This window comes from Pyxicephalus adspersus, chromosome 1 (assembly GCF_032062135.1).
Source record: "Pyxicephalus adspersus chromosome 1, UCB_Pads_2.0, whole genome shotgun sequence".
NCBI lineage: Eukaryota > Metazoa > Chordata > Amphibia > Anura > Pyxicephalidae > Pyxicephalus > Pyxicephalus adspersus.
In genome coordinates, this window is record NC_092858.1 from 104,029,301 (window position 1) to 104,101,389 (window position 72,089).

General features: G+C 38.3%; 2 protein-coding genes across 4 annotated transcripts in view; one reads left to right on the forward strand and one right to left on the reverse strand.

Annotated features, from left to right (window-relative positions):
• Positions 1–15,915: 15,915 nt before the first annotated feature.
• CYB5R1 (cytochrome b5 reductase 1) lies at positions 15,916–45,924 on the reverse strand. 2 transcript variants are annotated; one of them, XM_072422366.1, is made up of 9 exons: positions 45,704–45,924; positions 36,587–36,733; positions 35,836–35,908; positions 29,851–29,954; positions 28,891–29,020; positions 28,120–28,203; positions 23,211–23,296; positions 22,277–22,376; positions 15,916–16,047 (listed from the first exon to the last, which is right to left on the reverse strand). In XM_072422366.1, exons 1-9 carry the CDS (start codon positions 45,716–45,718, stop codon positions 16,040–16,042), a joined length of 747 nt encoding a protein of 248 aa, XP_072278467.1. In that variant the 5' UTR covers positions 45,719–45,924; the 3' UTR covers positions 15,916–16,039. The 2 variants fall into 2 exon arrangements, with proteins under 2 accessions (XP_072278467.1, XP_072278459.1); XM_072422358.1 differs by lacking the exon at positions 15,916–16,047 and adding an exon at positions 19,809–21,637.
• A 12,652-nt stretch (positions 45,925–58,576) lies between these two features.
• Positions 58,577–72,089, forward strand: part of LOC140322183 (tetraspanin-18-like) — a 43,926-nt gene continuing 30,413 nt past the window's right edge. Inside the window, exons 1-2 of one of the 2 annotated variants that reach the window (XM_072398790.1) lie at positions 58,577–58,639; positions 64,066–64,365. The gene's annotated coding sequence lies outside the window, so the exon portion shown is untranslated. The remainder of the gene's footprint in view (positions 58,640–64,065; positions 64,366–72,089) is intronic. The other variant, XM_072398798.1, reaches the window with a different exon arrangement.

Sequence of the window (72,089 nt, forward strand, 5' to 3'; positions counted from 1 at the left end):
ATAGGATGAGGAAATATTTGTGTAACCATAAAGAAAATAATATACACAAGGCCCTAGGCAGCTTTACACCCCAGCCTCCTTTAATACTTTTGCTGTTTGGGCAATGTATTCATTTCTAGCCTTCAAAGACAACTCCAGCCACCATTATAACTTTTTTAAAACAATTTTAAAGTTAAAAAAAAATGACCCTTTAACTTTACTGTTGCTGAGCATGTAATGAAAGAGCTCCATTGTAGTGCCATGACTGCGACAAAGCGGTGACTCACATTCCGCAGTCAGGCACCGTGTAACCTGCGAGTGTCAGAGGAGAGAAGGGGGGACAAATGTCAGGGCTGTTCTAGTGAGGATGAGACCCATACCAGAGTGTTAGCCTAGGTACACACGTGCAATAATTGTTGTTAGAGTACAAACGACTGACGAAAGGTTAATGATTATTCACTAATATTTTGAACAATCGTATAGTGCACAATTCTGTACATGCTGTAACGATATGATCAAATAAAATTTACCAATAGTGTACACACACTAGATACGATTGTTTGAATATTGCAGGAAGTGTACCGGAGAAAGTGTACCGCAGAACAATTCACAATCACTTAACAACTGTACACACAATAGATAGCGAACGATCGTCACTCAAACGGATACATCAGGATGGTCGTTCGTTTACAGCAACATTCTTTGTTCATCGGCTTTGTGCACTTTTTTTGTTAACAATTATCGAACGATCGGTCGTTAAACGTTCGTTTCCAATGACAATTATTGCACGTGTACACACATCAGATAATTGTCGCCCAAGATGAATGATAATATTTGTTTTGGGCAAAAATCTGACGTGTACAGCAGTGAATGACGTTCATCAGTCGACCACAATAGATTCATGGACAAGTGATTGGGAGTGACTACTATGTATTCAAATGTAGGAAAACACAGTCGGTGCCACTTGCTTGTCCCCCCCACCCCCCTCAATAGAACAGAATGGGCGCTGTGTGTACAGCACCCATTCATTCAACTGACATCATGTGACACTGGAAACAATCATGAAAAATCTTTTCCGTTGAAAAAACAAACAACTTTAGCCTCACTCCTCACCAGAGATGGTGGCTGGAGTTGTGTTTTTACTTATGTAAGGGGAGCATGGAAACTCCAGGGAAAAAATCTGGCTATGATTCAATCTTGGGAAACTAGTGCTGCAAAGCAAGAGTGCTAGTTACTGAGGAACCAGGTGCAGCATGGTCCTGCTAATGTGACGGGGTGAGTGCCACAAGTAATCTGATTACAGCCTAAGATCTGCACCAAAAAGAAATGGCACCTTGCACTGGGATATCACTAAGGCTGAGGGTAGGTGGTCATCTCCACTCAGAGTAGGTGGTCTCTGATGGAAGTACTGTGGCATTAGAAAAGCAGAACATTAATATAATATCTGATAGTGAAATAATTTGTTTAAAATCTTTTAAGCAGTTTTGTTAAATCTCTGTCAAAAAGTTGCTAGTGATTTCAGTCATACAGCTAGGAGTGATATGTCAGCTGCTCATTCATGTGTGGTCTCCTGATAGAGTGTCTTCTCTATACATACCCTGGTTGTAGCTACTATTGTTTGACCTACTACTTTTAGGAACAGCTCTATTGATCATAATTAACATTAAAGTAAAATGTTGTTTCTGTGTGCTAACAAAATATTACTGAATCTTGTTTATAAAAGGTTCATCTATGTTATCTCCTTTCTCCTCTGTGCTTTAAATTGTCTTTAAAATAGACACTTTGGAATGGAGAATTGAAAGATTTATTGTCCTCTTCATCAAAGGAATTAGTTATGAAAAATTAGTTTTAAGAATGAGAAGAAAAATAATAGTTATAAAAAATAGAATAAAAGTTAGGATGATAATCACATTCCGGGCACAAGAACCTTTACCATATGGCTTTAGGCTGTTTTAGTTAGTGTTAATTATTCTTTAGGCTTATATGAGTTTCAAGGGGTTGGACTGATTCCAGTATGATGGCTTTTTTAGACATAAACCTTAAGTGGGGTAATACAGATGCTGGTTCATGGCTAGCTTTAATTTTTACCTCAGAAATCAGCATCCTTTAGACATCCATTTATTGATCAAGCAGTTGCATCTCCTAGGAAAGGTGTTTGTTATGCTTTTAACTAGGACTAGTATGGATAGTTTGATAGATATAGGCTAAGTTCATGTAGGTATAAATACAAATGTTAGTTTTCAGTTCTGAGCAGAATAAGTAAATGATCCATTTTCCACTCATTCTTTCAGCCTTTTTTTATTTTCACCCCCACCAGTCCAAAATGCCAAGCAACAAATTTTGCAAGCCACTTTTTGCAAAAACCAACCTCTTCAGATGACATTGAGATAATCCTCACCATGTTTGAACAGATAGCGAGCAAGGGGGATGGCCTGGAGAGCAATGGACTGACATCATATAACCATTTTTTTTTTCAAATCAAAATTTTATTAAAGGTTTTTACTTTTTTAAACAGTACAATAACAGTAACAATAAAACAGTCCAATAAAATAAAATAATAAAACAGATAAAAAAGAAAACATGTTAAACAAAATGTAAGAAAGAAAAAAAAAAAAGGTAACAACAACCAAAAGAGGTTCACATTCGGAAACACTGTATATCAAATAATTACTTTGAGGTTCACATTAAAGTAAGAATATATATTTAAACAATATAGGGTGGGTTATAGGACTTCATCCAACCATATAAGGAATAGTAGACCATATGCGCCATTGATTATAAAACTTTTTAGAAGTTGAATTACTATATGCAAAGGCTTTTTCATGACAGTACTGTTGGTTGACTCTCTCTATCCCTTCTAAAACTGAAAGGGTAATGTTTTGGTTCTATTTCCTCACTATTGTTAGTCTCACAGCGATTAAAATATGAGAAATTACTACCCAGTGGGAGCGAGGGATATTATCTATTCCTATATTTAGTATTGTGAGTTCAGGGGAGATGTTGAAGCTGCTACCGATAATTTTCTGTAACAAATTGGAGATTTCAAACCAAAATGAGTGAATTTTGGTGCATTCCCAGAACATATGCATATATGTACCAATGTCCCCACACCCTCACCAACATAATGGAGAGTAGTTAGGGGTAAATTTTGACAATCTATAAGGGGTTCTGTACCATCTTAAAACCGTTTTTTGGTAACACTCCCAGTGGGATAAGCACTTAGTAAAGGAGATCATAGAAATAATGGCAGCTTTCCATTTAGGTAAAGTGATTGTACACTGCAGGTCTTTCTCCCATATAGAAAAAAATGGGAGTCTCTGCCATTTGCCTTTGGATTGTAAAAGGTTATAATAAATATTGATATCCCACTTATGGGATATAGTACCTTGACAACGATGCCAGAATTTGGATGGTACCTTAATGGTAGGGAACTAAGAGGATTTTAACAAATGTTGGATTTGCCATAATTTATATTTATCCGCTAAAGAAGAAAAGGTAGGGAGGGTATGCATATGATTTCATCCTTTATTCACCCATGATGATATATTCAAATTGGTAATTAGATATTCGTATGATCTAATAGGGGTTTGAAGAGGAAGTGAGTCCTCTAACATATAACCATTTTTAATGGGGGATCCACAAAAAGCCTATTTTGATTTCCCACCTTAGAGGGCTAAAGTGTATGAAATGTTGAAATCCTAGCCAGTTGTAGGTACTAACCAGATGTGCTACCCAGGTCCCAGATGCATGATTTAAGAGTTTAATGATTAGGTGGATATGAAGTGGTTATAGATCCTGAGGCGTGTCAGGTCACACTCTTATATCCACCCCAAAGCCCCAGGATGACATCTAAGTGTCCACATATCAACGCTCCAAAGAGAACATGTGTTGGGTGTGTTCTGATGTTGCATCCCCTGGTGAGAATATTACCGTTTTCAAGCATCAAGAGACAACGAAGCAAATAACCAGCAGGTGTTCTCTATACTCAAAGAAGTTGTTAAAGACTACATCAGAGATTTAGTGTAGCCCTCTACCTTTCCAGGATGCAAAAGGGTTCTGGAAAATTTGAAGAATTGGATAAAATTGGAGAGTTGTTGGGAGTTTTAATGTATCCTAGTACAACCCTTAAAACAGTAAAGAAAGGCTTGCAGGTTCAGGTTAAGTCCCTGGAAGTTGAGAGAAGATTTTTTTCCTTTTATGTAGGAAAATAAAAAGTTGATTTCCAATGAATGGTCATCCTTAGAGAGGGAGACTTCTTTTCCTTATGTTTATTAAACCGTATCCATTAGTCAAGGAAGTAGATGCCAGTGGTACACCTCACCAGGTACCTAACATTCCCTCTTGAAGATGTGGAGACCTTCAAAGACATGTTGGAGTGTAAAATTTATAAAAACCTTAAGAAAGTGTATTTATCTGATGGGCCTGAGTGTCACCTTGCTATGGTCCTCACATCAGTCTCTAAGGCAATAGAAGCCTGGACTGACAATGGGTAGTCACTAGTCTCAGAAGATGCACCTAAGAAAGAAATGATTGAGACACTCAGAGTGTTGAGAGTTTCCTCCCAGTTTGTGGCTGAAGCTGATATCATTTGCACCTTAGCCAGAACCATGTTTTGCTCAGTGACGACTAAAAGAGCACTATGGTTGAGGCCTTGGGCAGCGGACTGCTCTTTAAAGAAGGGTTGGTGTAAATTTTTTTTTTCAAGGCTAGTCTCTACAAGCTATTAGTAAGGTCACAGGGGAAGATCTACTGTGTGGCCACAAGATCATGATTAAGATCATTTTGCAAATCACTGAAAATGTCAGGCCAGGCACCCCCCTTCAGAAGCACTGAGGTTGGCAAGATCCTACAGGCTGGGGAGATCCTATTGATGCTTTTAGAAATCCACACAGCTACCCTTCAGAAATCAGCCAAGACATCAACTGGATCTGGCACCTCAAACTTTTTTTGATGGGATGCCCACTCAGACCTGCATGGTTAGGGCAAGGTTGGCACAGCTCTGGGCACAGCTCATTATAGAACTTTGGATTATCAACACAAATGAACAGGGGACTGGCGCCCTGTAATAGATTTGAAATGTGTTAACATGTACATGCACAAGGATCATTCCCAGATGGAGGAGTTACATAGGATAGCTCAGGCAGTTCTCAAAGGGGATTACCTACCTTACCTACATTTTCTAGGGGCACAGGTGTACCAGAAATAGCTATGTTTTGCAGTTCCAGGTCTTCATTTTCAATTTAATGCCCTGCCATACCTCTCTACCTTGCTGAGAACTTTCTCAAAAGTCCTACTCTTGGTGGTGGCTTTTCTTCACACCAGAGACTTTGGGGGGTTTATCTGGGGACAGTGTTCAACACCTTGGAGAACACAGTGTTTCTTCTGCGAGAGAAATTACCAGTGATCAAAAAAAGATTTTTAGTTCTTCTAATAATGGACAATGCCACAGCAGTTGCATGTGTAAACAAGAGGGAGATACAATGAGTATCTCTTCTTAAGGAGTAGTCTCATCTTCTAGATATTTTGGCAGTTTATCTGTTGGGATCTCTTAACATGCAGGCAGGTTTCTTCTTTTAGACAACAACAAGTAGTTCCTTTCCAAAAAGATGCTCTCCTTTATCTTACAGAGTCTAATTGCAGAGGTGGACCTGCCTTGGTACAGAACAGAAAATTGCCAGCATTCTACTCTCAGCTCCCCAGTCCCCACGTAACAATTTGCTCATCGTGGTTTCAGATCTACTTTTTTCCATATTGGGTTCAATGATGAGCAGATTTATTGCCCTGGCTTTAATTTTTGATACCATGAAAAATTGTTTTGGAAAATTATTCTTTTTAGGGTAGGGACTTTTCAACTTGTTTTATTGATAAGGCCAGTTCAGTTTTTGCTGCAGAGAAGTGTAAACACTGGTGTGGAGGTAGCTGCCCTAATTTTTAAATGATTAAAAATCTTTGAAAAATGCAATCCTTGTGGAATTATTTCCAGTGATGGTGGTGTTAATGGAGAGTTGGGATAGATTTTTCAGGAACAGAAGTCTCTGATAACAAGGGTGTTATCTTGCTATAAAATTATGTAATATATAATATATATGTATTATAATATAACATATATACAATATATATGTTATAGACTAGGCAGAGAAACAAAACTCTGAGACATTCAACACAGCACGTCAAAAATGGCCTGAACAAAATTATTGGCAACCTCAATTTAATACTTATTTAAACTGATGTTAATCACGTTCTGTAACATTCAATGAGACTTTTACATCTCTCTACTGGAAGTTTAAATGAACTCTACTTTTTTAAATAAAACAAAAACAAATAAAGTGCTGCAGTCATTTCTTTGCAAGTTTATAGTGTCTGTGTATTATATTTTTGTATATATAATATAGGCTTGGGGAGGTGAAGTGCACTCTGCAATCCCATAAATTTAGTTCAGTTAATCTTTCTTTATAACTGAGGTCCTCTGTGCCGCTTATTTTTTACATACCCTTTTATTTCTTCTCTCCAGTTCTGCAACATAAGTTTTGCACTTGGTGTTAGTGCAATTTGCATTTCAATAATGCCTATGAAATCTCTATTTTTAGTAAAAAAAAACACAACAGAGATTTCCTAAATGATAGCATGGAACCCTAATTAGGTACCACATCCCTTCCTAATATACACACAAAAAAATAAGGTTTTTTATATTCCAAAAACATTTGTATCCACCACGATGGCATCACTATTTAAGGTGATGATGAGATAGTACATGGTTCCGGGCAGGTTAACGCATTTCTCTCCACATCACTTGGGTCTTTGTTTTAGGGAGTGTAGAGAACTAGGTACTGAAGTACATGTATGGTAAACGTGTCCTTTTATAATTAGATTCTGGGTTAGAATTTTCAAATTGCTGAGCACAGTATTCCAGAAACCTATCACTAGAGATCCTTGGTTGGTTTCACTCCACTTCAAACCACAAACTCTAACAAATGTTCAGTTTAAATTATGCTCCTTCATTCTTATAGCGGCAAAACAAACAATAGCCAAACATTGGAAGATGCAATTAGTCCCATACCATTAGGCTACGTAGACACGTGCAATTGTTGATGATAATCTTACGTGTGTACAGTGCTCGTCGTCCATCGTCCGAACGACCATCCTGGCAGATCTACCGAACATGGACGATCCTAATGGAAGTAAAGGGGTGAGAGCACAGTGGGAAGCTGCTCTGTCATTCTCTCTCCTCCTGTCTCCATGGAGCAGAACGGTGCTGTATGTACAGCATTCGTTCATGCATCGTGCAGTTGTTAGTCATTGGAAAAGATTGTGAAAGATCCTTTCCAACGACAATAATTGCATGTGTGCACATACTCAAAGTGGATAATACATTTATTAATGAGAAATTGTCTAGTATGGTAAATAATTTCTATGACAAATTTGCTAAAATATGGGAACCCTGACTCCAGTTTTATCTAATGTGACAACATCTTTCCTGTCAAGCCTATGGTCAACAGGTATTTAGTCTATATAATTGTGGACATAATCCCTGGTATTTTATGTTCTAAAAGACCGGATATTTTCTTTCCAACCTTTCCCCCCTTTCCTTTTATAGTATGTTGATGATAATGATTGTCCTCTTTAAAGATTGAGCATCTCAGGAACGATTATCTTTATGTTCCATTTCTAAGTTTTAGAATGCTATTTTTATCTGACTCAGACTGAGAATCATTTGTAAATTACAATGTTTATTGGTATTTAATACAGTCAATAGTATTTCAATATACTGATTTTTATTTGCGATATACGGTAATATATAGGAAGGACATGTTTTTATTATTGTTGTTTATTCCCTTTTATGTTCATTAAAATTTTTATTAAAAAATCATTGAAACCAAAAACATTTGTATCATGTTACACAATTGCAAGTTAGTTAAAATCAGAAAACATACTCTGTTCACATATTTACTCAAGCACATACTCTACAGAAACACATTGTCTAGAGTTTTTTGAGTAGATATGCATGCAGAGTATGTTTTCTGATTTAAATTGACTAAGGCAATTATATCAGGGCTGTCATTTGTTGATTGTATTCAACATTGACACTTTATAGGATTATCATCTGTGGGTGATTCAACCATGGAGAGATATTGGAGGACTTTTAACACAACTGCAGAGATTGTATCTAATGTTTTAAAACAAGTAAGAAGTAAGCCATTATAGTGTGGTAAATAATAGGTATGTTTTATGATGTTTGGTGTATCAGCTACTAATTTATATGTATGCATTTGGTATTAGATCATATGCATTATTTATCTTACACTCCTGAAGAAGGCTGAATGAAACACAATGAGATGTGAGAAAATAAATTTTGAGCAGATTAAATCGCAATTGTGTAACATGATACAAATGTTTTTAATTGTTTTTGGAATAAAGAGCAGATAGGAATTTTATTGTTTGTGTACCTAAAATTCTCCTATTTGGTTTGTTAATTCAAACTTTATGTGTGTGTAAAAACACAACATATAATCCAAATATACCAAGTGTCAAAAATGATGTGTCAAAACTATGTTAAGGTTATATATTCAAAAGATTTGACCCAGGGTAACAGCATGTCTGTGAGTTACTCCAATGCCATCTATTAAAGCTGAATGGGTTTTCAATGCATCACAAATAACCTAACTATGCATCTGCTTTTGTTTAAAAATTCAGTTGGGATGCATTTTGGATGTGTGTCGGTGTGCGATTCAAGTCAGGATTCCATTTAGTTTGCTAAATAAAAGATCACATTTATTTTAGTATCCTTCTTTGGATGCCAAGGGAACTTTTTACTGCCACTGTAGCTGATCTTTGCTTTCCTTATGGTTGGAGAGGGGTTCAAATCAGTAATTGTTTATTTATATTTTTTCCATTGCTGATCCAAACTACCCCCAGCGCCGGACTGTGGAAATATCCTGGTGTACGCTATGGATTGAACACAGGCAGCATACATTAAGAAAAAACTTCAGTTCCCATTTAAGAGTAAATTTCTGGACAGATAAAAAACTTACATTGATTTTTTTTTACCTGTATATGACATGATATCATCTTCTTCTAGTCCATGTATACCTCACTGGACTAGAGGGAAAGCAACACAACAGTTGTGCTGTAGTGCCTATGTGCGTGCTTAACAAGCATGCTGATAGGAGAAGCTAGACAGGATTATGTGGCAAAACTGTAAATCTGGAAAACTGGATCTGGATGGAATTTATATTTATAGTATTTCATCTGTGAATATAGCTTTTTTTACACTTACAGTTACAGTCACACAAAGAAAACTTCTAGTGCTTTCTGATTGGCTGAGGAAAGCTTTCCTCAGCCAATCAGAGAGCACTAGAGGTTTTGAATAGGGAGACTTGTTACCATTTAACCTCTAGTGCCAGGGATTGCACACGGGATTCCTAGGGCTGCATGAATGAATGCAGCCCTGAGAATCCACTGCGATCCCGGGGCACTAGAGCGGGGATCGAAGTGGAACTGCAAATGAACTCTCAATGGAGTTTCTCCATTGAGAGTTCAACTGCAGTTCAGTTCCCACGATCACCGAGCTGATAAATACAGCCCGGTGACCGTTGGAACTTTTCTGTCACAGCTGATTGGAGGTACGCGAGTGCCTCCAATCAGCTGTGACTGCAGGTGAACTCTCAATGGAGTTTCTCTATTGAGAGTTCATCTGCAGTTCAGTTCCCACGGTCACCGGGCTGTACTTATTAAACAGGGGGATTCCCAGGGCTGCAAGAATGAATGCAGCCCTGAGAATCCTCCTGTAATGATTTTCTCGATCTTCCAATGGTTTCGCGAAATCGGTTCGCCGAATTGAATTAGAACAATGATGCCCTGGTGGCAGTTTTCTGGCAGGGGCTCTCAGGCCATATTTAAGATGAGCTTGCTGGTCGTGACCTTCCCCCTACTCTTAATGACCTGGTGTCTATCTGCATCCGGATTGATGTTTGCTTCCAGGAGCGGGCTCAGGAAACCTATAAAGTCCGGCGACCTATTAAACTGGCTCCCACTTTCCAAAGACCCCCTCTCCCAACAGTTGAGCCTATGCAGGTGGACTGTGCACGACCGCCGCAAGCACCAGGACCTCTGTTTACACTGTGCTGGGAAGGGCCACTACAAGTTTAAGTGCCCATTGAAGGCCCCAAATGCCAGTGCCTAGGGAAATGGGGAGAGGGCTCCCTAGGCAAACCTATTGACCTCTCCACCATCCAAAATAACGTTTCCTGTCTGAATCTCATCAGACAGACACCATTTCTAGACCCAAGTCCGTTTCGACTCCAGCGCTGCTGGAAACTTCATCACCCAGCAACTGGTCTCTGTTCAGCTTTTTCCTTTTTGTTGGTTCCCAAGATCATCCATACGTCCATCCGGAGACATACTTTCGTGGCACCTGCTTCCAGGAGTGTCTGCCCAGGCTACTTCCCATCCTGCAAATATTTTCTGCTGCTGCTTCACCACAGCCTAGTTTGTCAAGACCTTACTGGGGATTTGCTGACGTCTTTAGCAAAAAACAGTCAGAGACGCTACCAAAGCACCGTCCATATATCAGCACCATTGACTTAGTCCCTGGCTCTTCTCCTCGAGGTAGAGTGTACCCTCTTTCCATCCCTGAAACTAAGGCCATGTCTGATTATATTTAGGAGAATTTGGAGAGAGGCTTTATCTGCAAATCATTATCCGTGGGAGCTGGGTTCTTCGTTGTGCAAAAGAATTATGGTTCCCTGCGTCCTTGCATTGGTAATAGAGGTCTGAATAAAATCACAGTTAAGAACAAGTATGCGCTGCCTTTAATCTCTGAGCTGTTTGATCACCTTCAAGGGGCGTCTGTCTTTACCAAGTTGGACTTGCTTGGTGTCACAAACCCATGTCTAAATGAACCTTATTGCACATGCTCAGTGCGTATCCTTACTCTGTACATGACCAGTGCGAGCTCCAATCAGAGACTAGGGCGGCACTATATGAAGGCACCATGATTTCCTTCCAGTGCAGACTGAGCGTGACAACTTCCTGTTTCCTGTTCCCTGATTCCTGGTTCCTGCTCCTCACTACTCACACATCCCCTGCTCTTCATCTGATCATCCGTGTATGATCTCCAAGGTTTTACTACAAGCTATTATCACCACTGTTTATCTGCAAAGTCATTGGACACTTACCACCACTGTTTATCTGGAAAGTCATTGGACATTTACCAGCACTATTATCTGCAAAGTCATTGGACATTTTTCACTGTCTTTTCTGCAGATAAACTAAAAGGGACATTCACCCCTGTTAACCAATACATGGGTGTGTGATGTCCTGGTTAATCACCATCAAGATTTTTCTCAAACAGAGCTCTCCCTTCTGAAGGCTGACACACGGTGCCTACAACCTGATCTGCATTTTTGAAGGGGACGAATGGAAGACTGCCTTCAAAACCCGGGATGGCCATTATGAGTACTTGATAATGCCATTTGGGCTCTGTAATGCACCAGCAGTTTTCCAGAATTTTGTGAATGACATCTTCCGGGACCTCCTTTATGTCTGTGTGGTCGTCTACCTAGACGACATCCTGGTCGACTCAAGGGATCTACCTACCCACCGCAACCATGTCAAGTTGGTTCTGCAACGGCTTAGGGAGAACAGACTGTATGCCAAGCTGGAGAAATGCCAGTTTGAACTTTCTGAGGTTCCATTTTTGGGATACATTGTGTCAGGTTTTGCACATGGACCCCGACAAACTTTATTCTGTGTTGAACTGGCCACAACCACCTGGGCTAAAACCGGTCCAGAGGTTCCTGGGCTTTGCTAATTATTACCGGCAATTTATTAAATAATCTTCCACACTGATTGCCCCAATTACAGCTCCAGGCCTTTCACTTATTGAAGAAGGTCTTTTCATCAGCGCCTGCCCTGGTTCGCCCTAACACCTCTCAGCCCTTCTTTTTAGAGGTAGACGCTTCCTCTGTTGGAGTGGGCGCAGTTCTTTCCCAGAATGTGGCAGGTAAGCTGAGGTCCTGTGGTTTCTTCTCTAAGTTCTCTTCTGCTGGGAGGAACTACTCCATCGGCGACTGCAAGCTTCTTGCAGTCATACTCGCCTTGGAGAAATGGCGCCACTTACTAGAGGGAGCTTGACATCCTGTAACCATCTACACTGACCACAAGAACTTACAATATTTACAATCAGCACAACCCCTGAATCCTCGTCAAGCCCGTTGGGCAATCTTCTTTGCCCGGTTTGATTTTATACTCACGTATTGTCCAGGTTTCAAAAATATTAAAGCTGATGCTCTTTCTTGCTCTTTTAAAAGGAGGACTTAGAAACAAAACCCACCTTTGGTATTGACCCTGCTCGAATCATGCCCATGCTCCAGTCCGGCAGGACCAGATTTCCCCCGGGAAATCATTTGTTAAAAAGAGCAACCGCCCTGCGGTCCTTCAATGGGGGCATGCTTCCAAGGTTGCTGGTCATCATGGGCAACACCAAACTTTTTACATATTCAACTGTAAATATTGGCCAAATTTGAAGAAGGATGTCTGTGACTTTGTGGCTGCTTGCACTGAGTGTGCTCGGCACAAGGTGCCTTGCATATCCCCCTCCGGTCCTTTCTCAGGGGATTTTCTCATGTCTCAATGGATTTTTTAACTGATATCCCGTCCTCTAATAGGTTTACTACAATATGGGTTGTGGTAGATAGATTTTCTAAAATTGCCCATTTTATTCCCCTTCCTGGTCTTCCTACTGTTTCCACTTTGGCTAAAGTCTTCCTCAAGGAAGTCATCCGTCTGCATGGATTACCATTACACATAGTGTCGGACCGTGGAGTGCAGTTCACTTCTTGCTTCTGGCGAGCCCTTTGTCACCTGTTGGACATCAAGCTAGAATTCTCCTCTGCCTACTACTCCCTAACGGGCAAACTGAGAGGACAAACCAATCCCTGGAACAGTTTCTCTGCATGTACATCAACTCCCAGCAAAATTATTGGTCTGACCTATTGCCTAGATAGCTCACAACAATCGCTCTAATGAATCTACAGGTCACAGCCCTTTTTTCATTGTCTCTGGCCGCCACCCCAAGCTCCCAGCTCCAGTCCCTACACTGTCTAATGTTCCGGCTGCAGCTGCTACTGTTGAACACTTTCAGCAAGTTTGGAGAGAGGTTCAAAAGACTTTAAAGTGCTCCTCTCGAAGCTACAAGAAATGGTCTGACAAGAAAAGGTCCCCTGCACCTCAGTTTTCCCCTGGCGATAAGGTCTGACTTTCTACTAAAAATATTCGGTTACGGATGCCGTCTCCCAAGTTGGCTCCACGTTTCATTGGTCCTTTTCCCATCCTGTCTCAGATTAATCCCGTCACAAAGTTGAAACTACCTCCTTCTCTAAAAATCCATAATTCATTTCACGTTTTTCTCCTTAAACTGGTTATTCTCAATAGGTTCTCTAAGAAGATTATACCCCCTGGACCTGTCCCTGCTGCTTCAGAAGAAAAATATGAAGTAGAACAGATTTTGGACACTTCCGGGGATCATTGCAATATCTGGTGCATTGGAAAGGCTACGGCCCTGAAGAGCGTTCCTGGGTCCCTTGTAAGGATCTCCATGCTTCCCCGCCTATTCAGGGAATTCCACGCCAGGTTTCCCCACAAGCCTGGGGGGGGGGGGAAGGATGGCAGGGGCCCTAAGAGGAGGAATACTGTCACAGATCCCTGCAGGTCCAGGGGATCTGTGCCTCCATCAGTGCCACCCACCTTTCACTCCCCTGCTGCCAGCACCAGCTCTGCTAAGGCATCATCTCCTCGGCTCACTTTCTGGTCCAGGTCATGTGACTCCCAGGCAGCTGCTCCACTACCTCAGAGGACTAGAGTGTTTCGCAGAAGCACTCCCCCTGCTGGTGGAGATGTGAACACCAACAACCTCTAGTCTCTGGGACCCTCTCTGGTGGTAGGATAGGATGCAGCAGATCACATGGCTCCACTCATCACAGGCCCTGTCCTTAACAGGAAGTGAAGGGCAACAGGAAGTTGCCTGAACAAGGAGTTAATTTGGCTCTGCTTCCAGGTTCCTGTTTGTTTATTCTCTTGCTCCTGATTCTTTGTGTACCGACCTAGGCTTGACCCTGACTACTCCTGATCGCTGCCTGCCTTGACTACTGGGTTAACCTTGACTACTCCTGCCTGCCCTGACCTCTGGCTTGCCTGACTACTCTCTGCTCCTCGCTCTGGTACCACGTCCTGTTTCTGCCTGTCAACAGTCACCTGCCTCGGCATGCACAGGGGCCGCAACCTGGCAGTTGCCCGCAGAGCAACATCCTCACCTCTAGAGGCTCTGGTAAAAACCGGGCAGCTGCTTAGACACTGCGCCCTGCGCACGTCTCTACCAACTGAGCTGGTGACACAGAGGGTCCACCGTCCTGCCCTGCAGTACCATGACAGTAACTTTGAATATCCACTTGTGTCCAAGTAGGAAGATCACTGTTTTTTAATCAACACATATGGACCATTGGTGTTTATGATAGCAAAGCTTTTGTGAGACCATTTTGATATTTTCATATTCTTCTTTAAGTTTTGTTGAGTGGCCGATTGGAATTGATGCATAGCAGTTGTCATCATGCAGTAAAACAGATTTCAAACTTCGAGTGGAACTGTCTATGAAAACCTGCCAGTCTTCTGGTACTCCCATATGGGCTAGTAGTCCAGGGATGTTACAACAGTACACAAAGTCTCCATCTTCACTGAAATATGGTAGGAGTGTCACCTCTCTTGTCCTATAAACCGTTATTTTACCTTCCAGTCTCAGACAGTTCTTTTCTTTTAGCCTGGATGCTAAAAGTTCAGATGCTTGTTTTGACTGACTTAGATCACGTATTAAACCATTGAGCTCTTTTTCATGTTCACTTTCACTGCCAACTGCTGGATTACACTCGAAACTCTGTATATCCTCCGATGTCGGATACAGGAATATCAGGGAGTATACTGAACACTGGTATGAGCACTATGCGGCACAGGTCGTCTTGCTGATTCCCACTTTTACTCCCACTTGTTTTTCTTGTAATGATTGAAACCTTTTACATTCACAGCACAAAAATACCAATCATTATGATGATTTTTGGGCCTTCACCATACTAAAACTACACCTAATTTTAAACTTTTCAGTTTTCCACTGACGTAGACACTCTACACAAGTTTTGCATACCATATGTGGAGCCAAATACTTATTTTGGTCCCCCAGTTTAATACCAAAATATGCAAGATATGCTTGTTTCACAAATTCTGTAATGTTTCTTCTCTGTTTTTGCTGAGAATATTCACCACAAATGTAGCAAAATACATTAGGGTAATTTAAACATCTTCTATGGGCTAGTAGTCCAGGGATGTTACAACAGTACACAAAGTCTCCATCTTCACTGAAATATGGTAGGAGTGTCACCTCTCTTGTCCTATAAACCGGTATTTTAACTTCTGGTCTCAGACAGTTCTTTTCTTTTAGCTGTGATGCTAAAAGTTCAGATGCTTGTTTTGACAGACTTACCTCACTTATTAAATCATTGAGCTCTTCTTGGGAGAACTGCTGGTTTGATGAAACACTTCCTTCAATTTTACTTCCACTGCTAACTCCTGGATTAAACCCTGTATATCCTCCATGTCAGATACAGGAATATCAGGGAGTGTACTGAACACTGGTATGGGAACATCAGCACCATGTGACACAGGTTGTCCTGCTAATTCCAAATCAGGGCACTCCCACTTGTTTTTCTTATAACTATTGAAAGCTTTTCCATTCACAGCACAAAAATAACAATCATTATGATGATTTTTGGGCTCTCGCCATACCATTGGTACACCAAATTTTAAACTTTTCAGTTTTCTATTTTTATAGACGTAGACACTCTACACAAGTTTTGCATACCATATAAGGAGCCCAATACTAATCTTGGTCCCGCAGTTTAATACCAAAATATGCAAGATATGCTTGTTTCACGTCATGTTTCTCTGTTTTGCTGAGAATATTTACCACAAATGTAGCAAAATACATTAGGGTCATTTAACCAAATTCTTCTTGAAGAACTCACATTTCTGTAAAAAAAAAAGAAAATGTATGAATAAAAAGAAGGCAAATGGAAGTTTCATAAAAGTAATGCTACATTTATTATATAAATGCAAAACATCGGTGTAAATAAAATTGATAATAATATGCTGTGTTAACATTTGTTGTTGGTAAAACTGATTCATGTATCACAAGAACTAGAGCCAATTCATTGAAACTGATGTCATGCCTGGATTCAGCAGACCTAAAATACACTAAATATTTTGAAAATATTTTTTTTGTTGAACTGTGTAATCTTCCCTTCCTGGCTCAGCAGTGCAGTGTCCCAAATACTGATGCTCTTGTTCTGGCTGAGCGTTCCCATTGCGACTCCATATTATAAGCTCGACTGAGCTGCCAGTTCCTGCTGAAAAAAAGAGGCTACACTACAGGCCATATATGTATTAATAAAGAATTGTTTCAAATAGTTTTTTACTCAAAAGGGACCATTTGATACAAGGAAATGACGAAATGTATCATTCTCCCAGGATTGACAAAATCTGCACTTCTGATAATGATTGCCAGGTACCATGCACTTTTCTGCTTACTTGTACAATAATTTCTTTGCTTTTTCCCACGTAAACAATGCACCCTGCCATCCGCATATTAAAAGGAAATATAATTCATTAGACAAGGTCATATTTCTCCATTGTTTCATGGTCTAGTTCTGAGGTTCAAGTGCTCAGTGTAGGTGCATTTTGCAGTAGACAATAGTTAGCATGGTCACCCTGACTGGTCTGAGGCCGCGCAGCCGCATATACGCAGCAAACTATGATCTACTTTGGGTAATGATACCTTTTTCTTGACATTGTGAAGATGCCCAGGCCACAGTTGTATTGCCATCTATCATGTAGGTACAGTAATAATCAATAAGCAATCAATATTAAATATAATAATCAATATTTTGTAAATGTAATTGTGTATTTTTGTAAGTGTAATTTTGAATAGTTTAAAATCTTCAGCATTTATTAAAATAATGGTCTGGCCAAAGATGGCCTTGTGCATGAACTCCCTGCTTTAATGTGCCAATGCTCTTTCCCTAATTCCCAGTTTGTTTCCAAACAAAATGTCAATTTGGGTTCTACTTATAAAACTTTAGTCAATGGCATGGTACTGATGGACTGGCATAAGGCCAATGTGGTTTCTATCTTCAAAAAAGGAGCTCAAAGTCATTACCAGGTAACTACAGACTGGTTAGTTTAACATCCAAAGTTGGAAAGGTCATAGAGAGTTTGATAAAGAACCACTTATAAGTGATAGTCAGCATGGCTTCAAGAAAGACTGAAGTTGTCAAACAAATTTACTTTCTTTTTATGAGGAAGTAAACAGGTAGACAGTGGAATAGCAGTTGATATAGTGTACTTGGACTTTGCTAAAGCATTTGACACTGTACCCCGCAGACGGTTAATTTGCAAGTTAGGGTCAATAGGTATAGAAAAGTCAGTCTGTAAATAGATAGAGAACTGGCTTAAAGACCGCATCCTGAGAGTTGTAATTATTGATTCACACTCTGAATGGTCTAAGGTTATTAGTGGTGTATCCCAGGGTTCAGTGTGTAACGTTCATGTGTAAAGTTTTTTTCCCAGTTTGCAGTTACACAAGCATGAATCAAAACACACCAATCAATTGAAGAAATGAAATGTAATGAAAACAGTTGGCAAAAATAAACTACATAAAATCAATTTTTTTTAAAGTATTTTTATTTCATATCTAATTGTATAATGTTTTTTTTTTTAACTGAATTTTTATTGAACATTTTCACATACAAAGACAACCAGGCTTATACAGCAAAACATCTCGTAAACACAGCATACAGGGTGATAGGTACATCCGACAAGGGTACATAAAACTCTGGCGTAAGTAACAGTAAAAAACAGTGGCCGTACTGTACCGGCCTATCAAACCCCATAGACTATAAAAATACAGAAACAGCAGATAAACAACAGAAAACAAGAAATGAGTCAAAAAGAAAAAACAAAGCTAAGACGGGGAATAGGAGGGGGGGGGGGTACAAACAAAGATGGATAGGAAGCACAGTGGCGTCTGGAACCAGCGACATATTAAACCTGTAGACTGGTATAGTAGGCATCCCAAGGTTCCCATATCTGTTCAAATTTCGCAACCCTGTTTCGGAGGAGGGCAGTGAGGTACTCCATCAGGCGTATGTCTTGAATACGAGCATACAAATCCTCCATAGAGAGGGGCAGTCTGGGTTTCCATTTGATGGAGATTAGAATACGAGCAGCCACTAAAATATGTGTAATAAGCTGACGGGCGGACTTGGGGAGGTCCATAAGGGGCTATCCCAGCAAGTGGTGGAGCGGGGCAAGGGGAAATCGTTGTTGAGTCACGTCCCCAATTAGTGCATTGACTCTCCCCCAGTAGCCCTGAATAAGGGGACAGGACCAAAAAATATGTTCCAGAGTCCCAAAATGGGACCCGCAGCGCCAGCAAGCCGGATCTACTTCCAGGCGGAAACAGGCGGTGTAACACTGCCGGCGTATGATACCAGCAGAACAAAATCGTGTAAAGATTTTCTTTATAAAGCATACATATTGAGCTTTTATTTGCTGCTTCCCACAGTGTGGACCATGTATCCTGCTCCAGGGCACCGCCCAAAATACTCTCCCAGGTACTCATGTATACAAATTTACCATATACCTCTCTTGCTGATTCCTGCAGAAGGCCATAAATGGAGGAAATGAGGCCCTTAGAAAAAGGACCTCCAATGCAAATCCTCTCAAAAGGAGTTATTTCAGTGAATCTGGGCAGAGTGGAGTGATTGTATGTAATGTCTAATCTGTAGGAAAGCAAAAAAGGATGTTTGAGGGAGATCAAATTTTTCCTGCAACTCCGAAAAGGAAAGCAATCTTTTTTCCACTGGATGTAATATATTTCCGAGCTGAAAAAGCCCCCGGTCTTGCCATGGCTGCCATATATTTCTAGCTAAGCTGTCAGGTATCAGAGGGGTTTGTATGATAGATGTAAGCACAGAGCCGCAAGAGGAAAGATTGTACTTAGAATTATACATTCTCCAGATATTCCTCATAAAAACCATCAGGGACAGGAAATCCCTCTCAGGCTGTAACCAGGAGGAGCTCCAAAGCATCAAATTAGGATGAAGTGGGGAAATCCAAGCTTCCTCCAACTTCCGACATACACTGGGGGAGACTAACATAGTCCAGGAGGGTAAGTAGCGAAGATGCGTCGCCACATAGTATTTTATCAGGTCCGGAGCCCCCATACCTCCGAGTGCTTTAGCTGTACAAACCACCGACTTTGAAAGTCTGTGACGTTTGTGAGCCTAGATAAAGTTCAAATTTCTAGCCTGTAACTTTTTCAAGGTAGGGAGAGGGACCCGAACCGAGAGGGTTTCAAACAAATATAGGAGCAATAGCATCATCTTCACTGACGCAATTCTCCCCAAGAGCGACAATGAGTGTCCCTTCCATTTATTCAAGTAGGCATTTAGTTCCTGGAACAATGGAGGGAAGTTGCAAGTATATAGCTGAGTGTATGTAGCTGTTATTTGGGGGCCCAAATAGTTTAAGGAGCGCTCTTGCCAGGTATAATGTTAAATATTTTCGTCTTCATTTAATAATTTTGTCCTATGTAAAGAGTAGTTGTATAAGTATAGTGCAATACAAAAGCACACGTCTTCATACATAATAGAGTGTTTAAAAAAAAGCTATATATATATATATATATATATATATATATATATATATATATATATATATATATTCTTCTCAAAAGATGCAAGCTTTACAAACAGATCACAATAATGGATGGTCAGCCTAACATCATCCAAAGGTTGTAGGTCATTTAACAGGTTATATTATATGTAAAAAACATTGCATGCATTTTGTTGTCAGCGTAAAATCTGTTGCAAGGTTGTTCATTAAGGGTGTTCCCCTCTCTTCACTAATAACTTTAAATGTTGAGCCACCTCATTAAGCAATCATATATAATGTATAAAAGAAGAAAATGAATGAGGTTCACAGCTCTGGGATTGTATAAAATAATATATACGTGTATTTGTTACATTGTATCAAAGAAAAACATTTACATAACGCAATCAGATATTTTACCTTGGTCCTGTTAACACTTAACACAGTGTTTTTCAACCGCTGTTCCGCGGCACACTAGTGTGCCTTGAGAGATCTTCGGGTGTACCGTGGGAAATTATCCAATTTTAATTAATTGGTCCCAAAATAATTTATTTACTGCAAAAAATTTGTCTTCATTTGTCTATACCAGCGATGTATAGTGATAGGCAGAACCAAAAAAAACTCTTCCACTAGATGGCAGCAGGTAGCTTTACGTGTCTGACTTTTTGGTGGTGTTCCGTGGGATTTTTCTAATTGTAAAATATGTGCCGCGACTAAGAAAGGTTGGGAAACACTGACTTAACAAGACTGAGGTATTATAAACTAGACACAGTGCTTCTATGTCATCCAACAAATAAATGTGTGACGAACCGCAAAAGTCCTGACCGTATAAAGATTGTGCAAAAATCCGACACCTTTCGCCACCATTAGGCTTCCTCAGGGATATCTTTTGTACGTACTTTACAGTCTAAATACGTATAGAAAATCAGTAAGTCAAATCAGGTAAATACCTAAATTCAAGCGAATACATATATACATATGTTCATTTGAAATTCTATAAAGTATGGTAAGTATCACATGGTTACATGAAGATTGTATATATTTACATATATATAGATGTAGGTATATTGCATTCAAAATATTTGTGTGATATACAAAGTAACAGATTATTTGTGTATACAAGAAAGGAATATAGTTACTTGTGTACCAATGGGAGATCATAAAAGACACAAACATGCGTGATGATAAATGTGGCATGGTGAAGGTTGAAAACCTTGTTCAAGTTAGTGCTAGATATGAATGGATTAAATAATCAACATAACAGTATAGTATTAAGTAGTTTTACAAAATATTTTTCATGTATCTATACATATTGTATGATTGTGTTATGTAAATGTTTTTCTTTGATATTATGTAACAAATACACGTATAAAATATTTCGTAAAATCCCTGAGCCGTTAACCTCATTCTTTTTCTTCTTTTATACATTATATACTATTGCAAGGTTGCCTAGCAAGTTAGATCACCCATTGGATTTTGATATCCTTAGTCCTTAACCATTGTGGTTTACTCCTCTGAGGCTATAATGTGAAGAATTTAAAAGGATTATCCTATATATATTCTTGTCATATATGTGTCAATCAGAGAGACCCAGAATATTTAGTCACTGGTGGAGTTTCTGGGGGATGGAAGAAACCTGGTTGTGAATCAATGTAATGGCATTATCCCAGAAGTGAAGTATAAATTCTTGATAGACAGATATTTGAAGTAAAGATTTTTTTTAAATACCAATGTTGTTAGTAAACAAAACACATATTTTCTTCATATCCTAAAAGGTCCAGACTGGGTTTACAGGCCAATGTAATCATGGCAGGTGGTCCACAAAGCAGAATGATGGTATCATCAGCTGGTGGTGGCAGATGCTCTTGGATCATCTTTGAATCAACAAAACCTGTACTGTATTCCCAATCTTAACACGATCAAAGAACAAAAAGATAAAAGTAATACATAGGTCAATCATAGGTAAAATACCGGTACATTCACTTTTTTGTTACTTTGTTTACTGTACATCTAAAATGTAGCATAGCCAGTTATCTGTGACATTTTGTGCTTAGTCCTGATGACCTCTGGTGAGTTAAGCTACGTACACACTTCCAATGGTTCTCGCCCGTTAATCGGCGCAGGGCCGATATCGGACAAGAATCTGAAGTGTGTACAGCGCGCGTCGTTCATCGTCTAAACAACCATCCTGGCGGATCCCCAGACGATGAACGACGAACGATCGTAATGCAAGGTAAGGGGGAGAGCCCCCCTCCCCTCAGCATAGAGCACAACGGTGCTGTATGTACAACACTAGTTCATGCATCGTCCAGTGCATAGTAGTTGGAAAGGATTGTGAAAAAGATCCTTTCCAACGACTATAATTGGAAGCGTGTACGTGGCTTTAGAGTACATTTCTTGATTAAAGAATTCCTGTTTCTTACCCTAAGGAGTCTCATACCTGCTGCTACAAGGTTCACCTGTTATCCTGCTGTGCTACGCATAATGTAAAATAAAAAGAAAGCAGAGTAGTAGATGATAAACACATGTGATAATGACACTTGCTTACCTTGGGTAGCATTATCCACAGTAAACCACAGCGTGAAGCGCTCCGAGTGCTCTTTTTGTATCTTGTCAAGCTCATGCCGCAGAATGATGTCATTTTCTGACTGAAAAAAGATACACTTTTTTAAACTCTTGCCATTTAGGCTGTGGCCTGCTGTCCTTGGTCCAGCCAGTTTCTAAGTGTCTAATTTACGCTGGCAGCAAGGTTGTGGTGCATTTACCACTTTTTCACACCAGGTAACACTTTTCTCATGAAAAGATCCTGTTTTTATCCCCAGAATGGAATTTAAAAAATTTGGAAGATTCCTTTTTTATGTAAAGACTGGTGGGTTTTAGGGATTCGTACAAATAGCTTTTTACCACTATTTACAAGGATACATAAGTTGGAGAAAATACGTTTCAGCGACATAAAACAGAACTTTCATTAAAATAAAAAATAACGCTTGCCTTGGCAGAGCCCTTGATCCCTCCACAGCTAGCCTCAATTCGACCCCACACCCTCTTGGATTTTTTCCCTGTTCAAGTGTGGAGGAAACGCTGGGCACTGACATCTTCTTCCTTCTTCTGTCTACATCACCTGAACTCGCACAGCTCAGTCCCGAGATCGGGTAATATATCCTTCTGTAAGTATATTTATAAAAAAAAAAGAGTGCCGATCTCACCACAAAAGCATGAGATTGCCCCTTCACCCTATCTACCTTTTATAAAAAATTTAAAATTTGTGGGGATAGGTTTAGGACATTGATGTGGCTATATTTTATTGCTACAGTTACTATGAAGCCATTGATCAACCAGAGTACCCCTCTTGGTTTGCCTCTGCTGTGGAAAAGAGACATGGAAAAGAGGAAAAGTTTTTCACAACCACCACAATCTTTAATTCCTTCATCATGTTAAAAGTAAGGATTACATCCAGCCTATCATTTATGTACAATACTCACTTTATTAGCAAACAGTAAGAAACATTTTGTTTCATCTTCAGGGTATTTTAGTATAGTTTGGATTATCTGCAGCATTGGAGTCAGACCTGAAAGAGATAAAATATAGTAAATAAAGTAAACAAACATATATATCCAAATCTGTTCATCTTTGTAACTATCATATTTGTACTGAACAAGTTACATGAATCAGTGATTTAAACAGACCCACCAAAATGTATGAATGTGCTTATATAGCTCTATAAGTGCCATTCTGCTCTATAGAGAGGGGAGGGGGGAGAACAGTGAGCGGCACCCCACTGTGCTTCCCCCCCCTCACTTGCATTACGATCGTTTGTGGATTCACCAGCCCTGAGGAGAATATCAGACGAGAATCATCTCACGTGTGTACCTAGCCTTAAGCTATATACCCATGTCCAAGATGCTCGGCTGATACGAGCAGTCTGGCTCATCTCGGGGAGAATCTGTGTACAGAGGTTTGACTGACATTGTTCTTGGATCTATCCTGACTGATCCATGAATGACAGACAATAAATGACTGCAATAGAAGTGAAGGGAGGAGAGTGCAGCAGGGTGCCACTCACTCATTTTTCCTCCTCCCCTGTCTTTATAATGTCTTTTCTCATAGTAATGTAAACAACCAAATTGCATTTTATTTCTAAATAAAACATTTTCTATTATTTGTAATTTCATATGCCATGAAAATCCCTTTTTATAGGTGTGAGTGATTTTACACTTATCTTGTCCCTCTTATAGCCATTTAACTACATATTCTGAGGCCAATTTGGAGAGGGACACCATTTACATTACTTTAGCAGAAGGAACAGAATATCAGGCTAAAATAGCAGTAAGCATCTATCCCAAGAAAACATTTTTTTCAATTTAGTAGCATCAGGTGCTTGTCTGCCATGTATGCGCAATAGGGGCAGGAGGATGGTTGTTTGCTCTTTAATAACTGGGGAGCCAACACAATAGTTTTGATGAAAGCAAGTGCCTTAATTTGATTGCAACTATGCCTTAACTAAAATATTAGTAATAGGTGGAGTGGTTCTGTTTCTCTGCAGCCTCTCTTGCAAGTTTAATACTATTAAGATAATAGTAGGCATAATTTAGAAGTGTATGCATCTGTTGTATCTGAAACTTTAACTAAAACATTGCTTCCACGTGGAATATATAATGCCACCTTCCCATGAGTGCAGGTGTCCATTGTAGGCAACCTAAAAACATCAAAACTTTTAATGTATTCAGCACTACTGGATTGGTGCATATAAGGTAAAACTCCATCTTCATTATATCAAAAAAATTACAAAACAGTAACAGTTTATTCCTAGCATAGCAATTATTTTATATTAATTTTAGCTTGGAAACACTAGTTAAGAGGATCAACTTCAGCAAGCATTTGCTAAGAATTTAGCAAGCTATCATTAGTTTGCCCTTCTCTGTTTCCTGCAAACTAGTGACCAAAACTGAACAGCATATTCTAGATAAGGTATTACTAATGCTTTGTAATAGGGCAGGACTAAATGTATCTATTTCTCTTGTACAACCCATGCCACCACCACCAGCCAAAAAAAAAAAAACAAAACAAAAAACAAAAAAAACAGTATTTATGGTAAATAAAAAAAATTTCTATTTATATTTTTCTGTACACATATATAGAGTATAAATACTGTACACATGCAGACATTTTAATGTTGTTTACAGCATTTAGGTAAAGCAAAAATACAGTCAGGTGTTTTATAATATTTTTTATTACAGACCTCAATCACACAATTTTATTCTCTGAATTTCTCTCTGAATTAGATGGACAAGATCAATCCATCTGGGTGTGTGGAGAGACTGTTCAACAAGCCTGCAGAATTTTGTCCTTGAATGGAGAATCCAGAAGGCTGCAAAACACACCCCAGTCTGGCCCCCCCGTCCCAGCAGCACAGTCTGCTTTGTTTCCACTGCACACTACTGACACCAGGGAAAGACTGTGTCTGTTCAATCCCTAATGTTTATATATAATATGATGCCAAAAGACCCTTGCCACATCCTTAATTCAGAAGTGGGCTGAGTGGCCAGGCACCTCCTCTGGCCGCCATGGCTCCTTAGGCCATGGGCTATTTGGCTTGGGAGGAATCTAGCTTTGCTCTTTTTTGTATACTTATTTTCAAACAAGAATGCATCTTGCTAGTTCAGAGCCTGCAGATTGTCACTGCATGGCGTTTTTAAGTTTATGTTCTTCTAGAACACCATATTGTTCTACGTCATTGATTTATTTACCCTACATACCCTATGCATCAGCTACTTGTATGATTTATGGAACATTTCCAACCTGCCCAAGCAATGTTATTACATTTCTATGCCTAGCACTGATTACTTTTGCTTTACTGAATTCAGAATCAATTTTATGGTAAAGTCAATGAAACAATTGCCTTGACCAGATAGCTTGAAAAGACGGTATTTTACCCAATAAGTCTGGGCAATCTGCAACCACAGAAATAAATTATTTCCAAACTCCTGCTCGTAACTAATTTTTAAATAGGTAAAAAGCTAATTGTTCACAAAATGAACCAGCAACTTTGGATCAATCAGAATACGAAGCAATATTCATTCATCTTTGATTGAATTTTTTTTAACAAACATTCACAGCTCACATTTTCTAAACCTACAGACCTGAACAATCAACTGCCTGTGAGGAGCTATGTCAAATGTATACTTCAAAAATACCGTATCCACAGGCAGCCATTTGTCTAAGTTTCAGCTTTCTTATCCATAAAAAGCAAGTAAATGTTTTTGACTGTCCTAAATCTATGCTATAGGCTAGGTTATTAATATCTAATGCACACTCAATTATGTTGTCCTTCCTGTTCCTTAAATGTGTTTACTAAAATAGAAGTTAAACATACAGGCCTGTAGTTACCTCATGAAGTCATAGCATGCAGAAAAACTATAGTTCTTGTTTTTTTCAGATTATACATTGCTGCCACCTATTGGCTTTTAGGTCAATGGTGTATAGTGCCAGTTCTAACAAAAAAAAAAAAAAAGGAATGCGTGGCATAATTTACTCTGCACCTACTTAAATTGACAGAATGCAATTCAAAGGTCATGTGAAAATGCCTCTGGAAAAATACCACTTTTTTTAAATGGCAGACGCACAGTGAAATGTTGACAATAGCATATTAAAATTTTTATTACTCCAGTATATATTCAGTCATTTAACAATTTTTTTAAGAAGTAAACTATGTAATCAGGGCAAAGATCATGGGTCTGTCTTGCACTCAGGTTTTATCAAAGAGTGCTTGTTACATAAATATTTTTAATTTGTGTTTGCCCATCTGTGACCAGCATAATTAATTTTTTGGCATTCTAAATCCTTCTATTATATTATATTATCTGTCCTATTATAGAGAAAGGCCCCTTTTTACCATCTTTAACATCCCACATCTAAGTTCAAATCATAAGTGTATTTGATGTCAGCCTATTTTAAACATGGGGGGGATGGCTACCCTTATTTTCATTTTTATTAGATTTATATATCAATGCTAACTTTCACGGCTCTCATTCTGACATTATGGCTAAACATTAAGTTATTGACTAAGAATAAGAAGCAGATTATGAATTTTCCTATATATATACATAATTGCTCTGGGTTGTGGACTCAGAAGGTATTAAAGCTGAATTTCAAGCAGTTAAGAAATAATTAATAAAAAATATTAAATGTATATTTTAATGCAACTAGTACATTTCATTTGACCTGTAGCCTTAATTAATTTGTCATTGGCCTTTTTTAACAACATAAGTTATTATCCAGTTCCATTTGAACATAAAAGCTTCACCAGCACGATCTTGTGTTGGTGCTATATATGCATCATTGTTTGTATTTACCATGATTTGCTCTCGATAAACCACTTTCATCCTACTGACACCGATTCCCTATTACTTATAGGAGGTAAGCTACAATATCCCTTCCCTACATACACGCAGCAGTAATATAGCGTATCTCAAACTAAATATTGTATTTGATCTGCTCCTTCAAACCTAACCCTTGTGCCTTATTTATATACAAACAACTGAACCTAGTTTTTATTTCCTAATTATGCTAGTCCTAGCTGTCGGTTACAATTGGCATCACCACATTATATGATACGACCTACTGTGGGGTAATATCTAAACAAGACTTTCAATTTATGAGCTTGTTTTAAATTAAAATACCTAAAAATCTGACTCCAAAAATCCATGGGTCTGATTTTTTAAAGCTCTTCAAAACTGAAGAAGATAGATTGTAGCTGAACCTGGGCTATCTAGTAAACCTGGAATAGATTTTGTCGATGATTAAAAACATTTGCCAATTATTAGTAAAATATTTTCAGTAATACATTCCAGGTTTGCAGAAAAACCCAGGTTCACCCATGATGGTCTATATTCTCCAGTCTTGGAAAGCCTTAATAAATCAGGCCCCATAATTTGCTTGTTGTCCCACACATATGTGCTCAGCCCCTCCTTACATTGCCAACAAGTAGGAGAATCCATTTTGTGATGAAGTGAATCTTTCTTGGCAACAAGTACTATCTTGTGTAAACTGCAACCGATATGGTTGGCTAGATATACCTTTTTGTAGGAAAAATAAAGTATTTTTCCCACATAAGCTCTTCTTTATTTCAGAAATTACTGTTTACACTATAAACATAACATAAACATATTAAATATTCTTTTGTTATCTCATGCATAGACCATAGAGGCAACTAGTATTTTTTAGGAAATGGGTCAATAGTGGCAGGCCTCCAATTTCTGTCATAACAAGTGAATTCTTAGATAACTATTTCATGATCATTACCTTTTCTTTCACAACTCACAGAGTATCATGTCACCTGTGACAAGATTTCTACCATGTCTCATGACAGGAAGGGCACCAAGTAATACCTACCTGTTCCACCTGCTATCATTCCCAGATGACGGACAAACTTTCTTTGTGCTGGAGATCTCTTATTTGGCTGAATGGCAAAATAACCTAATCACAAAAAGAGTGGCAACATATTAAAAATACTTGCACCTTGTAAAAATTCATATTTAACCTATATTTCTTAGAATTGCAGTAACGTTTGTGATAAATCAGAGATAACATACATTTGAAATATTAGCATTAACAAACAAAAGAGACTTTTGTAGTTTTTAAAAGAAGCAGGAAGAGGGTGCTATGGATGGGCAGGATTTCTTTCAGTTTCAGTGTGGGGCCCCTACTATGTAGTTACACCTCTGCATAGTATCAATCTCTTGCAATCCCTGTAGAACAGAGCTTCAAGAAAAGAAAAAGAAACAGTACAATGAACCAATCAGTTGTGCTGCAGTGCAAAGAGAATGCTAATTGGAGAGGAGAACAGAGGCACATAAAGATGACTAAGATGTTCTGAAATCTGAATAGGGATCCTACAAAATGCATTTGCACACCTTAACAAAATTTTAATAATTAAGCAAACTAAAAAAGCATAGGTAGATGTCAACTTCAGTGAAAAATAGAAATAAAATGATTCAGAAATATAGAGGGCTGAATGTTTATGCAAGTCTCATTTCCTTTGGAAGTACGGGTTTGCTTGGCAGTCCTCAGCCTCCAAAGCCTTCTTGTTTGCTCTAAATATAATACTTAATCTTGCATATAACTTTAGCTCTGTATCTAAATAATTATTTTTCTATTCCATACCTTTTCCTTCATATTCAAGAAGTCCTCTGGGACCTTGAATTTCAATGCTGTCCCCAATGGTGAGATTGTCGAGATACTGAGTCATTTTACCACCTTCTGGAAATTCAGGATGTTCATCTCTGAAATAGATCTTTAAAAAGAAAAGAGACATACTATGGATTTATAAATCTGTTGTAATTCAATTTTATGTACTATTAAGCAATAATGTATTTTTTTTGTTAGTAACAGTGTATAAGAAATTATTATAACTTTGCCATCATAAAATGAAAACACTGAAGTTGATGTAATACAGATATAAAAATTTGTAAAAAATATTGTTTACTGAGCTCAGTAAAAGCTTGGATTGTGGTCTGTCAACAGCATTGGAAAAAGATTTCAGAAATGTGGTGTGCCAGGGTCTGTAAAGGGAGGAAACCATGAGTAATGCTGAACATTCTCTAGCCAGAAAATGAGATGGGCACTATTTAACTTGTTGCAGCTTCTAAAGAGCAATGTGACACATACTTTTTTGAAAAAAGAATACTTACTATTTCCTCTGCCAATATGCTGCTCTATTCAGTAGAATTCTACCTTAGAAGTCCACCGGGAGAATACGCTTTTGGGAAAGTTTGAGCTTACACTGATATTTCCTTCTCACACATCAATACATTAAACAAAAGTGATGTGGAGGTCAGCAGAGGAATCCAAGAATAGCTGCAGAGGACCCAGGAAATTACTTCCAAAATTGTCAGTTTTTAAGTGGACTTTGAGGTACCATTCAGCAGGGGAAGTTTTGTTGTAAAGTAAGTGTGAAGCATAAGTATTCTGTTTCTTTACAAGTATGTGCTTCATTACACATTCATGTATTTGACTGGGGAACTTTAATCATATTTCTAAAAAACCATTTACAAAAGAAACTAAAAAAAAAAAAAAAAAAAGGAAACTATTGTTGGTAAATGCAAATATATCTTTTGATTATACCTTTATTATGAAGTCAACGTAACCCATATCTTCATATGACACTGGGGTATATGGTCTCACCACAAGGTTACCTTTGATTTTAGTAGAAAGATAAACATATTTGCCTAAGAAGAAACAAGGAGAAGCAGATGAAATGCCAAAAAAATACAGTTTAAAACAAATGCGTTTTTCAACATAAAGAAAATGTATACCTAATCCCTAAAATTTGTTATAAACTAAAAAAAGTTTTTAAATCTGCAACTTTTATTAAAATAGCACCTAGCGATCCATATTGAAAAAAATGTCCTGTTCAGTAAGTTCATGTTATAAAGTGACAACAATTTGTCCCTGTCTCCAAACTGTCTCCTAACTGCTGTGTTGTCCACCTGTTATGTAGGCTTCTGATGGAGACTACAAAATCTTTAGTACACAAAGCCAACACTTCTAAGACATTCTGAATTGAGTGATATGAATACAAAACTAGACTAATTTCTAGACTAATTTCTTTGTGTTGGCAATAAAAAAACACAAAATCAATAGTTAGTTAGGTTAAAAAAAGACCATCAAGTTCATCCACTAGGGAAATAAACATATCGCAGATAAAAACCTTATTGACACTGTTAATATGGAGGAAGGCAAAAAACAAAAAAAAAAAACTAGTTCAATTTGCTCCAATAGGGGAAAACAAATTCCTTCCTGATCCTGTGAGGCAAATGGGACGTTCCCGGGATCAACAGTCTCTGTTGTCTTTACTTTAAAACTTTAATACCCAGTTAAATTATGTGCTTCTAGAAAAGCATCCAGCTTTTTCTTAAAACAATCTATAGTTCTTGCTAAACATACTTCCTGAGGGGTATAGAAAGGGTAGAGTATAGGTTAAAGGAACCACAGATGAGGTGTTTGTTATGGCAAAATATTTTTTATAAGATAAATATTTATGCCTGTTACAGTATTCAAACAATTATTAGTGCTGTTACAAACATAGGATATAGTATATCCCTGATTACTTCATCAGGATATTTTTGATCTGAAAATACTAGACAGAGTATGCTATCACAGTAAATAGTTCAGGTTCAATAGCTGTGTTCATGCCAGCGTTATTGGTCAAAATCTTGTATTTAACTGTATGGTGTCTTAACCCGACGTGTTTCGCCAACTTGGCTTCTTTAGGGGTGTAATTATCACGGTTTTCTAAACATATTCAAGATGAACAGACATGTGTATAAGGTAAGGAAGTAAAATATTTTTAAACCTATACAGAAGTTATTGTGTATACATAGGTAGTTTGTGCATTTAAATATTAAAAATAAAGTTTGGTAGTGATTTAACTGCTCCAGTAATGTGTGTATATCCGAAAGGTATATGGTCTGTCTTAAAAGATATTAGGGTTGCAATAGTTCATGTATTGAATAAATAACGTTTTTTTTATATATTCAATTTAAGGAAAGTAAGTAACATACATTAGCCTCATTTACATACCCTATACATGTATACTGTATACACAGTACTACAAATCCTGTAGTCGATCCTGTGGTGACAACAGCCTTTTATATCTCCTCCTGGACATACTATCACATTATTTCCTCAACAACATAGTAAGTGTGACTCTAGACTAACCACTTTCCTTAAATTGAATATATAAAAAAAAATATATAAATCTCCAATACATGAACTATCGCAACTCTAATTTCTTTTAAGACAGACCATTTAACAAACACCTCATCTGTGGTTCCTTTAACCTATACTCTACCCTTTCTACATTTTTAACTCACATCTTTTAGTGAGTTAGGTGTGGCAAAACCATATTGTAGAGGTGTTTCACCCTCCCCCTTTTCCTGTATACTTCCTTCACATTTTCACAGACCTTACTGTGAAGAATCCCTTCCTTATCCAGAAATTAAATTTCCTCTAGACACAAATAGTGACCCTTTGTCTTTTGTAATGACCCTAATGTGGATAATCACGAAGAGAGTTCTCTATATGGACCATTTTTAAATTTATACAAAGTAATCATATCCTCTCTTAAATGTCTCTTTTTAATTAGGAATAGATTCTGTTCAGCTAATCTCTCCTCATAGCTGAGCTCATCCATTCCTTTTATTAGTTTAGTTGCCATTCTCTGCACTCTCTCTAATTGCACAATATCCTTTTTGTGAACTGGTGCCCAAAACTGAACTGCATATTCCAGATGAGGTCTGACCAATGCTTTGTACAGGGGCAGGATAATGTCTCCATCTCTGTAGTCTATTCCTCTTTTATTACCAGAAAGTACTTTGTTAGCTTTAAATATTGCAGCTTGGCATTGCATGCTATTATTAACCTCCCTAGCAGTCTAATTCAGTCCACATTTCCATGCAAAAAGCGGTACAATTTTTTGCATGGAATTTTTTTTTTCCTTGTAGGCTGTAGTTCTTAGACATAACTCACTGATATTTAATACATTTAAAAATTTTAATAATAAACTTTAAATAAAAAAAAAATACTTAAACATGTAATGTAACGGTATAGTAGCATATATAATATATAAATATAATATAATTATATATTTATATATTATATGAATATTTCTTTGTATTGGACTCAATACAGCTATTTTATATTGAATCCAATACAAAATGTTTTGAATTTCCCACTGATCCTCCCACCCGCACCGACGCATGTACCGTCATCACCGGGAAACCCCGAAGATCCCGTCGGGATGTGTCCCCAGGACCTGGGGGGACCAGCAACAGAGCAAGGTAAGTGGGTTTTTTTTAGTTAAAAGCGACCCCAGGATTACCACTTTTTGCATGTGGAATCCACCCTGAGTCACACTCGGGATTACTGCTAGGTTGGGTGTATGATCTACCAAAACCCCCAGATCCTTTTCCATTTCTGACTCCCCAAATGTATTCCTCCTAGACAGTATGAAGCATGCATGTTGTTAGCCACCAAGTGCATAACTTTACATTGATCAATATTAAATATCATTTGCCACTTGGCTGCCCAATCAAACAGTACATCCAGGTCTGCTTGTAGATAGACATCCTGTAAATAATACATTTATTAAATATAGAAAGTCACAGTTAATTTTCAGCACTTTTACGAAATGATATATTCCTTGCAAGGTAATACTTCACTTTAGTAAATGAACATTCTATACTCCTTTGGTTATGATTTTATAGACTTTCCAGATATCATTTTTGGTCACTGGGAAAAATTCAAGGTTTCCCTGTTGCTATAGTAGTCTTTCTACAGTTTATGTAAATTATTACAATAGTTGTAGGGAAATGTAGTAAGGTTATCTCTAGCATTGGAAAAGCTTTAGCCTGTAAATAGGCAGGTCCATGGATTGGCTGTAACACAGACAGGATTTCTATCTAGGTTCATGGCGGTAGTTAGTAAACAAGTGCACACATTGAGGCTGATTCATCAAGCAAAATCGGAAGCTCGCTCGCGCATTCGTATTCGTGATCCGAAATCGTACGCTGTCGCGCAATTCAGCAACTGAAAGAGCTCGCGGCTGGAGCCGCGCATCTCCGGCAGCTTTACACTGTAATTATTTGCTTGTGTGTTTCCAAGAATGTCCTTGACAATGGCTTTAAATGATAACCAAACATTCTTTTCGACTTCTGACATTGTCCTGATGAAATGTTTATCTATGATATGCTGCCGAATCTGTGGATCATCAAACACACCGGCCTTTATTTTTTTAAATGACAGACTAGGAAATGCCGAGTTGAGGTACTTAAAACAGTTTCCTTTGGTTGGCAAAGCTTTAAAGAACTGATTCATCAGAAACAGTTTCATGTGCAGAGGTGGGAATATAATATTCTATCAACAATCTTGTAGAATGTTTGGATCACCTGGTTTTAGGGCAGATCTTGGGAGGCCAGTTCCTTTCCACCCAATGCCTATCACGAGCTCTGCTGTGCCACATGCACAGATAACAGGGATACATGGTGTATTCGCGTTGCTGACCAAGAAGGAAGCATACCATTTTAAGGTTGACAGATTACCCAATTTTGTTGGTGATATTGAAACAACTCAATGCCTCTCTGTATGTCTACATATTCTTCACAAAGAGAAACTGAATGGCCAGTTGGGACTGACCCAAATATATTGCCAATGTGAAGGAAGACACACTTTAAGCCTCGCTTTGAGCTATCGATGAATAGTCACCATTCAGTTGAGTTATAGATTGGTTGACCTGTGTAACCAAGCATTTTTTTCGACTTCTGACATTGTCCTTATGAAATGTTCATCCTTGATGAGCTGCCGAATATGTGGACTATCAAACACACCGGCTTTTATTTTTTCAAATGACAGGCTAGGAAATGCCAAAATAAGGTACTTGAAACAGCCTCCTTCAGTTGGCAAAGCTTTAACGAACTGCTTCATCAGACCCAGTTTCATGTACAGACGTGAGAATATAATATTATTTCTATCAACATGTGGCTCATGTAGGATGTTTGGATCACCTGGGCAGATCTTGGAGGCCAATTCCTTTCCACCCAATGCCTCTCACGAGCTCTGCTGTGCCACATGCACAGATAACAGGGATACTTGCTGTATTCGCGTTGCTGACCAATAAGGAAGCATACCATTTTAAGGTTAACACAGATGACCCAATTGTGTTGGTGATATTGAAACAACTTAATGACTCTCTTTATGTGTGCATATTCTTCACAAAGATAAACTGATTGGCCTATTGGAACTGACCCACATGTATTGCCATTGTGAAGGAGGACACACTTTAAGCTCTTCTTTGAGCTATAGATGAATAGTAACCATTCAGTTAAGTTAAAGATTGGAATTCCCAATTCTTCCATTAAACCAGGTATAGTATGGCAATACACAAAGCCACTGTCAGTTCTAAAGTACTGCAGAAATGCAATTTCTCTGGTTCGAAAGTAAGTTCCTTTTATCAAGTACGTTTTTCTCATGCAGTCTTCATGCTAGGAGTTCTGAAGCCTGTTTCCACAGTCCCAAATCACGTGCCAAATCACTCAACTCATGCTGATCAAATCCTTTACGAACACAGTCCTCTTCACTTTCAAACTCTTCATCATTGTTGTCACCATATTCATGTTTTTCAAGAGAGTGTAGTGTAACCAAAACAGGCACTGGGATTTTATCTGAATAAGGCACTGGGTGAATAGCCGATGGTAGACTGGGATACTGTATGTTAAATTTATTTTTTCCTGTTATATCTTGAAGTTTTCACTATACAAAGTAACAGTCACTAAAATGATCTCCTGGCTCTTGCCAAACCATAGGTACACCAAATGGCATCTTATCACGTACTCCCTTTGTCCACATTTGTAAACCCTCGACACACTGTTTGCACGCCTTTTGAGGGGCCCAAGACTTATCTTGATCACCAAGTTTACCTTTGTAATATGCCAAATAGGCTTGCTCTACAAATGTGCTGATGTTCGCTCTTTGACTGGGAATGATGAAACTACCAAAGATATAACAAAATTAATCAGGGTTGTTTAGGCACTTACGATGAGAAACAGCGGAGCCAGACATGATCTGAAAGAAAGGAAATACGTGTGTTTGTAGAGCAGCGCCCAACCTCTGACCATTCTCTCTTGCGTGTAATTGAATAGCCTATACAAATCCACTTAATATAAGAGGTAGAGAAAAAACCTGAGGTGATAGAAGAAAACTAACAGCACTTTCAGAATCAGCATACCTATTTTAGTGTAAACAGGCTAAAAAATTGAAGTCAACAAAAAATGTGTTCAAAATTGTTCCCCAGTATTATAGGTAAATACCAAATAGCTCCTATGCGGTAAGGTACCTGTATAGAACAGTATTTACTATTCTGGAGTTAAGCAATTATTCCTGTGTACATATGTGGTTCCTGGGAAAATGGAGCACTTATTATTTGAAAAGCATTGGCAGTAATTGCCTGAATGAATTTGTAAGAAATTCTATACAAAAGCAGCATTACATATGTTAAAAAAAACAGGCAAAGAAATACCATATATAGCTTAATGGTTGTAGTCTTGTACTCACCAGGTGGAAGCCCCAGGGTATGGAATATTGATGGAAGAGCAAAGTGAAATCTTCTTGTATTGTGATTAATAATCTGTATTCAAATTAAGATATCTAGTTTACATAGTGAATATGTAAATTATATATAAGGTAAAGAACCAATTTTACATACATTCATATTATAATTAAGCTAAAGATTCTACAATGGGAAGAGAGCTTCAAAAGACCTAGGAAATATTCAAAGTTGCCAACTACCTGTATAAACCTTTATTGTAGTACATAATAGGGAGATGTATGAGATATAATTACCCAAAAAATATCTTACGGTATATGGTATTTACCATTACAAAAGTATTGCATAGTTATGAGATTTGTGCATAGTTCTACTTTAACAAACTACAGAAAAAAATCATTTTTCACAGTTGTAAACTAGTAAGTTAAATAGTGGAAATGCTTTCTTTTAGATCTACAAACAACTTGCTTTTCAAGGACTTACTTTATTAGTTGCAAGTTGAATGGATAGTGTTAGGAAGGTCTTCATTTTAAAGTATATACTGTAATATAAGGGCCTACCTAAATTTGGGGATTTTGTCAAGATGCATAAGAGATTGTTTAGAATTCTTTGCAGGTGCATTTGACCTGTATTTCAGCTGCTTTAGCCATTTTTTCATCCTGGAAAGACTTGCAAAAGCTGCTTTTCAGAAATAACCAGGTGATGGGAGACTCAGACATTCTGTGTTGTAGTACATTGTGAATATTATAGTGTACTTACTGACTTCTGAATGAGCCGTAATCTGTATTTTTTGTTTGGATCTTGAAGGGTCACGCTTTTTCTTTTTTTGTGGTACATATAGTTACCAGCAGCCACGCTAAATACAGTCAACAAGACCATACCTATAGCAACAAATGCTCCTTTTATCTGTAAAAAAAAAGGCATAACAATAGATAAAATGTGTAGTATAATGATATGAGCCTTGATTTTCCTGTCTCTTTGGGTAGCCAGCTTCCTATGGGGGAGGGGAGGGGTTATACAGGCAGAGAAAGTTCACACAGCCAGTCATTGAAAGTTAAAACTGCAACCAGCGTTCTTACATTTTCATTAACATTTTTAGCATACAAAACATATCAGTCCCTATCACCACTGAGAAAAAATTAAAAGATAAAAGAAAAATAAAAATCCTTGCTTTCCCAACACCTACTACAAAGTCAAGTCACTTAGGAAGTTTAACCTTATATTAAACTCCACAAAATGTAAAACATTTGTACTAGGTATACTTTTTGGTATAACTGATAATTAAAAATGAACTCACATCTGGCTTCATGAATATACAAAAAAGCAGATAAAGCACTAAAGCTGTGACATTTGCTGTGTGGCATGGCTTTGGCACGTAGCCCATATATTGATAATATTTATGTAAACCCAAAAAACACTTAGGGGGCAGTGTGCATGGACATTAAATTTTTAACACCTTTTAATACAAGGTATGTAGGTCAAGCCCCCAGCTACCCAGGCCCTAAAAAATAAATATATTAGAAATGGCCCATGAAATTGACTTGCTTTTTTTTGCTTTCAATATTAATGCCTTTTTATCATAACAAATGTAGTAATTTAAAGGTCAGGTGAATGGTTTGATTATTTGTAGTAAAGCACTGTTTTAGCACTAAAAGAAGAATAGAGCCATCTTCATTGTTATTGCTTTGGAGGTCAGACATTGTGGTGTGGAGGGGTATTTATTTTTAGGTTTGAAAAAGAGTTTGGGTGGCATTGTGCTAATATTTCTACATTCAATGGAGAGACATTACTTTACAGGTAGATGACTAGCGAGTAGCCCCATGTCTAGATGTTATAAAAACAAAAGATGGGAATTCCTAAACACTTTTCAATGAAAGGCAAAATAACACATTACAAAGTTTATTTTACCATTCAAATTTAGCAATATCACATCCAATGATGGGACTCCTTTCTTCCCCCTCCTCCTTTGTACCCCAACAGAAACAGCAAAAACATTCCTAGCAACATTAGTAGCACTATAATTTACTAGAAGAAGTGTTCATTCTCTTGTGTTATAAAGCCAAGGACCAGACCAAGGTGCCAGACCACAGTTATAGGCTGCAGCATAACATCTTTTGGGGAACTAAATTGTGTGTGTATTTTATTTTTTCTTTTCTAAAAACTATGTACATTCCTTTTAAAAGGGAGACATTCATAATTTACAGCAGGAGACTAATTATGGAGCCAAAGTAGCTTGATTCCAGTACGTCAGTATGTCTTTTGCTACAGCTGGTATGGACGTTTCTGTTCTTAGCTATAACACTTATACTTAATAGGGCTTCTTATTCATTCTTATTCTCATGAAAAATAGTCAAATAAACACCTAATTATAATTTTACCACACAACAGTACTTTGAAGGAGCTTACTAAGCAAGTTCCTCAGCATCTTTCTTGCCAAATCAGTTCAACATTTTCCAACCTTGGTAATGCTCTAATGCAATCTAAAAATGAACTTTATAAGGAAGCATATGATTTGTGTGAGTTTTTTTAAACTACCATTGCTTTAAAAAAACAAAAGGAGTTGAATCCTTTTAATACCTACAAACTGTAAGTAAACTTTTAGAACTCCTTGAAAACAACCACTGTAACTGGGAAAAAGTGGCAGCAGGGAGGAAGGTTTTGTTCAGTGCCAAATGTATGCACAAATGGAGCAACAGCTCCTAGGTGAATACCGTTGTGGCAGATGTGAGCAAGTCGATGTTCTGGTTACTCGCACTGGAGAGCTGAAGAGGCGCATTGCTTCAATGAAATCACTGGATCACCTTGAGAGGGGTCTCCTGCTCCCTGAACAGGTAGTTAATGGCTTAGATGTGGAGGGTGGAGAGGTTAATCAGGATGAACATGTAGGGAGTTGAGTAACTGTAGTTAGAAAAGGAAGGCCAGCCCTGTGTTTGAGCACCCTAACAAATTTGCAAAGTTATGTGAAGATGTGCAGGTGGCAGACCCAGTGGTGGCAACTCTAGATGTTACTGCTACCCATAAAAGCCGGGAGAGCAGCTCATTTATTAAGGGTGGGGAAGGCAATGCAGGAAGGACTGATAGAATAGTTTGAAAAGAATCGCCCGGATCCCTTCAACCGAATGCTGTCTCTCTGGTGCCAGGGATCGATATGTGGTGGACCAAGTGGACAAATTACTGAGAGGGGCTGGGCATGACCCAGCTGTCTTGGTCTATGTTGGAACCAATGACAGGATAGATGGAAGATGGAGGTTCCTTAAAAATCAGTTTAACTTTCCCAGCAGTAACACTGAGTAGGACTCTGGGTAGAAAAAAAGATGCTGAGAGCGGTAACCCCGAGTTACACTCGGGGTAGCTAAAACAGCAAAATAGAATAAGGTGGCAGAAAGGTTAGCCAGGGGTCAGCCACTAGTGGAGGGTGGATTAGGGATAGTTGGGGGGAGGGATGGATAAATATAAAGAGTTTCCCATGTTAAACACAAACATTGGATTGCACAGTACTGTTTGTACTGAAAAACAAAAGAATTTGGCAAACAGTGCAGGTAAATGTAGCAATGGTTTAAAGCAGGGGTCCTCAAACTACGGCCCGCGGGACGAATACGGCCTGCTGAAGTTGTCCATCCGGCCCCCCGGCTGCTTCTCCTGCCTGAGTTCTGGCTGCCTGCCATCTGCACTCCAGGGAACCCGGTCACGTGACACCACTGTTGCCAGGGTAACGCTGGAGCTGTCGGGCTGAAGCCATCAGGCAGAGAAGGTATGAGCAGAGACTGCTGCCTTCATTTCTCACTGCACTGGTTCTCACTGCAGCACATGTGTACATGATCAATGTACATTTGTAAATAGTATAAACATACTATGCACATTGATCATGTACACGTGCTGCAGTGTGATCCATGTATGAAGGCAGCAGTGAGTGACAGGTAGCAGACACTGTCAAAGTTTTTTTAGCAGCCCTTTTTTAATTAATAAAAAGTGTGGGGTAGTGTTGGGTGTAGGGTAGGGTGTATAAAAAGAAGCAAATTAATGAATTGCTTGAGATTATTCATTTGCATGGAAAATGCAAGATAAATTTGCATTTTCAATACACACAGTGAAAATTCAAATTTATCTGTGCATTTTCCATGCAAAGGAATAATCTCAAGCAATTTTAAAGCCAAAGTAAACGCCACTCTTTTTTTTTAATGATCAGCAAGTGTGCTATGCATATAGTATTGTTCTTTCATGCTTTTTATACAATAAATACGTTTTGTGCAGTGTGCATAAGAATGTTCTCCTGTTTTTTTTCAAACTATAGTACGGCCCCACGACAGTCAGAGGGACCGTGAACCGGCCCCCTGTTTAAAAAGTTTGAGGACCCCTGGTTTAAAGAGTCTGTTCACCAAATGATAGAAGTTTAACAATCAAAATAAGGAAGTTGGAAGCCTTCATGAATGAAGACCATTAGGATTTAGTTGGTGTTGCTGAATTCTGGATTTGTTCTTCACATGACATGAGCAGTCAATATTCCTGGGTATACTCTCTTTCCTAAAGACAGAGGCATTATGGGTGGAGTTACAAGTGGGGATGCATAACACACAATTAGATACTGGAGTCTGCTATAGGCCCCCCAGCGCTAAGGAAAAATTGAGAAACAACTATTAGCACAGATAGCAAAAGCAGCAAAAACTGTAAATGTTTTAATCATGGAAGATTTCAACTACCTGGACATCGACTGGAGTAATAGCACTACAGGAACAGCAAACTGGGGGAAATTTATGAATTTAATACAAGATAATTTTACGGTACAGTTTATAGATACTATGCTGGACCTAGTTTTTTCTAAAAATGCAGAGCTTATAACCGATGTGCAATTAAAGAGAATCTCTCTGGCAACCCCTGTACTTCTGGGAGAGGAGAGGGGGTGGAGGGCGGCTCCCCCCCCCCCTTTCATCCACCCGACTTGCGGGGACGGGGGCGCCCACTACTTTGTGGACGCCCCTGTATTCTGCCCACACCGACTTCCGGCAGAGGCAGTACCTCCCCGCATATCCCTGTCTTTTCAGACGGCCATCAGGCCCTACGTCACCCAGTCGAGGTCTGGGGAATCCACAGACGCCGGCTGCGTGCACGTGTGCTGAGAGGGGGGTCTTTGAGAACACCGTCCTTTAAATGGAGCGGCGTTCTCTTAGATCTCCCTGCTCCTCTGCACACGAATCTGCAGACACCACCATGTTTGTCCGTCTGCTGGGTCTTTGCCAGAACTCGGATCCCATCATTGATACGTTATATACTCTTGGACTAAGAATCTCTTGAAACTAAGGTAATGCCCAACATTCCCAAAGATAGATATTTTTATTATAAAAAAAGCTGTAACACTTGTAATGATTGCCTGAATATATAAACATCCTCTACACGTATTTCCTAGGTACCTAATCCCTCTATACATCCATCACTATATCATTCTCTATGTTGAGGAGACGATCATCAGCTTAAAACACTTGCAGTAAGCATATCGTACTATTCAACAGAAATCATGTGAGTTCTTTTTCACACTAGTTTATGTTTCCATTAGAGTATGACCAATATTGATATTTATTCCTTAATATGTGAATGGGTTTGCTTACTACCAGCCCATATTGATATTAGAAGTGATTACAGACTGTTTATAATAAAATAAATATCTGATTACACACCTGCAATGTAATTAATACTTATCTTTATTGGCCTAGATATTAACACCTCAAGTGCCAAAATACATGTTGCAAAGCTACTACCCCTGAGGAAGCCTAACAAGGCGAAATGCGTCGGGTGCAATTACCAACATGATTGAAGCAAAGGTGTTGAGATGCCTCATAAGGCCAATTCAACAGTTTGTGGACCCTCAAAAAGTTACTGTGGTCCAATATCAAACTAGTGAATCATATTTGATGACATTTGACACTTTGTGACTTTTTCTGTATTTACTGTATATATGTGCATGGAAAGACTGTTCTGTATGGCAAATGTAACTAAATTTGTCAATGCGATTTGTGAACTGATGTACAAATAATGATACACTAAATACAATTTTTTTGTTTTTGTGAAAAAAACTCTGCTCTCTTTACTCTCACCAATCTGTCTTGTGATATTTAGGGTTAGCACATAGTCTGTTAAAGAACCTATAAATATTGAAGAATGAAGAATATAACAAAACATGTAAAAAAGAGATAAAATTTGCAAAAATTCAAAATGAAAGATTGCAAAGGAAAATAAGGCAAACCCCCAACATTTTTTTAATCATAGTAATAGCAAAAAGGTCAGATCTGAGCATGTAGGCATGTAGAGCATGTAAGGCAGTCTCTGGGCTGGTAACTGGGGATAAAGAATAAGCGGATTTACTAAACTTTTTTTTTAGCTCGGTGTAAACAAAGGAAAATGGCAGAGCCCAAATTCATGAGGTCCAAATTCATTTTAGCAATGTCACTGCCCTACTTGTTTCACAATGGCTCAAAACTGATATGATTGAAAAACGGGCAAAATTAAGGTTGACAAAGTACCAGGACCTCAAAGAGCTGAGCTCAGTTATTTCAAAGCCTATATTTCTAATTTTTAGAAACTAATCACTGGCATGGTACCAATAGATTGGCGTAAGGCCAATGTGGTTCCTATCTTCAAAAAGGTATCAAAGTCATGACCAGGTAACTACAGACCAGTTAGGTCCATAGCTGAAAAGGTCTTAGAGAGTTTGATAAAGCACCATATAGAGGAGTTTCTGTTAGAAAATATTATTCTAAGTGATAGGAAGTAAACAGGTAGGCAGTGGAACAGCAGTTGATATAGTGCACTTGGACTTTGCTAAAGCATTTAAAACAGTACCTCATAGATGGGTAATATGCAAGTAAGGTTTAAAAGGTTTAGAAAAGTCATTTTGTAAATGGATGGAGAACTGGTCTAAAAACTGCATCCAGAGAGTAGAGATTATTAATTCATATTCTGGATGGTCTGTTATTAGTGGTGTATCCCAGGGTTCAGTGTTGGGACCTTTACTGTTTAACATCTTTATAAATGATATATAGATTGGGAATCAAATTACCATTTCTGTGTTTGCAGATGACACCAAACTATGTAATGGAATTAAGTCCTTACAGGATGGCTATCATTACAAAGAACAAGAGGGCACTCTTTGCATCTGGAGGAAAAGAAGTTTAAGCTCCAGATAAGGAAGGGATTGTGGAAATATGTGATATGTGGAATAGGCTCCCTCAGGAAGTAGTTTCAGCAACTACTATAGATTACTTTAACAAAAAGTATGGTTATTAAAGCTTTAAAGTAAAGATAACAGTAACCGTTGATACAGGGAACATCCAATTGCCTCATGGAATCAGGAATCTTTTTCCCCTGATGAAGCAAATTGGACCAGAGATTTTTTTGGCTTCCTCTGGACCAGCTATGTCCATAGGGTTTTATATCTGGGATATGTTTCTTTCCCTTGTGGTTGAACTTGATGGACTTATGTCTTTTTTCAACCTGACCTACTATGTAACTATGTAATAAAGTTGTTTTATTAGTGACCAGGCAAAAAGTGCACATTTATTAAACAGTAGAATAAATATAACTTGTTGCTGTTGTTTCATAATGTGGGAAAGGGGGACCTCTTATCTCTAAAACATTGACCCCCTGCTCTGCTTTCAATAGGAGCTAATTATACTTTAGGAATCTCTTGCTAGTTTTACCAACCCAAGTTGCTTTACCATAATATCTAGTGTTAATGATAAACAATAATCTATAAATATAATTAAAAGTAAAATATTTTTTAAGGTGTTGAACTGTGTTTCAGTGATATGGAGTATAGGCTTCTTTTATTTACATACCAAAGGAATTTTTAACTGTCATGCCATTAATTTGTTTTGGATTAGGCTGCACAGTAAATGGAGGATGCATGGAGTGCAGCGAATGAGTACATCAGTTGATTTTAATGGAAGAAGAATTACACTGAACTGAATGAAGTAGAACTTAAAAGTGACTTATTTAGGTTGTCAAATAGGAATTATTGAATTAAAAAAACATTGATGTGTTGAATACCTAAACCAGCACATAGATAGTACCATTTGAAAGATCACCATCTCTTTTATGTTACCATAGCTTTATTGTACCTTTAAATTGGCACATTTATCTATTTTGATTGTGTAAATTGGGATTTTTAAACCAGAAATAACATAAACTACAAATTTGACTAAAATAGGCTTTTTTCTTTGTTGTTGTTTTTTTACTCGTAAAATATAATGTGTAGATCAAAGAAAATGATTGTAGAAAAAGAGTCTGTGAAGAGGGGGGTGCAACCTGCCTGACTGAGCAAAAAAGAGAAGTAACATGGAAGTAACATGTTCCTATATTCTTGATTCTAGAAAATACTGCTCTCCTGAACCTTATTCACACCCTTTAAGTGAAATTAAACACAAACTAACTGCATGTTTCCACAAGTCAGTGCAGGCAATAGAGCGGTTTAGGAGTTAAAAGTCAATAATGAGTTGCAAAAGTGTTTTTTTTCCCCATGATCCCTCTGCCATGGAAGCAAACATTTTTTTATCACGCAAACATTTTTATCCCACATTGAAATCTGAGGAATCTACTTAGTGAGCTATGTGATCTATGTTACGACTTCTACCAAAGTTTGCAATATTGCAGAAGATTCAAGTTAGGAAAAGCTTCCATATTTGAGTGCACCTGCATGAGATAGTTAGGCTCCCTAAGCCTGTTTCTAAAGCTGAGGTCTGCGGAACTCGACATAGTACATTACTTAATAACTCACTGCTAAATATCCATATAGGGGAATTAGGACTTCCCTTCTCCTGCTGGTCTTTCCTCTACCGATAAATCCCAAAACTCAGCCTTCCCCACTGCCTAACAGCACTGTTTGAATATTTTGCAATGAGAAGGAATTTATGAGTTTCCTGTAATAAAGAGCAATCGCCGCTTCTGTCTCTTTTTGGGTAGGGTGATTTTCAAGTACTTGCCCCCCCCTAAAATATTGTTCTCTACAATTTAGATACCTCTTATTGCAAAGGATCCCACCCAAGCTCTGAAGTCTATTTGCAGCACAGCAATGAACTCACTGCTACTAATAAAAGATAATATCTAGGTATGCAAGTGCTATCATGTACAGAACGTAAAGAATACATTTAAATATTTTAGCATCATTTTGTTCTTGGATTTCATCTTTAATTAGATATATGGCATTAAAAAGAACTATGTTGAGAAACATTTAGCCAAATCAACAAGTTAATTAATATACATTTTAAAAAAGTGTAATTTTTTTTTTCATTTACTATTTGTACAGAAAGAACTTTCTGTTATAATATTGCAATCTTTTTACTAAATCCTAATCTTCCTTTTAACTTGTACAAATTTGGGATAGTTTGAATGCTCCGCCCAATTTATTAATCAAGATTGATGATTGAAATATGAGGTCATTATATTGAATAATAAAGTAATAATGATCATAATATGATAGTGAACTAAAGCTGGCCAAAGACCTTTGATCTGATTATACAAACTGTTTTAAAGTTAACAAGTGTGAAGCAACATCTCCATGTGGAAAAAGCATACATAGTAATCCTATCAGAGGTCATCTCCTAAAAGATTACATATAGAGTAATGACCAATAGTCTTGATTAACACTGGCAGGTTAAAAATAAATAAATATTAAATTGTAGATGTGTGGGAAGATTAATTCAATGTGACCAGTGATTTTTTTCTATCATACAATAACTTAAAACAAATTTAAGCTAAAATTTAATTATAACTAAATCAAAACATATAACTTGCTCATCAGGGTAGTATGACAAATGCAACTGTTACAACAAGCAGCACAACACATGATAATAGTTCAAACATTTCCTAGTATAAAGAAAAAGCACTAACCTGCAGAAACTCCATGTTAGGGCAGAAATATTGTTCAGTTTTTTGTATCTAACAATAAATAGCGTTGTTCAATTATCTGTATCTAACAAATTATGTCAGATAACTGTGACTGTTGTGGACCAGACTGTGCTTCCTGATCAGCAGTATCTGTAGGATATAGCAGCTGCTGCCTTTTTATAGAAAGATAAAATGAAAGCATAAACTGGTTGTCTGGCACTGTAGATGGCTGTTTGTGAGTATGGGACTGTGTGTCTGGGAGTTAAAGCCCCTCCTTTATCAGCCCAATACTTTGATTATTTGTTTGACTAAAATATACACTTTTCCAGTTTTGTTTCTACAGCATAGTTGAAATTTGCATAAATTTGTAAGACATCATTACTCTTGGTACATTGTTTATCTTTTTTTAACATTATTTATCATTTGTTTAATATTTAATTAAGCAAAGAAAGCTAAATATGCTAGATTGTCAATGGGTTTTGTTTGATCTTGAAGCAAATTGTAAAGTAAATTTATTTTGTTTTTTTAGATTTTTAAATAATCATGGTAAACATATCAGCTTGATGCAGATAGTCGTGGACAGAATAAAAATGCATCACATATCTAAGAAATCGTAAATTATGTTCTTTTTGAACATGAAAAACATGGTCTTAATAATATAATAAATTAAATTAATCTTTTACCATCCACTTTGGAAAACCTTAACCCATTTTTTCTGCTGACCAAATTCACTTTTAAGTATTCCCTCTATTTTAAAATGTTGTTTTCGCCCATTTTAAACATATTTTGCCCATGAGAATTAACCTTCATTAAGAAGTGAAAATTACATACTTCAGAATTACCCCAACATCTGTTCTGCAAAAGTGCTTTGCTGTACTAATCGTCTCATTTTTTTTTTTAAGTACATTTTTAGTGAACATTTTCTGTTACGTGTAACAAGTACAAACACAACAATACAAATGAACACTTAATAAAACACGGCAAGTGTATAAAAAGAAAAACCCAATGTAATCGTATGTTTCTCAGTATATATCTATGGTGGTTGTGTCTATATTAGTAAACATAAATAACATCAGAATTATTCACACAATCCCATATGGTATCACTTGGAATAAACAGAAATACAATAATCACGTGACAAAAATAGCAAGAGAAAAGGAACAGCAAGAACATCAGCTGGGTACAACTTTAGGGGAGAAGGGAGAGGGGGGAGAGGCATGAGGGGGGGGGGGGGGGGGGGGGGGCATTGATACCCACCTTAGTGACCCAAGAAAACAAAGGTATTCAAGCCTCTTTTCCAAACCTGTGACTGAGAGTAGTAAACATCCCACACCTGTTCAAATTTATCGACGATTTTGAGAAGAGCAGTGAGGTACTTCATTAAATGGACATCCTGAATGCAAGTGTATAGGACCTCCATAGAGGGAGGCAAATTGGATCTCCACTTGTATGAAATCAAAGTGCGGGATGCTACCAAAATATAAATAATACATTTGCAGGTGAATTTGGGGAAACCTGTGAAGGGCAACCCCAGGAGATGGTTAAGCGGATCTAGTGAAATCTGTTGCTGGGTTACCTTTCTGAGTAGCTTATTAACTTGGTCCCAGTAACTCTGAATGATGGGACAGAATAAAAAAATATGTCCAAAGTTCCCATCCGGGTCCCGCATCGCCAGCACATTTGGTCCACATTTGGGAACAATCTATGCAGCAGATCCAGTTTAGGATACCACCTAAATATGATTTTATATGAATTTTCCGTGTAGAGTGTGCATATGGAACTTTTATGTGCCTCTTCCCAGATTTCTGACCACTCATCACTCTTCAATGTTCGGTCGAGAATAGCATACCAGGTTCCCACATAAGCAAATTTGCCAGCGGCCGCCTGTGTGGACATGTGAAAGAGGCGATAAATGGGAGAAATGAGACCCTTAGCATTTGGACCCTCCACACATATCCTTTCAAAAGAAGAGACCTCAGAGAGGTCTGATTAAGGGAGAGAACATAGTGTCTAATCTGCAGATATGCAAAGAAGGAAGTCTGCGGGAGTTCAAATTTAGCCTGAAGCTCCGAGAAAGAGAGAAGTCTCTTCTCCATCTGGGTGTTGGATATTCCTAAGATTAAATAACCCCTTATTATTCCAGGGTTGCCGCATCCCCCTGGAGAGGCTGTCAGGTATTAGGGGAGTGTGGATAATGGATGTCAGTAACGAGGCTGGGGAGGAGAGACCATATTTAGTGTTGTATGATCGCCACAGGTTCCTTGTGAACACCATTGGTGAGTGCAGATCTCTGTCCGCTAGTAACATGGAGAAGCTCTATAACATCCTATTGGGGTGAATTGGAGCAATCAAAAATTCCTCCAGCCTCCTGCATATACTAGGCTAACATAATCCATGATGGCAGGTAACGAAGATGGGTCGCCACATAATACTTAATCAAATTTGGGGTCCCCAGTCCTCCATACTCTCTGGGTGTACATACCACAGATTTAGACAGTTTATGTTGTTTATGTGCCCAAATAAAATTTAGGAAACTTGCTTGCATTTTGTTTCAGGGCCTGGACAGGTACACGCACAGGAACAGTTTTAAACAATTACAGGAGCTTGCGCAGAAGCATCATTTTCATGAATGTTATCTGTCCCAAAAGTGACAATGGATGTACCTTCCATTTATTCAAATATGTATGAAACTCTTGGATCAGCGGAGGAAAGTTGCATGAATACAATTGGTTATATGTAGCAGTAATCTGAGTGCCTAAATAACCAATAGAGTGTTCTCGCCACATAAAGGGGTATTTTTGCTACAGCGCCAAAAGTTGTAAGGCTGGTATATGCAAGGGTAGAGCCTCTCTTTTGGAGGAGTTAACCTTATAACCCGAGACCTCCCCAAAAGTGCAAGTCACCAGGAGTTCAGTCCACAAATTCGGGAGGGTGGTAATGGGCTGTGAAATCCTGATTACCCCCTTACCGGGACACCCTGAATATCAGGGTTAGACCTTTTTTTCGCAGCCAAGGGCTTAATGCTCAAGGCAAAAAGTAGAGAGGACAGGGGGCAACCCTCACCCATTTTTTTAGGGAGAACAGTGTAGAGGAGGCATGAGGAAACTTGATAGAGGCTGTAGGGCATCTACAGAGGGACCGAATCGCCCTAGCAAAAGGTCCCGTGAACCCCAATTTATCAAGGGAGGAGAACATGAATGGCCAACTAAGACAATCAAGCGCCTTTCTGTGTCTAAACTAAGAACTAGTGACATACTCTTGTGTTTGATAAGGATGTCTATAACATTAATCATTCTTCGAGTATTATCATTTGCATGACGGTATGGGATAAAGCCCCTTTGGTCCCTACGTACAAGGTACAGTTTGTGTGAATTTTTAGATCCGAGTTCAATAATGCTATAGGCCCATAATTGGTACAGTCCACAGCTGCAGATGGAATTTTGTTTTAGGCGGGAGCTCAAAGCCACACACTACCCCCTAACCACCGCCTTATGGGCCTCCCAGAGAGTACCAGAGAGTAGAAATATGCGCCACTGAGACCTTGTTCCCAATAAATTAATTTTGTATACCCACAGTGGGGGCTGATTTGATGTCCACATTTTTAGGGAGAAAATCATTCATTCTACAATGACAAACTCTTTTAATATTTGAGGGGGCGAAAAGGACATCCAATGTTAAATGTAATGTAAAACCGGGCAAAACAGTAGTATATAAAGTGATAGCAGAGTAAACAAAAACATTAGTCCCTGAGACAGTTAGCACCAACACTATAGGTACTGAAAAGGATATAAAGACTAGGCAATATCAATGCTGTCCACTGTCCCAATGGATGGGAGGTGGAGAAGAGTGCCGGACCCTGGGCCTGAAGCGTTTCCTGGACAGAGCCTCCTGCCAAGGTGGGGGTGATGGAGGTAAAGGGTCCTCAGGCTCCCATCCCGGGAGCCTGGGTGGATCAATTCCCAAGTCCCGGCAAAAAGCAGGAGGATCTTGGGTAGCCCAGGACAGCGGTCCTCCCCACAGGGGGTGCCGATAAACTGAATGGAAGGACCCATTGATAGGGAATGTGGTTATCCCAAAGTGTGGTCAGGAGCAGTTCCAGCAGGCACCCTTGTTGCAAGGAATGCAAAAAAAATCCTGGAAAAGCTGTAGAGGAGCACCGTCAAACTCCAGATTGCGCACATTTCTTGCGGCAGCCATGATTTCATCTTTCAATTCTGCATTAGCAAGATGGCACAAAACACCTTATGGCCTCATGGCTGAGGAAGGTTGCCTCGAGGCCCTAAAATTCCAATTCCTTGTGAAGAAGGGCGCCCCAGAAGGTGGTTTAAAAAAGGCTTGCAGCACTAGCTTCAGATCAGAATTTTGAGTAGCCTCGGGTAAACCACAGACTCTGATGTTATTTCTGTGACCTTTATTATCCATATCCTCCAGGTAATGATAAAGTTCTCTGATTTCCAATTGATTTTCCCGGGATCTATGAGTGAGAGCTTCAATATCCGCCTTGGCCTTTTGGAAATTTTCATCAAGATCTTCTACTTTCCCAGCCAGGGACTGTAAATCTGCACATAAAACCCCAATTTCAGACCGGAGGGTAGCCTGAACTTCCGTTATCAGATGCTGAAAGTCCACTTTGGTGGGCAGCAGCTGGATATATTGCTGCCATGGAGGGCCTATATCAGTACCCGGTTGCACAGTTCCTTGTGTATGAAGCTTAAAGGAGTCAGCTAACCCAGAAGCTCTATCAGAGGGTCTCCCTGAAAGTAATACATGAGCGTGTAATGAGGGGCCCAGAGGGGGAAAGGCCTCCCTGCTAAGCCTGGGGGGACCAGGCCCTTGTACATCATGGGTGTCCTGGGAAATGTCCCCCCTGGGAGAGGAGGCAGTCTCAGGCCTGAAGGCTGTCGGTAAGGTGTCATCCAAAAGGAGTATAGGGGCCTTCAGGTGAGTAAGAAAGCCCCCAGCATGGTGTGCCTCTGGAGAGGATGAGTCCTCTGTAGAGGAAGAGAGACTCACCCTTCTGTTGCCTTTCGCATCCAAGTCCTCCGTTTCGCCTAGCGGAGGAGCCAGGTTGCTTTGTTGCTGACTGGAAGAGATCCAGAAGCGAGCGGCTGCTGTGGATCCCAGGTATGGTGTGTCAAGAGGAAGAGATGTGGAGAGGAAGTTGAAGCCGGCGCCATCTTGGATGCCTAAGGAGCTGCGGGAGAGTCGCCGATAAAAGCCCTAATTGAGGGCTGAGAAGCTGTGCTGGAGTGGGTGGAAGCTTCCCCACTTTAGTTTTCTTTGCTTTGCCCATTGTGTGTGCAGCTTAGTGCCCGTTATGTGGAGAAATCATGCCAGTGACGACAGAGTCGAGATCTCATGCGGCCATCTCCGGAAACTGCCAAGCCACGCCGCCTCCTTATTCGTCCTGTTTATCCTAAGTCCTCTGGCCTTTGTCAATTGATTTGCTTACACAGAATACAAAAAATTCCCTGGGTTCAGGGTTCAACTGAAAAATGTCAGGCCCCTGCTATAGTCATTTAGCTTTTGTAGAGTTCTGAACCTGTGTATTTTTTCCAAATTATTTTTAATGTGCAAAAAAAGGTGTTGCACCAATTGGAAAAGACCAACTTGGTACCCAAGAATGACAGTAGAATATGGTATTACAAACAAGGAATCGTTGTTAATTTAGTTTGGACTCTATAGTTATTTATTTATTTTTTACATTTTTTTATTGTCAAGGTAGTAAAAAAAAAAAACCAGTACAAACAAAAGGAGTACATTTTTTTACATTTACAACTGCAGAGAAAAACATACACAGCCATACAAAATGTAAGTCCGATTCATAGCTACCTATTTTTGTTCTTCTAATAATAAAACAATGGGGAAAACTAAAGGAAAGGAAAGGAGGTAGGGAATCAAACAAAAGGGTCAAAAGTAGTGCAGCATTTCCATATAAACATTTAGGAGATGGTGTCTCATATATTATAAACAAATAAACTTCAAATTCAAAATTAGTTATTATAAAAACTAACATCCAACCAACTAACTTTGGTCATAAAACAAATATAGTCCGGTAAATTTGTGTTAAGATGTACCCAAGGCGCTTGTTTCATACCATGTGGTATGACAAAAAATCTCGATTATATTATTTAGTTGTGTAGGAGGAAGAATTTATTGTATATAAGGCATCCATGTATTAAAAAATCATTGAGGGTGGGTGTCGGGTAGCCTCAGTCTTATCTATTAACATCAAAGATTGCAGATAAGTCAAAAGTTGTGAGATTGTCGGAGGATATGGTTTTAGTCAATTGTTTAATATACACTTCTTAGCAGCCAAAAAACATAAATGGTTGAATTTTAACAAAGAAATGGTATGGCCCTGGGAATGCATAGATGTAGGAGAATGCATGAAAGAGCCGTATGTGGAGTAATAGGATATGTGCAGCCTGTTATGTTAGCCATGAGTGTAAAAACAAACCTCCAAAATGATTAAATATTAGGGCACGTTCATAACACATGTTCCAATAGACTCTTAGGATGATTTCATTATGGACAAGCTGTAAATAGTCTATGAACTGATTAGAATGTTTTTAGTTATTTACTACAGTAAAAAAGATACATTTCACAAAGTGACACATAAATATGCAAATCTATAAACATCAATGAACAGATAATGTCATTAGGCAATATAACTGGTGGTGTTTTTTCTTTCATAGTTATATACATTAAAATTAAAGTGATATACCTTATGTTTTATCTATATCTTGCTAACCAGACAAGTCATTGTTCATTTTATAGTTATTTGTTCCATACAGTTCTTAAAAATGTTTTATTCAGTCATGTAGTCATGTCATTTTAAAAAATAGTACCACTAATTTATTATTCAGTTTTCTGTCCAAATAAATATTGTCAGTAGATTTTCAGGGGCTTTAAAAGTTAAACTAGATTAAATAATATTTATATAACTGTTTTGCACTGTTTTAGAGTAATTAGTGTTTGAGCTATGCATAGTCATATAACTCTATTTGTATGAAAATATTTTAAAATACCCAATATTCCAACTATCTAATCTAAGGAAGGAGGAGGGAAAAAAAGCAAAATTTGTACTGGTTCTCCGGAGACAGTTCTTAATGGCATACAGTTGTGTCCATCAAATATTTTGCCAGGAGATGCATCTTGTGAAATGCTTTTAATAATACTTTAGTGACTTGCAATCACTGACAAATTGAAAGCCCATTTTCTCCTTGCTCATTAATGAATAATAACAAACTGAACTAAAAATCCAAATTTGGTTTTGTTTGTAGAAGAGGGAATGAAAATGTACATTTTCTTGTTAATTAAAAGAAAACAAAATAACACTTACAAAAATTAAATGTTTTTTAAGTTAATTAGGAAAAAAGCATTTTTTTCAGCACACATTTAATAGTTTTTTGCTTGGTGTTTGAGTGATGAATGTATGCTGATGGTCAAATAATGGGCCTGATTTAATAAAGCGCTCCGCTCTGTTTTACAGAAGAGACTTTTCAGACAGGAGAAACCAAAAAAGAAGGAAAGGTTTTATATGTATATTTAGTGTATAGTGTGACTGGTTGGAGACATAAGCATTGGATATAGCAGATGCATAACTAAGGTTGTTGACTTATAGGGCCTGATTAATTAAAGATCTCCAAGGCTGGAGGTGATATACTTTCATCAGTGAAGCTGTGTAATCCAGCAAACCTGTAATGGATCTGGTCGAGGATTTAAGTTATTTGCTAGCAAACAGCAAATGACTTTGAAGAAATCCATTCCAGGTTTGCTGGATCACCCAGTTTCACTGATGAAAATGTATCTTCTCCAGCCTTGGAGAGCTTTAATAAATCAGGCCCAATTTCTTTTGCTCCTTAGGTGATGTTCATTTATTTTTCTTTTTTGTAGATTGGGTTTATTGTGTAAGAGTGTTTTAAACTATCCATTAGTATTGCTATCTGTGTGATCATTTGTTATATTTTTCCATTTCTCTCATTCCAGGGCAACACAAGAAATAGCCCCCAGGGCACCAATAAAGACCTTATAAATGTTTAACCCCTTTACAACTCTATCTGAAATAAAACAAAAAATTGTAATTCCACATCAATTAACTTGTTACTCAAATTGTGAGCAATTGAGCAATATTTACACATTCTAACTAAAATATATTAACGCATAGACATATTTATATGTAGTTAGAGATTTCACTGCTTTGGAGGAAAGGGATTTTAGCATGTGCTTTTTTGCTGTATTGGCTCTTGCATTTAAAAAACTAATGTTCTGCAAGGCTAACTATACATTTCATAAGAATATCCTTAGAAAAACCTTAAATAAACTTAGATTTGGAAGAGCTCTGCCTATTCATTATGTAGTGCAATTAGTGCCAGAACATATTGTGCAGCTTGCATGATGTGAAAAAATTGTGTTCATACTGTCCACAACTTTTTTATAGGAAGAGCAAAAATCTGGGGGGAAAAAACCAGGTCTTCCAAATTTGAAATTGCTTCTTGTTGGTCTCAAAGGTTGTCCTAAATTACAATCCTGCATTACAATGTGATTTTGAAACAGGATGGCACCATGTATTTTAACTACATATCATAGGCTAACTTACAGTGATTGACTAATCATTCAGAGATATGTGTCATGAAATTATATCTAAAAAATATATTGCAATGGTATATCGAAATAACATTAATAGCACATTCTGTTCTTTTACAAGAAAGAATAGAAATACAGTCATGAATTAGTAATTCTTGCAAAAGTGATTCAGTAATGTCACATTTTCCTTAAGATCTGATGGAAAAAGAGGTGGAGGAGATGTCTAAAGTCTGTATTGTGCAAATCAAATCTCTGTGGGCCTCACCATTTTCTCATTCCGTTTAAGAGTCTCTTGATTTCTACAAGCATCATATTGCCAAAAGTATAAATGGGATTTCTGGCTCCTTCTTTTTGTGAGATGCACTAAAATGGTGCTTATGTATGTCAGTCAATTCAAACTAATTAACAGAAGCATTACATTTTAATAACGCAGTGTTCTTCTTGCTAAATATTTTCATTTCCTATAATTAGTAACATTGCTTCCTCTGTTTAGCTGCATCTTCGATATTCTGATAGCTTTAAAGCATATTTTCCATTAGTCTCTAACTACAAGATAAAGCTGCCTGAGGAAAGGGTTTGACTTTTGCAGTTATATTATGGGATGTCTATGAAAAATATATTTGCATCTGGTAGTATGAAAGCAAGGTTGTAAAAGTGAAGTCCAAAGGATAATCTTTTTGTAATGTGTTACCTTTACATCATTTTCTACAATACTGACATTGCTTAGTCTATGTACATCCACCAATTTATTAGGAACAAGTATTAAGTATTCCTTTAGGATTTTGGCCCATGTCATATTGCCATTCTTGTCATTTGCATTCTTATCTTATCACTTTTATCAAGGGGTTTCCATCCACAGAATTGCAGAGTGAAGCATGCTGTAGTGATCATCTAATCTTAACAGAGACTTGATCCTTCCCGCTGGTATTTACATTGAAGGTTACTTATAAAAAATATTGTCCCCTCAGCTTTTTATGTAATGCCCTGTATGCCTAAAGACTTGGGGTTAATTGACGCATTTACAGTAATTCAGTGTTTAACCCTGGGGACCTTTTTTTAAACTGCAATGCTGCTGTCTATCATGCGTGCACTTTTTGTTGGTCTTTGGTGTCTTAGCTGGTCTATCCAGTTTTAATAATATGAAAAAAATGTAAACAATTTAGCTGTAGCTGGTCTGCTCTGTAAAAACTGTGATGTAGAATGGTCAGGTTTTCTCCCATAGGTATTACTATAAACAAAGGCAAGTAAAACTATCTACAAAGTCTCAAATGTGTCTGTCTCTGATGGTGTTGCTACATTATACATACATGTTTTTGCTGAGCAAGAGTACTGGCTAAAGGCTGCCAATAACAGCTCACTGAGTGAAGTAATTAAACAGCATGCACCACAAGTTTCTGCTTTTTAGTTTACATGCTGCTATGGTTATCATATGCACATCCAAAATAGTGTCATTGCTATATTAATTATCTTCTATTATTTGAAGGCTGTAAGAAGGATTCTGTACAACAATAGCATGAGGATGTTGAGTAAACAGCATAGGTTTCCTTATGGCTAATTATAATGCATGATTTTTAAACAAATTTAATATTTTTTTTTAATAGAAATGTTTTATGTACAAAAAACGTTTTTTAACAAAAAAAAAAATGGATATGTATAAAGTATTTTTCCCCATTCACACTACATTTTAGAAGATCCAGGATGCGAAAGCTATGGGATCCCAATCACTTCAGTCTGTAGGAAGCCATTATTGAAAAACTTGTTTATTGGATTTATTCAAAAATTGCTTTTGCCAATTTTACCTATAGGACGCTATATACTTGTCTATTCTCTATTCAGGTGAAGAGCTTGTCATTACCTCCCCTCCAATGCAGAGGTAGCTGTACCCACTAAATGGTAAATCACCATGCATTCTCTCCATTACTGACCTCAATTAATCTACTTCCTCCTGAAGAAGCAGATACTTGTGACAGTTCATAAAGAGCTTTCGAATGGAGGAGAGCAGGTTGACATTCTCCAGTGATAGAGCTTAGTCTTCTCTGAACAAAGAGAACAAGGGCACAATTTTTAGTACAGTGATTTCTTTAAATAAGATAGAAACAGACATTTTATTGTTAAAACTTTACATTTTGTTCATATAAAATGTACTCTTATAGTATATGACACAGGAAGCCTACCCATGGTTCCATTTGTTGATAAAACAAAAGGCATATATGTAATATAATGCATATGTTTCCTATTGTATATATACTTATGTATACTTATGTATATATATATATGTATATATATTATACAAAATAAAAATATTTTAATTTCTTTATAATTATCCAAAATGATTGTTTGGCTTTAAATTTTTAATATTTAAGATCAATGGCAGTTAACAGCCTATTGTTACAATGGCTGTCTAAGTAGAATTACCATGCCTCAGTATTGAACATCTTTTGTCAAACACAGTAAACAACCATTTTAAAGAGGGTGCACACATTGAAAATAAATGCTGTCATTAGGGCTTCCTAGTAGAGGCAATTTAAACATATGAAACCTCAAAATGAATTGTCAGTGTTTACAATGCAATTGCAAAAAGGCAATTTCAGAATTGGGTAATCATACACATCAATTTTAGTACTTTCTTTTACTAACAACAGCATTTTGTATTCCTATTATAGTATGCCTACAATTATTAAAAGGTAAGGAAAAAAATTACACATTTAAAATCCTACTGGATAATTTGCAAAGTTCAGGGCAAGTGTGTTCATGATGAATGTCTTCATTGTGGTCTTTTGTGTGCACTCTGACAGTAGAAGAATAAAAGTCTGCCTGGCAATATACCACTGCACAGATACAGACATTTTATATATGCTAGTGCTTTGTAGTACTATATGTGTATTTGCACTTTTATAAAATACTGTGCTATTACAAGATTATCTAATCTAATCTACTCAAATGTATCTAACAGGTCTGGAAAAAAGTGGCTGGGTGGGTGTGTTATCATTTTTTTGTTTCTTACTTTGTTCCAGATTTTTAAATTTTTTTTTTTTTGGTGGGGGGTTGAGATTTGTTTTCCTCCTATGTTATAAATGTACCATGCATATTGTGTGCCTTGCTCTTCAAATGGTTTTAGGTGCTCGCCTTGGCTGCAAACCATACTGGTAAATATAGAACATCAGATGGGGCCATGTGCAATGCTACATATCAAAGTGTCCAAGCTTTTCTTTAAAGAATATCTGGAATGTAGAAAATTCCCTTCCTAATGGTATGTAATAAATTAATAATTTCACACATCAATGTTGTATGCCTTTTCATATGTAGTACTGCCATATAGAACAAATTTGACTTCAAATTTGACAAAATGAAAGAATGTTATCATACTTACTGGTAATTTTCCTTTCCTGGCCAATCCTCCTGACAAAGCACCTTAGGGTCAACTCCACCCCTTTACCCTTCAATAATTTTTCCTTTAAATAAATCCCTTCTCCTTTCCCCCCTGTCCAGTTACAAGATCATGACAGGAAAAATAAGAAAAGAAAAATCAAGAAAAGGGGGGAATGCGCTATCAGGAGGAGTTGCCAGGAAAGGAAAAAAACAGTAAGTATGATAAGTAAGTATGACATCTAATTTGTAATGACAGATAAGAGTACTTGGAGTCTACCAACTGGCTGTTTTGCAATTTGTCCCAGTAGAAAGGCCCATGAAGCTGCCACTCTGTGACGGTTCCACAGGGCAGGATGGTGGACCCTCCATGTCACCAACCCAGTTGGCAGAGACGTGCATGGGACACAGATTCTAAGAAGCTGCCTGTTCTTCACCAGAGCCTCTATAGGTGAGGATGTTAAGCTGCGGGCAACTGCCAGGGTGCGGCCCCTGTGCACGCAGAGGCAGGTGACCCCTGACAGATAGGATTCAGGCAAGGTTCCAAAATGTGAGACAGAAGTGTGGTCAAACAAGCCAGAGTTTAGGGCAGGCGGCAAACAGGAATAGTCAGAGGTCAAAGCCAGAGAACACAGGAGAATCAGCAACTGGAGACGCAGACAGGAACTTGTGAACAGAGCCTAAGGGAACTCCTTGTCCAGGCAACTTCCTGTTGCCAGTCACTTCTATATAAAGGGAATGTCATGTGATGGATGGGGGTCATGTGATCCGCAGACTCCTAACTCACCACCAGAGGGAATACTAGTGAAGAGGCTTTCTCAGGTGGTGTTCACATGCCTGCCAGCAGGTGGAGTGCGTCTGCGGAACACTCTAGTCCTCAGAGGTAAAGGGATAGCAGACAGAGAATCATATGACCTGGACCAGGAAGTGAGCAGGGACTGGAATCCCAAAGCAGAGTCAGTGCTGGCAGCAGGAGAGTGCAAGGTGGGTGAACCTGAAGGAGTGTATAGCACGCTCCCTGTACAGAATGAGCTCTGACCTCCTACAGTGGGAGCAATCTCTTTAAAGTGTAAGCATACCAAGTTGTTTGTGATACCCAGCTGGCAATGATTATAGGAGGGACCTCTTCTTGTTCTGCAAGGATATAGAAATAGGTTATCTACTAGCCTGAAACCTTTTGTTCTTTGAAGATATGTAAAGAGCAAATGGACAATATCCAAGCCTCTAAAATCAACAAATGAATTATTAAGAACTGTGTCTAATGCTGGCATTAGATTCAAGTAAGGACACTTTGGGCAAGAATTCTGGTGAAGGACGTAGGAGCACTTTGTCTGAAAGGACGCTACAGCTAGGTTCTTTTGCTGATGGAGTGGAGTCCTGAAACTACCTAGAAAACTGATGCAATGGAGGTTAGCATTAACGAATACACTTTGTTGGGGGGCAATGGAGGTTCCAACATAGCCCTAAGAACTAATTGAAGAAAAAAACTGATGGACTTGCAGGTCCATTTGACGGAGGTTAGGGACAGAGATTAGATAAAGCTGAGATCTGGACTTTTATAGTACTATAGCTAAGACTATTCTCCAAAACCGTTTGTAGAAAGTCCAAAACATAAGATGAAGTAGGATTTAGTAAGGAAAATCAAGGCCTTCTGTGTCGCTTGGAAAAACTTTGTCACGCACAAAGAGACAGGACCACTAAGGGGTGCTACGACTTGCACAGAGCTGGTGTGAGCCCTTAGAAGGGCTGCAGAGTCTAAGCAGTAACCAGGTCTTCTAGAGGCTTTGATGGTGAGGATGTTGCGCCGTTGGTTACTGCCAGGTTGCGGTCCTTGGGCACACTAAGGTGGGCAAAACACGGTACCAAAAGCACAAAGCAGAAGGACAGTCGAGGAAGGCCAGGGTCGAGTCATGCAGCAAGCAATAGAGGTCAGGTCACAAGCCAGGGGTCCAGGAGACAGACACTAGTGACACAGGGGCCACTGCGGGCACAGGGAACACAGGAGACACTGGAAGCAACAGGAGGCACAGGTGATGCAGGGATATCCACAGACAGACAGGAACACAGGAACAGCACAGGGAAGTTGGCTGGGAACCAACAGGGTGAATTGGGGATAGTTGGGGGGAGGGTTATGGATAAAGGTATGGAGCTTCCCATGTTACAAACAAACATCGGATTGCGCAGTACTATTTGTACTGAAAAACAAAGGAATTTGGCAAACGGTGCTGGCAAATGCAGCAATGGTTTAAAGAGTCTGTTCACCAATGCTAGAAGTCTGGCAAACAAAATAGGGGAGTTGGAAGCCTTAAGGTGAGTGAAGACCATTATGGCTTAGTTGGCATTGCTGAATCCTGGCTTTGTTCTTCATAAGACTTGGCTGTCAATATTCCTGGTTATACTTGCTTACGTAAAGACAGAGTCAAACAAAAGTGTGGTGGTATCTGTATATGAGAAGTGATATGAAAGTGAAAATGAAAGAAGAAATTGCTGATGGAACAAGTAGGGAGTTTGAGGCATTATGGGTGGCATTGAATGTGGGGATGTACAATACACAAATAATTATTGGAGTCTGCTATAGGTGCCCCAGTGCTAAGAAAGAATCAACTACTAGCACAGATAGAAAAAGCAGCAAAAAGTGTTTTAATCATGGGATAATTCAACTACCCTGACATTCACTGGAGTAATGGCATTATAGGAACAGCAAAAGGGAGGACATTTGTGAATTTAATACAAGATAATTTTATGGTACAGTTTATAGAAGCCCCAACTAGAAATTATACCTAGCTGGACCTAGTTCTTTCTAAAAATGCAGAGCTTATAACAAATGTGCATATGAAAGAGAATCTGGATAGCAGTGAACATAACATGATTTCATTTAATGTAAGTTGTAAACAGGAAGCAAAAACAGGAAAGATAAAAACATTTAATTTAAAGAGAGCAAATTTTCGCTTTTTAAGGGCAGCTCTCTGTGACTCGGACTGGGAGACATAATTTGTCCTCAAAGAACACAGAACAGAAGTTTGTTCTACAAAGGCACACTAAAAAATATACTCCAATTGGTAATAGGTTTAAGAGGCTAAAATTAAAACCTTTGTGGCTCACAGCTGATGTTAAAAAAGCCATAAGGAACAAGAAAAGGGCATTCCAAAATATAAAAATGAAGGATCACCTTCATAGTTTGAAAACTATAAAGACTATAACAAAAGATGTAAAATGAAAGACAGATTGCAAAGTAAAGTAAGGCAAACCCCAAATATATTAAAAGCAAAAAGATCAGATCTGAGCATGTAGGCCCCTTAAAGGATGCCTCTGGGTTGGTAACATGGGATAAAGAATAGGCAAATTTACTAAACATTTTTAGCTCTGTGTACACAAAAGAAAATGGCAGAGCTCAAGTCCAAAACCATAATACCAATGTCACTGCCTTAAATGAGTCACAATGGCTCAAAATTGGTATGACTGAGAAACAGTTGAGCAAAATTAAGATTGACAAAGCACTATGACCCGATGGAATACATCCACGTGTCCTTAAAGAGCTGAGCTCAGTTATTTCAAAGCCTTTATTTCTATATTTTAGAGACTCTTTAGTCACTGGCATGGTACCGATGGATTTGCGTAAGGCCAATGTGCTTCCTATCTTCAAAAATAAAGCAAAGTCATTAAATGGTAACTACAGACCAGTTAGTTTAATGTCCATAGTTGGAAAGGTCCTAGAGAGTTTGATAAAGAACAACATAGAAGTGTTTCTGCTAGAAAATAATATGATAGTCAGCATGGCTTCAAGAATGACCGAAGTTGTCAAACAAATTTACTCTTTTTATGAGAAAGTGCATAAACAGGTAGACAGTGGAATAGCAGTTGATATAGTGTACTTGGACTTTGCTAATGCATTTGACATTGTACCCCACAGATGATTAATATGCAAGTTAGGGTCAAAAGGTTTAGAAAAGTCAATCTGTAAATGGATAGAGAACTGGCTTGGAGTCAGAAATGGAAAAGGATCTGGTAGATCAAATACTTAATAACAGCATGCAATACCAAGCTGCAATATCTAAAGCTAGTAAAGTACTTTATTGCATTAAAAGAGGAATGGACTGCAGAGATGGAGACATATTCCTGCCTCTGTACAAAGCATTGGTCAGACCACTGGAATACCACTGGTCAGACCACTGGAATATGCAGTCCAGTTTTGGAAACCAGTTCACAAAAAGACATTGTAGAATTGGAGAGAGTGCAGAGAAGGGCAACTAAACTAATAAAAGGAATAGAGGAGCTCAGCTATGGGGAGAGATTAGCTGAACTGAATCTATTCTCCCTTGAGAAGAGTCATTTAACGGGGGATATTATCACCCTGTATAAATATATAAATGGTCCATATAGAGAACTCTCTTCCAAATTATTCACTTTGAGATCATTACAAAGAACAAGAAGGCACTCTTTACTGTAAGGTCTGTGAAAATGTTGAATCGGCTCCCTCAGGAAGTAGTTTTAGCAACAACTAAAGATTGCGTTAAGAAAAAGCTGGATGCTTTTCTAGAAGCATAGATTATAACTGGGTATTAATGATTTAAAGTAAAGATAACAGAGACTGTTGATCCAGGAAACATCCTATTGCTTTAGGGAATCAGGAAGAAATGTATTTTCCCCAGGTAAAGCAAACTGTATCAGGGTTTTTTTTGCCTTCCTCTGGACCAACTATGTCTTATGGGGTTTTATATCTGGGATATGTTTATTTCCCTAGTGGTTGAACTTGATGGACTGTCTTTTTTCAACCTAACCTACTATGTAACTATGTAACTCCCCATTGGTCGAAGATTGGCTGGACATTATGTGGGTTTAAGGCCCAATAGTTAGGGTCTGGAAAGGACCTGCTGAGCTGACCTGCTAGTTGAATCTCCATCCCCAGTAGATAGGCAGGCAGAACTATCTTCCTGTTTATAGGCAGATCTTTCACTGCCTCCCAGCCTTTGCGGCTGGCATCTGTTGTTAGAATTACCCATGATTCTTGTACGAATTACCTTCCTTTGGACAGATTTTGCTTTGCAGCCCACCATTTTCAATATTTCTGAATAAATAGAGGAAGGCAAATCTCTTGCTTCAAGGAAACTCAATCCCACTGGCTGAGGAAACAAAACTGGAGCCTCTGCATATTCCACCTGGCCCAGGGATCAGGCGGAATTGAGAATGATATGTGACTCAGAAACATCATGTTTTTTCGTGCTGGAACCACTGGAGACCTAGAAAAACTATGAGCCCATTTCTTTATTTGAAAGATCTTGCACTGTGTTAGGAAGACTTTCATTAGCTTGGTATTGAAGGTTACCTACCTTTGCTCCAAAGCTTGGGACCCGGGGGTGGGTGAACTGTGAGCTAAGAGAGAAAGGTGATCCAGAAAAAGCTATTGAGCAAATTACACAAACATATCAATACCCTTCATATCTTCCTAATTTCAAAGGCAAGACAAATAGAAAAAATTTTCAGAAAAAACGTACCTGACATGAAGAAAGCAGAAAACACACAGCCAAAGGGAGAAAACGCTTGTAGATTGTACAAATTGGCAATCCAGAATTTTCACACTGTCAGCTGCCTAGCAGCACATAAATGAATGTTTTTGGCCAGAAATTATGTCTTTAAACTCTGACAGAGTACTGGCGAAGGGTAAAAGGGATCGAAAACAGCATAGTGCATATGCTATAGGAATCTTGGAACACCGCCGAGAACAAAAAGCTTAGCCAGCTCACCCACCGGTCCCATGATTTCTGATGAGGGTATTTAAGCCTTGACAAGAAGAAACATGACTCCACAGCATAGGAAATTTACCCCAACCCCTGGACCTTCCTCCTAGAGAGCCTGAACCAGGTAGGGAGGCTAGGGGATGTCCTGGAGCAAGGACCAAAGAAAAACAAGGTAGGAAGGGGAAGGGATCTATTTAGGGGAAAAACTACTGGTCCTGGGAGGTCAAAAGTGGCAGAGTTGACCCTAGGGTGCACTGGCAAGAGGAGTGTATAATGAAGGAATATAATGAGGAATATAATGAAGCTTCTGACATCTACTGAACATGACCTGTGTAGTTTTTTTCCTCAGCCACACTCCCCTATACCGTTTGCGTCTATCATTCATTTAAACTTTTATACATCCTACAAACAGTGTATCTATACAAACAGTTTGGATAGAATGGGAAAGGATTAGAAATCTTATTTATTGGATTTACTGAAATCAGAGACTCAGTTGGAGAGTTACCTTTTTGTCCTTACTGGTAAAAAAAAGTTGTATCGCCAATAAAGGAAGTGAAGAAAGTTTTTTTTTAAGTTGGGTTGGGATATTCTAGAGTTTATATAAGCTTTTTGTTGTCTGTTTCCCTTTTGCAGATCTTTTCCTCACCTCCTGTCTGTTTTTTTTCTTGCTTACAGGTCATAGTCCTGGGATCTTAGAAGGCTGATTATTCACACCCTAAACCCTGGTCATGTACTGATGTACTGGAGAACACTAGAGTCACACAACATCACCAGTGAGCTGGCAGTCTTCTGTGGTATTCACCAATAATCAATAGGGGTCCTTAATGCTATTTAGGAGATTACCCGGTAATCTTAATTTAAATGGTAATAAAGTGCCTGCCCCCTGCCAAAATATCTTATCAGCCTATTAGATATACAAACTTGGCTGCTTGTTTATTTTTAAGAACTCATCTGGAGTTTTGTCATCCACAAATTGTGAGTATCAATATTAAACAGCAAGATCATTGAATATTGATTAAGGCTTCATTGTTACACTAGGGACACCTGTTGTAGTGAAGCCAAGCTGTGAAAGGCTGTACAATTAATTAAACTACAACCTATCACAGTGAGGTCAGATTCTACTTAAGCTCTGGGATATTATTTTTTAATGACGTCTTGCATTGTGAACGTCTCTCCTGTCCAGACTTCCAGCTGTTTTCCTGTAACTCATCAATATCTGTAAAAGCTAGATCTTGTTCTTGGATAATTAGGAGTCGGCTATTCATGAGAACACCCAAGTGATCTTCCTCCTTCTGAGAATGGTCATATGAACATAATGCCATTGTAGGGTTTACTGATGAGGAATTGCTGGGACACCTCTGGTTTGCGGAATAAAAAAACAAACAAACTACAAATCAACATATTTAAAGGTAATTATCCAAGTATCGTCTCCATTTTAGATGATCAGTTAGCAGTAAATGAAATGAAATACATAATTCAGAAGGTGAGTTGGATAGTTGGACTACTAATGGTAAGTGAAAATTGAACTATGAGTTCAAGTTGCCTGTAAATATGTTGCTGTTAGTGACATACTAAGATCACAATGTAATCATTATTAAACCATTGTATTTGTTTAAATACCCTGGTTTTACCATTTTTGGTAAATACTGAATTGCTCTAATGTTAGAGCATTAGAAATATTGTAGGGAAGCTATGGTTGGGAAAGGACCTGCTTTTTGCATGGGGAATGTTTGGCTGGGATGTCTCCCAGTTCTATTCATACAGGTGTGTTCTTGCATAAGGGCAACAGTTTGCTGTTGCCATAAAGATGGAATGTGTTTATTATCTTTTCTGCAACAGCCGTGGCCTGTTTTTTCACCTGTAACATCTGATCTTGTGATTTTTACATTAACACTAGAAAGTGAGGTTTCACAAGACAGCTTTTGAAGGGGAAAAAATAAAAATATATACATTTCCTTTTTAGACTATACACTTTTTTAATCCTGAAAAAGTGAAAAGTAATGCATTCAATTGCAAAGGAAGGCTAATAAAATTAGTTTTCCTACCTGTTCTTATTTCAGCTAAGCGTGGTGTACCAGTTTTACTAATCAGTTTATATGCATTGCAGTAGGTTTTAGCAGGCAACTTGATTGATATGTTCAAGTGTTGCTTGCATGCTTAGGGTAATTTGCTAGCAATAACCTTAAATTTCACATAGGATTCTGGGAATAAAAAATGATCTTTCGCCAAGTTAGTTAGAAAGAAAAGCTTAAAAGAAAAAGAGTTTTTAAAATTTGGATAGAATTGTGAAGAGTTTAAACCTAAATTAGGTTATTTTTGCTGCCTTTTTGCTAACTCTAATGTATTTGCTCTATTTTTTTGTCCAAGTTATTGTGGATTTAAAGTAGTGATAAAGAATTCATCTGGTTTTCACTATTGCTTACTAGATGATATACTTCTTGAATACTAAAGGATTTCAACCTTTGTCAGATTTCTGTTTGAAAACTTTTTGAGGGTTTTTTTCTTAATGTCTTATCTCATTGAAACACTTAAACAGAATGGGCCTGATTTATTAAAGTTCTCCAAGACTGGAGGAAATAGATTGAAACGGATTTCTTAGAAAACATTTACTGTTAATTTGCAGATGCTTTAAATCCTGGACCAAATCTATTCCAGGTTTGCTGGATCATCCAGGTTCTCCCAGGATACTCTATCTTTTCTAGTCTTGGAGAGCTTTAAAAAAAATCAGACCCATTATATCTATAGTAATCTATAGTAGTTGCTAAAACGACTTCTTGGGGGAGCCTATTCCACATTTTACAGACTTTACAGTGAAGAATCCTTTACTTTTCCGGAGATTAAATTTCTTTTCTTCCAGTGCTCTCTTGTCCTTTGTAATGATCCTAAAGTGAATATTCGGAAGATAGTTCTCTATATGGAACTTTTATATATTTATACAGGGTGATCATATCCCCCCTTTAAACATCTCTTCTCAAGGGAGAATAGTTTTAATTTACCTAATCTCTCCTCATAGCTGAGCCCCTCCATTTTTATTGGTTTGGTTGCCCTTCTCTGCACTCTCTCCAATTCCACAATATCCTGGACTGCATGATTTAGATGAGGTCCGAATAAATGTTTTGTACAGGTGCAGGGTTATATCTGGATCTTTGCAGCCTATTCCTTTTTTAATACAAGAAAGCTTAATAGTATGTTTTTATAATTTTGCTAGCTTTAGAAATTGCAGTTTAACATTGCCTGCTGTAAGTCTATGATCTACCAGCACCCCCAGATCCTTTTCCATTTCTGACTCCTCCAAAATGTATTTCCCCTAGACAGTATAAAGCATGCATGTCATGCAATTTGCCACTTAGTTGCCCAATCAAAACAATATATCCAGGTCTGCTTGTAGATTATAGACATCCTGTATGGAACTAATTCATTACATAGTTTAGTTTGATGTTATATGGATACACAGAAATGGTACCTTTAATCCCAAACTCTATATCATTTATAAAGATGGTAACCAGTAAAGGTACCAACACTGAAAACTGGGGTACACCACTAAGACCATTCAGAGTATGAACTATTATTCACTACTCTCTGAATGCGATCTTTAGGTCAGTTTTCTATCCATTTACAGATTGAATTTTCTAAACCTTTAAACCTTAATGTGCATACCGGTATTAACCATCTGTGGGATACTATGTCAAATGCTTTAGCAAAATCCAAATACACTATATCAACTGTTCCACTGTCTACCTATTTACTTACTTCCTTGTTGTTTGACAACAAGGTAAGACTTCAGTCTTTCTTGAAATTCATGCTAACTATCATTTATAATATTATATTCTAGCAGAAAGTAATGACTTTGCTCTCTTTTTAAAGATAGAAACCACATTGGCCTAACGTCAATCCATTGGTACCATGTCAGTGAATAAAGAGTTTCTTAAAATTAAAAACAATGGCTATGTACCAACTGAAACTCAGCCATTTGAGAACACAAGGATGTAATCCATCAGGTCCTGGTGTTTTATTAACCATAATTTAATCCAACGGTTTCTCAATAATATCAGTTTTGAACCATTGTGGCTCGTTTAAGGCAGTGACATTGCTATTAGCAATTTGGACTTGAGCTCTGCTGTTTTTCTTTGTATACACAGAGCTAAAAACAGTGTTTAGTAAATCCGCCTTTTTTTATCCCCAGGCCTACATGCTCAGGGCTGATCTCTTTTTTTTCTGTCTTTCATTTTTAAGTTTTGCACCTTTTATTTCCATTTTACATCTTTTGTTAAATGTTTTCAAATGATGAAGGTGATCCTTCATTTTTATATTTTTTGGAATGCTCTTTTCCTATTCTTTATTTTTTTTTAAATTGAAAACCTTATTAGGTAAGTACAACAAGGGAAATATACAATACATACATGGAATGCAAAGATCAAACAAATTTGTAAAATGTATAGATCACGTACAAAAGAATCAAATACAATTATTACATCACAGTCATAACTGTTCCATCAATCAGTCAGACAATTCTCTTACAATCTGTAACAGTCTACTGCCAAAAAAAAAACTCGGATCAATTGGTATCTGGTAATCTGTAAACTTTGGGAAGATCTTGTGTACTCTCTCTCTCAAAAAGGACAAACCCTCGGGCACTCCCAGAAAATATGCATAAAGGTGCCCCTATTCACATTGCATCTCCAGAAGCTATTCGATGCTTCTGAAAACATTGTTCACAGAAGGATTGGCACTCTGTACCATCTGTTCAGGATTTTATACCCAGTCTCCTGATATGCTGAACTGATTGAAGATAATCGACCTATTGAAATCAATCGGTCAGGTTGGTTGGGTGAAAAAGTAGTGTTTAAATCATGAGCCCATTTTGTAACAAATGGTGGGGTAATCATTGGTTTTGGGGGAATCAGAATCGAGTACAAGTATTAGGTCAAATGCTTAATTGGGCCCTGCTCGGTACAAAGAGACTCAAATTCTGTTAGTGGTCTCTTAAATTGGTCCAAACTCGGAAAGGGGAGGGTAGAAAGTGATGGAGCTGGCGTACTCTTCAAAAGCCCAATTCAGATTGAAATGTAGACCAGGATTGTCTTTGCATAAAAAAGTTTACATGTTTGGCTCCCAATTCTGCCACAGTTTGAAATTTCAGGTCACCTGAAACATTTCCAATCACAGGGCTCAATAGCGATAATTGGGGGGTAAGTGGGGAAATTGTACATGTATGAGAGATTTTTTGAAAAAGGATTAAGATTGCCTCTATTGTGCGGTGTCCCCGGACAGAGGTGGGTACATGAGTTCCGTTCCAGGGGAGTGCTGTCAGGGGAATCTCAGTAATCGCTTGTTCTATTTTACTCAACTGCTTCCAATCAGTCTGCCTAAGCCACTCTATCATCTTGCCTAAACCACGCTATCACCATGTATTGTAGCATACTACAATGGGGGGTCCGGTACACCTACTCCTCCCTGCTTCTTTGTTAGACGTAAAATGTTAAAGCTCGGTCTGGGTCATCTTTGTGTCCAGATAACATGGGTGAACATTGCTCTCAGGTTTCGTAAAAACAGCTGGAATTTTAATTGGGAGTGCTTGCATCACATATAATAGCTTTGGTAAAAGTACCATCCTAATTGCGTTACAGCAACCAAACCATGAGAGCAATTTCACGTTCCATTCTGGAAATTCAAGGTATATAGTTTGTGAGGTTATTGCAAATGTGGACCCCTAGTTATTTGATCTTCTCTAATGACCATCGAAAGGGGAATGTAGCTGAAAGGTTTCGGCATGTGGCCTCTGGGAGAGGCCACATGCCGAAACCAGTTACAATTGGTCTGTAACTGGTACAGGCTGTTGGGTCTTTCCACTCTTTTGCAATCACAGTTATATAGGTCTCAAGAATATCCCTAAGTACTGAGAATTGAGGTGATAGGACATAAAAAGCATCTACAAAATGGGCACTCAAAACTGGTAACAGGTTTTTATAGTTGCTGGATGTGTTTCTGGGGTATTCTTCACATTAAAATACACTGGTAGTTGGGCTTTTAGATAAGCCAGAACTACTTGGCCCAATAGTAAACTTTCATTCAGTCTCCAGAACTTGTCTCCACCTGTCGCCTTCCTAAAAGACAGGGATACATTGATGGGGGCATGGTCAGAGAGGGTGATGTTGTCACCGCTGAATGGAAGGTGAAGTCCCAAGTAGTGGGGTGGTGGATACGCCAGATATCATAGAGTTAGTGTTTATGAAATAGTTCACGGATTTTCTTGGTCAGTTGTACATTGCCCTAGCTACTAGAAATGCCTGAGGGTTCGTCCTGAGAAACATTGAAATCACCTCCCTTCTGTAGCTAGAGTCATAAGTTTAAAGTCAAGGGGCCTGATTTATTAAAGCTCTCCAGGGAAATACACTTTTATCAGTTAAGCTGGGTGATCCAGCAAACCTGTAATGGATCTGGTCCAGGATTGAAAACATTTGCTAGCAAATAGCAAATGACTTTTAGTAAAAAAATTCCAGGTTTGCTACATTGGAGAGCTTTAATAAATTAAGCCCCAGGTGTCCGTTAAGAGGAAGAAGCCTGCCCTCATTATCGTGCCAAATATCTTTAAACTGCCAAGGGACTCTTTTGGATATAAGGATGCTCACTCCTCTAGACCTGCATCTGTAGCAGCTTCATGGCACACCCATTGATAATTGTGGTCTGTCAATCTAAGAATTTTATTGATTCTAAAATGAATCTCTTGTAAAAACGCCAGTTGCGCCTTTTGTCTGTGTAGATTTAGCAGTGGGGCCGTTCTCTTTTCTGGAATATTTAAGACCTTAACATTAATACTTGGCATTATTTGGCAGGATAAGTGTCTCACACAATCATGTACCCGAGAGTAATGGTTTAGGAGGAAATTCGGGTAAGGGAGGTGGGAAAGATAGGGTGAATCAAATAGGGATCTTAAATTACAGTGGGGGTTACTAAGAAGTAGATATACCACAAGTCCCTACAATTATAAAGATGTGGCATGGAGTCGTACCCCACTCCCGATTCTGCCATTATACATATGTAAGGCACTATTTGTGTAACAAGGTTAAGTAAAAACGTATTTCAAATAAACACGCAATAAAAAGAACATGGCACAGAGTTCAATAAAAAATTTTGTTACTTTAAGACTCTCAGTATAACCTCCAAGTGGGGGGGGGGGCTGTCCCATCAACACTCCTGAGGGAGAGCCTCCCGCCCAGGGTCCAGAAACAATAGAGACTAGCTAAGTAGGAAGCTGCTCTGTGGTGGTCCCATCCTCCCAAATGGGTTAGTTTGATTTGTCATCACCGAGTATAGTTATCAACCTCAGAGGAAACACAGAACAGTTGGGTATTAGTGAAAAACAAAGATACTCTTGGGAGCACTTGGGATCAGTCAAAGAAAAAAGAGTAGGAACTTTTCATGATGCAGGAGGTCACTGACTGGAGGGTGTGCCTTGTGAATTCTTATCCTCATCAGTCCACATTGGGTGTTTTTTTTTCTGTGCTGCAGAGCGAGCAGGGGTTTTCTGCAGTCCTGACATGCAAGGGAGAGCCTTTAATCTTGCCTGTGCTGTGAGGTGCTGTGTGCAAGGCAGAAGTGGTGCTGTGGAAGGAGCTCTGGGTTTTCACGTCTTCACAGCACCATCGCAAGCCATGCCCCCCCCTTTAGGGATTTTTTACCATTAGCTGTGAGACACGTAGGTTTTAATTTTAACCTCTTAATCTTATTACCCATTGGAATATATTTTGCGGTGTGTTTGTGTAGAACAGACTAGAAATATTCCCATTTCTGTTCTGTGTTCTTTGAGGACAATATTCCCTCCCAGTCCAAGTCATGGAGAGCTGCCCTTAATAATAGAAAAGTTGCTCTCTTAATAATATTATTATGGTCACATATTTTCTTATATATGCACATGTGTTATAGGCTCTGCATTGATGGAAGAAACTAGGTCCAGCAGAGTATAATTTATAGTTGGGGCTTCTATAAACTGTAACATAAAATTATCTTGTATTAAATTCATAAATTTCTGCCCCTTTGCTGTATCTCTAGTGCCATTACTCAGTCAATATAGGAGTAGTTAAAATCACTCATCACCATCACTGTCACTTGTCGCTTGTGCAGCTCTTTCTGTCTGTGCAAGTAGTTTGTTCTCTATTTCTTCTTTAGTAATGGGGGACTCCAATATTTATCTGTGTATTATGACTCCCCATATGCAACTCCACCTATAATGTCTCAACATCAGCACACACTCCATCACCAATTTCTTCTTTCACATTCATTTTGCAGATCACCTTTCACATACAGACAGACACCACCACCTTTTCATGTTACTCTGTCTTCCTGAAAGAGAATATAATCAGGAGTTTTGACAGCCCAGTCATGTGAAGAACAAAGCCAGGATTCAGAAAAACCAACTAAGTCATAGTGCTCTTCATTCATTATGGCTTCCAACTCTCCTATTTGCCAGACTTCTTGCATTAATGAACACCCTCCACTGGTGACTGAGCCGTCAGACCTTTCTGCCACCTTATTTGACTGTCCCACCCTCCTCTGTCCTAGTTTAAGAATCCCTCCATCATTCTTAAATCTTTCCCCTAGCACAGCAGACCCCCTTTCATTTATGTGCAAGCCATATAGGTCATATAGGTTGTACCCCAATAAAAAGTCAGCCCAGTGCCCTAAGAACTGACCCAGTATCA

Bases quoted from the DNA above. Each gene is read 5' to 3' on its own strand.
- CYB5R1 (XM_072422358.1), bottom strand. The intron at 29,021-29,850 runs GTATAATCAAAA...TTCTTTTTAAAG, and splicing joins ACGTTGACTTCATAATAAAG to ATCTATTTCAGAGATGAACA. The intron at 28,204-28,890 runs GTATGGAATAGA...TTTTGTGATTAG, and splicing joins TCTTGAATATGAAGGAAAAG to GTTATTTTGCCATTCAGCCA.